Source organism: Phocoena sinus, chromosome 2, assembly GCF_008692025.1.
Source record: "Phocoena sinus isolate mPhoSin1 chromosome 2, mPhoSin1.pri, whole genome shotgun sequence".
In the NCBI taxonomy this organism is placed as follows: domain Eukaryota; kingdom Metazoa; phylum Chordata; class Mammalia; order Artiodactyla; family Phocoenidae; genus Phocoena; species Phocoena sinus.
Genome location: NC_045764.1, coordinates 63,583,148 through 63,653,592, shown reverse-complemented (window position 1 = coordinate 63,653,592; position 70,445 = coordinate 63,583,148). Strand labels below are relative to the sequence as shown.

The 70,445-nt window shown below is 47.2% G+C and overlaps 2 protein-coding genes across 20 annotated transcripts; both read right to left on the bottom strand.

Annotated features, from left to right (window-relative positions):
* Positions 1-4,610: 4,610 nt before the first annotated feature.
* Positions 4,611-31,001, bottom strand: PKM (pyruvate kinase M1/2). Of its 8 annotated transcripts, none has more exons than XM_032621604.1 (12): positions 30,694-30,846; positions 19,176-19,357; positions 18,513-18,604; positions 15,310-15,441; positions 14,653-14,839; positions 13,647-13,917; positions 12,228-12,378; positions 11,814-11,966; positions 8,563-8,729; positions 8,014-8,103; positions 6,082-6,263; positions 4,611-5,365 (listed from the first exon to the last, which is right to left on the bottom strand). In XM_032621604.1, the coding sequence occupies exons 2-12, from the start codon at positions 19,327-19,329 to the stop codon at positions 5,259-5,261; spliced, it is 1,686 nt and encodes a 561-aa protein (XP_032477495.1). In that variant the 5' UTR covers positions 19,330-19,357; positions 30,694-30,846; the 3' UTR covers positions 4,611-5,258. The 8 variants fall into 8 exon arrangements, with proteins under 8 accessions (XP_032477495.1, XP_032477498.1, XP_032477496.1 ...); XM_032621607.1 differs by lacking the exon at positions 8,563-8,729 and adding an exon at positions 24,990-25,101 and having other exon boundaries at positions 8,014-8,132; positions 30,694-30,777; XM_032621605.1 differs by lacking the exon at positions 8,563-8,729 and adding an exon at positions 24,990-25,101 and having other exon boundaries at positions 8,014-8,180; positions 30,694-30,764.
* Positions 31,002-37,779: 6,778 nt separating this feature from the next.
* On the bottom strand, positions 37,780-66,004 carry PARP6 (poly(ADP-ribose) polymerase family member 6). 12 transcript variants are annotated; one of them, XR_004348484.1, is made up of 23 exons: positions 64,385-66,004; positions 62,280-62,481; positions 61,551-61,628; positions 60,492-60,586; positions 59,978-60,038; positions 59,656-59,746; positions 59,156-59,222; positions 56,221-56,370; positions 55,009-55,163; positions 54,340-54,388; positions 52,201-52,296; positions 51,806-51,898; positions 50,457-50,582; positions 49,122-49,187; positions 48,376-48,424; positions 48,110-48,177; positions 46,766-46,814; positions 46,423-46,532; positions 45,584-45,656; positions 39,223-39,302; positions 38,754-38,817; positions 38,498-38,582; positions 37,780-38,154 (listed from the first exon to the last, which is right to left on the bottom strand). XR_004348484.1 is itself a non-coding variant. In XM_032622899.1 (23 exons), the coding sequence occupies exons 2-23, from the start codon at positions 62,280-62,282 to the stop codon at positions 38,052-38,054; spliced, it is 1,896 nt and encodes a 631-aa protein (XP_032478790.1). In that variant the 5' UTR covers positions 62,283-62,481; positions 64,385-66,004; the 3' UTR covers positions 37,780-38,051. The 12 variants fall into 12 exon arrangements, 1 of the variants encoding a protein (XP_032478790.1); XR_004348483.1 differs by lacking the exon at positions 48,376-48,424 and having other exon boundaries at positions 54,340-54,393; positions 55,013-55,163; positions 64,385-64,641; positions 65,872-66,004; XM_032622899.1 differs by lacking the exon at positions 48,376-48,424 and adding an exon at positions 44,801-44,870 and having other exon boundaries at positions 46,423-46,535; positions 54,340-54,393; positions 54,953-55,163.
* Between the last annotated feature and the right edge of the window lie 4,441 nt (positions 66,005-70,445).

Here is a 70,445-nt window from a genome sequence, read left to right as displayed (position 1 = left end):
TAGTCCTTCAAAATTCAAAAATTATTTAAAATATAACATTTTGTGTGGCCCTGGTGATTATGGGCAAGTTTCAAATAATTTGATTAATGTTAACATAAATTAGAAATATTTAATTTTTTTTCTTTACATGAGGGAGAAAAACATTCTTACAACCAGTCACAGCTGTTTGCTCAGGCATCCCACCCATGCTGCTGTTCTGACCCTAAGCCACCAACGATGACTCCAAGACACCAGTGAAATGAAATACCAGTATGATTTTGACAATTATTTAATATACCATGATGTGCCGGGTCAACACGTCAGAAGGAAAAGCAATTTGTATTTGATTTAAACTAATTCTTTATATGCTTTTTAGTCCATATTTTTTTGAGGGTGAAATAGATTAGGATAGCTTTATTATTTTGCCAGGCAAAGGGGGACACAGCAGGCTCCTGCCTCGAAAAACTATGTTTTCCCCTTTAGTTCATAGTTTTAAAAAAATAGTCCCAGCCAAAACCAATGTCCTACTTAAAAATTAACAATGTGATTTTCTAGTGGTTTTAAACATCATCTGAGGAAACTCTAACTTAGGACAAGGACTATAAAGATCGGCTCAACCTCCACAGGTTATTAAAACACTCCAGTCCTAAATTATGACCAGGCATTTGTAAACTAATGAAAATGTGTAGTTGTAGTGGGGAGAAGGGAGACACCAGCCTGCCCCGCGGAGGCTTATATTCGTGGGAACAGTGCCTTCCTTCATGCTGTAGCTGGCAGGGACTCCCTGGGGAGGCAGGTACTTCTTAATTACAAAGGAAGCTCCGTTCCCGGGGGGCTTCTGCCCTCCCCCTCCTCCTTCCTTTCCTACCTTAGTAAACAGCAGGGGAATTAATCAAAGCTTCAAAGATTGGTGATAACATGTGGTGACAGACTGGTGCCCTGTGGCCCAGGTGAATAGCAGCACAGTGGCCAAGATTGACTTCTTGCCAAACTTACCCTTGCATAAGAGATGGCTGCAGAATTGGGGGGAATTATTTTCACTTCTCAGGAAAGGAGAAAAGCAAATTATTTTCTGGTGTCCGGACTCAGACACTCGACACCAAAGTGGAATGCTGCATGGGTCTCGACTTCATGGGCTTTCCATAGGTAGTCATAGCAACGAAGTAATTATGTAAAGAGATAAAATACCTCCAGAAATCAAGGGGGAAACCAGGCTAGTTAGCAGAGTCACTGAATGGCTGCATGGAGAAGGCCTTTAAGGAGCCTACAATCCAACCTCCTTACCTTACGACGGCAAAGCAGGCCCAGAGAGGGGACTTGTCCCAGGTCACAGCAAAATAGGAACTTCTTATGAGACAGGCTCTTTATGCTGGTCTGATAAGTATGGTATGTGGCATTCAAGGGCCAAAGCCACGACTTAACCAGGTTAAGGACTAGGGGGGCCCACCCAAGCACAGGCACGTGGAGGAGGTTCAGGGAGGCTGGCTGGCATAGCCCATCTTGAGTACTGCTGACCTCAGCCTCAGGGGGTCATCCTAGGTGGATGGGTTGGCACACAGATCCTTCTGGTCTGCACTAAGGCTTTGAAGACTCGCCTAAGCTCAGAAATTTCAAAGCAACCAGTAACATCAAGGCATGGATAGGACCTGGGCTGTCCCCTCTGGGCTATTCAGAAAATTCTCCCAAAGGCAAGTCAGGAAGGAGAACTTGGATTTGGCCCCAGCAGAAATGCTCCTGGAAACCAGGAGCAGCTTCTGTCAGCTTCTGCGCTGACATGATGCGCTCTAGATCTGCCCATTTGCCCCAGAGATGTGCACTGCTTAACGGGTTCTGTCAAACCATAACCTCAGACCTGAGAGTGTCTGTCAGCATGGTCAGAGGACTGCGGAAGGAGCATACTGGCCCCCTCACTGCAGGATGGGAAGGACACCCTCTATGCCACCTCTCCCTGCAGCCCCATAAGTCTTCGCTCTGAAAGGAACTGGACTTCAGAGCCAGCTAGGGGGTGTACACTGGGGCAAAGCCATCACGGATTGTCAGGACATTCTCTCATTCCCTAGGAGCCTGATTCCTGCAAGGATGAGTGGGGCAAGCAAAGCAAAGAAGGGCAAATGCCAGTGGGGTAGGGCCTCACCAGCCTCTTTGAAGACAGGACAGAGGGAGCCCTTAAACATTCCACCAGGGGGCTTCCCTGGTGGCGCAGTAGTTGAGAATCTGCCTGCTAATGCAGGGGACACGGGTTCGAGCCCTGGTCTGGGAGGATCCCACATGCCGCGGAGCAACTAGGCCCGTGAGCCACAACTACTGAGCCTGCGCGTCCGGAGCCTGTGCTCTGCAAAAAGAGAGGCCGCGATAGTGAGAGGCCCGCGCACCGCGATGAAGAGTGGCCCCCGCTTGCCACAGCTAGAGAAAGCCCTCGCATAGAAACAAAGACCCAACACAACAAAAATAAATAAATAAACTCCTGCCCCCAACATCTTCTTAAAAAAACAAACAAACAAAAACATTCCACCAGTTCCATGTACTTGTGTGGACTGGGCACTGGGCTCACACCACATTCACCCTATCTGCCCCAGTTCTAGATGGCCAGCCTTCAGAGCTCAGGCTGTGGGCTTTGGGACTGGGGCAAGCGCAGGAACTTACAGCTTCATCCACTGGCTCTGTCTTCCACAAATAATCCTACCTGCAGGGCCCCAAGACTTCATGGGGCAGAGGCCACAATTCTTGGTGCCACCTGAAATATCACCTCCTGCCTGCCCTGCCTCCCTGCCCCTTGCCCAGCTGCAAGAACTTTCCTTCCTCCGAGGGTGACTGTGGAACAGATCTCGAGGCTGAGAGACTGGCCCCAGCCTGCCCAACGGCGAAGGGCCTGAGGGATGGGTGCGGCCGAGTAGTCCTGGGACAGCTCCACGCTGCCTCCCGGGCAACCGAGCGCCGCTACAGACCCGTTTGGAAGAGAGAGAGGCTGACCCTTTCGGGGGCCAGAAGGGAAGCGCCAGCCCTCGGGTGGGGGGCAGTCAGGACTGGGGGTCGATATGGCTGGGGAATGAATGAATGAATGCCCAGCGACGGCGGCGGAGGAGGGTGATGGTGGACCACGGGAGGTATCCCGACGTGGGTGGGGGAGGTGCCCTCCACCTCCCTGGTACCGCCTGGATGTCCCTCATCCGACAGGTTCGAACCCCTCGCGCGAAGCGCCTACAGCCTGACATCCTGCCCCAACGCGAACACCTCTTAGCCCGGGAAGCGCCAGGGCCCGCGCGGCGCAGCTCTGAAGTGAAGCCCGCATTCCGGCGGGCCAGGAAGCGCCTGCCCCGCGGGTAGAACGCGCCGAGGCGCAGCGGCCTCCGGGTCCCGCCGGGCAGCGTCCCTTCGAGGCGGCCCCTGGGCCCTGGAGCCCGGTCCGTGGGTCGCAGCCCCTTACCTGCCCGCCTTGGCGGCCTCGCCCGGGCTCAGAGCAGTCATCGCGGAACCTCTAGCAAGCGCCGGGGACCGCGCCGCAGGACCGAATGCCCACTCCCGACCGCCTCGGATGACACGCCCCCGACCGCCTATTGGCTGCTCGCACGGGACGGGCGCAGCCCATTGGTTGTTCCTCCCTCTCTCCAGATCCAGGTGGGGCCCCAAGCTCTGCTCGGATCCTACCCCGGAGGACGGCCTGGGTCTGCACGCTCTGCCCTTCCCAGCGAGGGCCTTGGGTGCCTGCTCCAGGTTCTCCCTCTTTAGCCATTTAGTCTCGGAGCCCGAAGCCCTTTGCAGAAACCCATCCCTCCCAAAACCTCCCAACGCTAAGCTCCAAGGCAGTTTCAATTTCTCTCCACACCAGAGAAGTGAGGACATGAGTAGGGAACACCAGTGGGAATTTTGAACAGCTCCGGAGCTGGAATGATTTCATGTGCTTTCCCGAGTTGGGGACTTTTCAGTGCCTCCCCAGGCAAAAATCTTTTGGAGGTGTCTGGAAAGGGACTGCAGATGGCCAGAAATCGAGTAGGAAAGCACAGGCAGAAGAGCTCAGTGTGACAATGGACCTGGCCTGTGGGCTCCTTCCCTCTTATCCCCACCAGGAAAGGCTTGGTCCTTCAGAGTGGTCAGGAGAGAGGAAAGGTGCAAGCCAGATTTAGTTCCATTCCCAACCCTCTCCCCCTTCCTTGACCCTGCTCTGTCATGGAGAGAGGACACTGGAAAACAGAAGGGGCACAAAGGGAGCCCAGGGCTCCACAAATATTCTGGAAACTGGGAGCAGAACTTGGGTCTCATATCAAGGGCCTCTACTGCAGGAAGACCTAAGGCGGAGGGGCAGGACAAGGGCCACTTCACTCCTGGTTTACCCATGAGCAGGAGGGAGGGGGCCTTGTTGCTGCCTTCTCCAATCTTTGGTCCAAATAAGCTGTTAAAATTTCCCCAGCTGCAGGAGCTTTTAGACCCCAGGGTGCTGAAAAGGGTAACCTATATTCTCAAGACAGTCAGCGACTGCTTCCCCAGCACCTCTGCACCCCAGGGAACAGGATGGCAGGTGGCCTGAGTTGTTACACAGGAGTACTCACCAGGAGCCACAGGGCTCTTGCCATTTTCACCCTACTCGGAGGGCAGGGTTCAACCACCGGCCCCCCCATCAGAAAAGAGAGGAAACAGGTGCTTCAGCTGTTGTTTATTGACATACAGGTAGGCTCTATAGCAACAGGCCTGGAGGTGGCTGCAGTAGTGAGGGAAATGGAAGGTGGAGGGTGGAGTGTTTGTCTGCAGCAACAGTCGAGTGGAGTGAAGGAACAGAAGTGCACAGTGCACAAGGTGGGAGTGAGGGAGGCTGAGGGGGCTGGAGAACCAAGTAAGGGCCAGGGCCAGAGTCTGCTTAAACTGGAACCTCTGCCCTATTCCCTAAGGCCCCTACTCTTAGCCGACTATCTCCTGATCCCACGCCAGGGCTGGGAGTTCTCTGGGTATCCATTTTCTACAGGAACTGAATCGAGTACACAAAGGAAGAGAAGCAGGAGCTGTTGCCCTCTATGTGAAGCTCTGGGGCCTCCAGTCCTGCCTGCACCCCTCCTTCGTCCCTTGATTGGATGGGGCCACATGACGGGTGGCCCAGCTCTGAACTACCCCACCCAAGCAGGGTCTTAAAAACAGCCGTGTTTCACAGAGGCATTAATCTTCTTCCCTGGCGTCCCAGCCCACCAGTGCCACACCACAGCCCCAAGTGAGCACTACAAGCATTGCTGGCCTAATGGATGGGTTGGGGAAGGGGGATGGGACAGGGGCTGGAGGAGGGGCTCCGGGGCCCATCACGGCACAGGAACTACACGCATGGTGTTGGTGAAGCCAGAACCAGGGCGCCACCCGGTCAGCACAATGACGACATCTCCCTTCTTGAAGAAGCCTCGGGCCTTGCCTGGAGGAAGAGAAGAGGGGCTGGTGAGTGAAGAATCAAGCGAAGAAGGTATGCACCTGGGAGACTGCCCCACAGTCGGAAGAAGCTAAGCAGGGCTGACGGGCCTTTACTCCCTTACACCACAAGGTGGCGCTAGCCTCACAGCCCAGGCAAAGGGGATGAGGGAAGCCTTGATATACCCGTATGGCTCAGATGGCAGAGTTGGCAGGGACCTTTAGACATCATTCATTTTCTACTCTAGAGGGTGGAGAGCCCAGCCCAAGGTAACAGCTAGCTGCTTCCTCTCATCACATGATATCCTACTCTTATACTGGGACAAAGACCATATGAATACATAATTTGTACATGTGCTGGCTCCAAGTGTAGGAGCTCTGGCTAATTTTATGAAAAACCTCAATGATGAGCAGATGCCAAAGAATGGACAACCCCGATTATCGAGGATCCTTTGCTTTGGATCCTAGACTGGAAGAGAGTGAGGAGAGAACCTGGGGTGCTCAGCTCCACAACTCAAAGGCCCCTCTTCCCTCCTGGGCTCAGCCCAGGACTCCAGGGAATGGGATGAAGGATTCAGAGAACATTCCCAGTGAGGACAGCTAGGGCTCTTGCACCCAAAGGCCAACATGTTCCCCTTTCTATAGGGTCTCAGAGAGACCAGTGGCTCAGGCACCTTCTCTTCTCCACCCCTCCACCTCTAGCCCTTGCTCCCAGCCACGCACCAACATTCATGGCCAAGTTCACCCGGAGGTCCACGTCCTCAGCCCAGGCCTCCTGCACTGGGTCCTTACACACCACAGGGAAGATGCCGCGGTACAGGTGGGCCTGGCGAGCTGTCTGGTGATTCCGGGTCACAGCAATGATGGGGGCCCGGGGGCGATATCTGGACACCTGATGTGCAGACCTGAGATGGGGGACAGGCAGACAAGACTGTTAAACAGTGTCCCAGGAAGCTCCTCAGGGCCTTCAGCAACAACTCACCCTCTAATCCAACTCCCTATGCCAGCCTGAGGCTCTCTGGCCATTTCAACATCTGCTGCCAAGACTGGGGTGGCTCATCATCCTGTATCTTCCACAGCACATAATTCTTCTTCATAGCTATGCTACCCATCTGCCCTACCCCGCTCCCAACAGGCCAGGGCCCCAGGGTCATGCCGACCCAGCAAGGTCAGTTTCCCCCACTTACCCCACATGGCCCGTACTTGGCAGCAGCTACAAGCCAAGCAACATGGGAATAGCACCTGACTCTTGACATTTGCAAGAAAACAGGAGCAGAGCCCACCAGTCCCCCTTGGAATCTACAACACAAGTCTTCCCTATTGCTGTGCCCTCTCCTGACTCCACGTAACCCCCTGGGTCCCTGAAACAGTCCCAGCAACTGGGCTGTAGAGCCCCACAGTCAAACCTGAGTATCTAAGTGAGGCTTAGAAATACAGGTGGCTACCCAGGAGGCAAGACCAGGGGATGGGAGTGTCAGTGGGGGAGGCTCTGCCTGTGAAGGCCTCTGGAGGGGAGGGGACCCCTGTACAGCCCCAGCGCCAGGTGCTTCCTTCAGCACTGACACTGTACACGTGTGGCTGCAGATGTGCCTCGGGAGGTGGAGGGGCCTGCAGGGGGAACTGGGGCCTGGAAGGCAAGCTGTGAGGACTACTCAACAGGTGTCAGGGAAACTTAAGCCATGTCACAGCAGAGGGCGCCCTGCGTTAAGGCCTGGCCTCCATACAAGGCTTTCAGAGGGCAGCAAGCGCTAAAGCCAGGACTCACTGAGAGTGAAATCCCAGAAGCCTGGAATTAAAAATAGCCAAGGAGCAAAGGCTGGACTTTTTCACAAAGGTCAACCCAAATGGTGGGAGCTTTTCATCCTGAGCCCTCTGCTGAGGGAATCTGCACACATCGTGTGTCCTAGTCCTAAAGGCAGTCCCACCTGCTGCTCCTTGGTGCGTGGGGCTGCCTGTCTGCTCCTCTCCACCCGCCTCCTCCAGGAAACCCTAGCTGCCCCGTGGAGGAGGAGCACACCCCAGACCCAGGGAGGGAAGCACGACAGCCTAGTGATCTGGAAGGGACCCCGAGCCTGAGGCCGAGCAGAGGCCTCAGCCTGGATGCACGGCCCAAGTGCCAGCAACACACCACGCTGACCTTTCCTGGGCAGCACCCACTTGCCTTTGGGACTCAAAGACTGATGGGATGGGTGCACCAACCAAATAGCATGTCAGCAAACAGCACTAATTTTCCACACTGAACTTTAAATTTAAAGAGCACACAGCAACTAGAATAAGCAAAACTGGTTACCCTTTACTTTTTGAGAAAAACAGCTTTTAAATATCAACCATTTGTCATCAGTCTGTCTGTCTATGTAATTAAGTCTCTAGTTCATCGTGAGGGTATAAACTTGCTTTGGACCCAAATGGTCTGACACGCCTATGAGTGCTGCCTGGGATCCTGTCCTTCAGGCCCAGGGCAGGGGTTCTGCTCGCTCCCAGAGCCTGGCCACGGGGCCAGGGGAGCTCTGTCCCTGCAGGGTCCCGGGCACAGGCTGAGGGGGTCTTACCTTGGCTTGGTGCCATCTGAGCACTGTTTAGTGCACTGCTCCCAGGACCCCCAAGGAAAGGTGCTGCTGAGCTGGGCGTTCCCAGGGAGCCGCTGCCACCTCCTACCTGCCAGACTTGGTGAGGACGATTATGGCCCCACTGCAGCACTTGAAGGACGCCTCCACGGCACCCACGGCGGCGGCTTCGGTGGGGTCACTGGTAATGGGCGACAGGCGGCGGAGTTCCTCAAATAATTGCAAATGGTAGATGGCAGCCTCTGCCTCACGGGCAATCTAGGGAGGGTCAACATCGGTCCAGAGGGACGAGAGGGGGACAGAGCTTTGTCAGAGCCGTGTCACACGGGAGAGGGAGGGGAAGAGTCGCACAGACAGCTGGTGAGGAGCATGTCCCTGGGTGCAGAGGCCAAGAAGAGCCCAATCGCTGGAGGCTCTGAGCTAAGCGAGATCCAGACTCGCAGGAACCAGCCCTTCACCAGGCGCCTGTGACGTCGCTGTGCCTGCCGAGCTGAAGGACCCTGCGGTCCTGGCCTGCCCTGACTCCCTAGCTAGCTTCCTGCAGGTGAGAGGAGAGGTCCTGAGTGCGGGCCCCAGGTGCAGGGCTGGGCCCTGGCTGTCTTCTAGAATGGCTGGAAGTTACCTGCCCTCAGGGCCCTACCTGCCAGACTCCGTCAGAACTATCAAAGCTGCCGCTAAACACTTATAAGAAGCCTCCACGCTGCCCATGGCCATGGCTTCCATGAGGTCTGTGGAGCGACTTGAGGCTCGCGCAAGTTCTTCAAACAGCTTGAGGTGGAACATGGCTGCCTCAGCCTCACGAGCTATCTGTAAGGTTTAGGGGGAGGGGAGGCAAGGAAGAGGGGAAGGTACCTTAGGTTAATTGGCTAAGTCTGTCCTTCAGGCAGATGCGAAGAGGCAGGGTGATGAAGGCCCGCTTAGGGATGTGTGGAGGATTTCAAACATCAACTGCTACTGCTTCCCCTCCAACCGAGGGGAAATTGATTCTTCCGTTCTGGAAGGATCTATTGATCTTGGAAGGACTTTCTGATTGGCGGTGGAGGTGGAGGGAGATAATATGGTGGCAGGCTCTAGTGCCTGGGCATGGAAACATGCAGAGGCTGGGCCCCCGGGGCTCCCGGGCCTACACAGCTCCCTGGCAGGACTTGACCACGCTGCCTCATGAACACAGCTCACAGGAAGGAACAGGCCTCCCTCCTCACATGGCTGTCTGGTGGTTACTACCAGGCTTCATGCCTGGCCTCCATGCACACATGGAGTGCTTGCTTGGCTTCGGACACAGGGATGCTACCAGCCTGTCCAATGGCATGCCGTGCAAGCACACTGAGCAGTGCTGGAAAACTGAGGTCAGACAAAGCCAACGTCACGCGGCTTGACCGCGTTCTAAGCAGGCAGGTGGAAAATTGGCGAGCTTTGCCGTCAGGAGGAGTAGCCATGTGAAGAGAAAGGTGCCTGTGAAAACACGCAGGTAAGTTTAACAAGACATTTAATTAAATCAAATGATTAAAACACCCATGAGAAAGCCACTGAGTTATTTACAGACCACCTGGCTCAGATAACACCAAGAATTAGGAAGAAAATTTAAGCTTTAGAGGGTTATAATGCAATTACCAGCGTCTTAGAGAATGATGGGTGAGGGAAGAATCAGTAATACCACCTCATTAATTTGACAGGATAAGAAGATGACAGAATTTGCTAGGTTAACGGTTTTCTTCCTGCAAGAATGGAATGCATGCAGCCCAGAAGGACAGGAAACATGAACAGGAAGGAGAACCATACCTGGTACTGCCTAGCCCTTAGTTAAGGGACATCAACTGCATCAGTGAGATAAAGGAGAAAGCAGTGGACAGGTAAGAGGGGAAGCTGTTGGCCAGTGTTAACTGGTGACATGGACAGGAGAGGCCTGTACCAACTGGCCCAGACCCCATAACTTATCTCCTGAGCAGTGCCATGCAATCCCAGTCTTGCAGTTCTAAGGTGTCTGTCTGTTCAAAGGAAAGATTGGGGTATGGAAAAACAGACATGGGTTCAGAGCCCAGAGTCTGGTTCTTAGAAAGTGACCCCAGCACAGGCCCCACATGGATACCTGTCTTGATCTCCTGCTAGACCAAGTACCATGTTGCAGGAGAGAACATTAGCTTCAGAGTCAGCAGATCTGGGTCCAAACTCAAGCTGTATTACCATGTACCCTCATCTATAAAATGGGGTGACATCTATCTCACTGAGGTTATGGAGATTACGTCAATCTACACAAGGACTTAACAGACATTTAATAATAGTAGTGAAATTTAACACTAAGGCTATAATTAAATATATCTAATTCATTTCATAAATAAGGCCTTGAGAGGTTAAATTTGGTACAGACATGAAAGTCCCTACAGTCTATGTGGTTTCATGGTTCCATAAATCAGGTCAAGGTCACTCTCGCACCTCGGAGACAATGGGGCCACACAACTAAGCAAGGCAGTTATAGAGAAGGGATGATGTGTGGAGACCCATAAACACAATGGCAGCCACTCTAGAGGGGAGAGGTTCAAGGTCCACTGTCCCCCAGGAGAGAGGAAGCACTCACCACTGGGGCAGTTGTGAGAATGACCATGAGCCCATAGTGCATGAGCATCTGTGACAGCAATCATGTCACACACACAGGGTGGCATATCAGCCAGGAAACACAGCTGTGCCAGGGACAGGGATTGGTCTCTACCAATTTCATTACGGGCAAATCCACCCAGGGTGCCAAGGACAGACCAGAAAACATCAGTAGTCAAGATGTCTTGTTTTATGCCTGAATAAGTATTTAATATAACTCTCATGTCTTCTCTGGAAGTCATCTAAGCCTAATAATCACATAGAAAATGAAGGAGGAAAGGACGATTATCTAGTCCAGACGTTCTTTTTGGGGGATTGTTTTAAATTTGCGGGAATGCAGGGGAGGGGGTGTCACACAAAGGGCTTGGGGTCCTTTGTTGGCTGGAAAGCGAATAGGAAGGTTAAAGAAACACTGTTTCAGGGTAGGAGGCAAGTTCACTGAGCTATACATTATCAACAGCGACCTAGGGCTGTTGTGAAAGTTCATTTGCAACACTCGTTTTCCCAGGCCTGATGACCCATCCTGTGTTAACTCTTCAGTAAGCTCTAGAGCAGGAGCAGCCAGGCTGCGGGACATGGCAGAGCGGGAGACCCTTGAAAAGCTAGCTCCCACAGGAGAAAGAGGAGTGGCCTCCAGGGCTCCTCCAGATGCTCTCACCCCAGGGCCAGGCGGGATCAGCCAGCCTTCCACCTGTTTCTATTTGTGGGCCTGCCACCCATCACTTAAACCCCACTTTTTAGTCTAGGGCGAGTGCAACAGCTCAGCAAAGCAGGCGCTGCTGCAGGCACCATGCAAGGCCAGCCTGCAGCCAAGTCAGTGCAGGCAACAGCCTCCAGTGCAGGCCCAGAGGCCCCCGTCGGGGAGGCACCTGGCTGGGGACAGGTGGGGAATCAAAATGGAAGCCAGACAGGACAGCTGCGAGCAGGAGCTCTTGGCCTTTCCCAGAACAGGGCAGAGGTACTCAGGTCCTCTAGGCTGTCCAGAGGAAGAGGTACAGATATCCCAGTACTTGAGCCAAGGGAAGGCTTCACAGTCCTGCAGACAGGGGTGAACTGTGCTATGGCTGATGAAGGTGGCCGCCTCCAGAACAGAAGGAACTAGGAGACGGGTGTGGGCAGGAAGGCAGAATAGAAAAAAAACAAGACACCTCCACGCCCCCAGCACACACCTCCTCATTCTGCTTGTAACTTGGAGGATAATAAAAGATCGTGGGCGCAGAAGCCTAAAAGGTGTCGCTCTGTGCCAGAGTTCACCTCCATCCCAGCCCCAGTCAGGGCAATGGGCGGGTCCCGAGAACTCACCAGGTGTTGCATGCGCACAGCTTCCAGCGGGTAGTCCCCTTTGGCCGTCTCTCCAGACAGCATAATGCAGTCGGCTCCATCCAGGACTGCATTGGCCACGTCACTGCCCTCAGCCCGAGTGGGGCGAGGCTTCTTGATCATGCTCTCCAGCATCTGGGAGGGGATGGGGTATTCGTGAGACGTGGCCTGGGCTGTCTTCAGACACAAACTGACCCCCTGGATCGTGTGTATGTGCACAGAGTACAGCTCCGTGTAGGTGCATGGGGGCAGGGGAGGGGTGGTGGGGTGGGGGGAGGATACGTGTGTGTGTGTCTGTCTGTCTGTCTGTAACATGGGGCAGGGTCCATGCGAAGAGACCGGGTAGCCTCCAAAGCTTTCCTGTGCAAGGATGCAAACTCGGGAAGAGGCACATACCTGCGTGGCACAGATGACAGGCTTCCCAGCTCGGTTGCACCGCCCAATCACCATCTTCTGAGCAAGGAAGACCTTCTCTGCAGGAATCTCAATGCCTAGATCACCACGCGCCACCATGATCCCATCACTGGCTTCCAGGATCTCATCAAACCTGACAGGGAAGTTGGAAAGAGAGAGAGGTTATATGGAACAGAGGCCACAAGTAAGGTGACGCAAAGGAAGTTTTCCTGGATTTCTCTGACTTAGCCGTCCTTGCACCAGGACAACTACCCACGACATCATGATGGATGCATGGAGGTGGTGGGGTGTTTCATCTACTCCAGTCCCCCAAAGGGGGCCAACAGTTCTGCTTGTTGGGCTTCTTTGGCACCAGTATGGACACATCACTGGGGGAAAGGGGAGGGGACGAGGTCTCCTCCAAAGTCCTATGGACTCATTTCCTCTCCATCTGCATCTTATGAGGCCCCTCTTAAGGTGTCTCTCTACCATCTTCATTCCAGTTGGCACTTCCAGGGCAGAAAGGGAACCCAAGGCGGCTGACTGCTCCTGACACAAAGGTCCGTGGCCTCTCCCAGCCAAGGACACTTGAGGGCTGCTCCTTCAGGGGGCCCCCTCCAACTTGCTGAAAGCATGAGAATATGGCTTTGCCTGGCCTGGAGCCAAGGTCAGCAAGCACCCATGGCTTATCAGGATGGCACAGGGAGGACCCCAAATTTCCCGGTACAAAGGACATTGACACAAAGCTAAGGATGGAAAGGTCACAACAGGATGACTGCTCCCCCCACTCTTCCCAAGCACACACCTAATCCCCACAAGTAGGTGTGGGGTGTCAGCAGTGCTGGGTTCTAGTAGGGAAACAAAGAGGAACAGATGTCACCCAGCTGGCCTTACTCATATGGCCCTATCTGGTAAGCACTAGGGAGGTGGTGGACCTGCGCTGGGACAATGTGCCCCTGGAAGAGGACGGCATGCTTTCCCCTCAGAAGCAGATACCATGCCAGAGCTGGCCCGATCACCAAGCCGGCTGCTTTCTAAGGCAAGACAAGGAGGCCACACACTTCAGTGTCAACACCAGGCCCTGAGGCTTCCACAGGGCTCCCAAGGGAGGGAGTCCCTTCCTGAGAGCCTGCTGTCTTCCCCCTTGGTGGTCCACAATTCCAGCAAACACAGGCAGTGTCAGGAGCACAGCACAATGGCTCCTGAGCCCGGGAGCAGTGACCCTGTCCTCTCCAATGCTGGTCCCTGGGCTCATGGAACAACGTCAAGATGCTGGCACCCCAATCACCTGGGAAGTTTTTTTTCCTTGAAATACCAATGCCTTCCACTCCCCCTCGTAGGATATTCTGATTCACAGGATATATCATACTCTTCAGAGCTGGGCTGGGGCTGAAGGGGGCAGGGACAGTCGGGTGCACTTACCTCCGAACTCCCTCGTGATTCTCGATTTTGCTGATTATCTTGATATTCTTTCCTTTCTCTCCCAGGACCTTCCTGACTGCATGGACATCAGACGCCTTGCGGATGAAAGACGCGAACACCATATCCACATCCTGCTCTACCCCAAACTTCAGATCCTGGATGTCCTTTTCTGAGACAGCAGGCAGGTCCACAGCAGCCCCGGGTAGGTTCACACCCTTCTTGCTGCCCAAGGAGCCACCGTTCTCCACCTCCGTCACCAGGAAGTCAGGACCTGTGTGAAATGGAGTAAGTACGAGAGGCAGAGCCACAGGGGCAAAAGCGTCCTCACCAGGAAGCAGGCTCTCCCCAGTACAGAAAACTGGGAAACAGCACATGGTGGGTGCTGGAGCCACACTGCCAGGGTTCACATCCCAACTCCACTAACTGTGTAACCGTGGGCAAGTCAATTAACCGCTCTGTGCCTCAGGTAAATAGGGATAATAATATCTACTCCTAAGATGGTTTTAAAATTCAAACAAATTATCATGTAAGATGCTCAGAATAGTGCCTGGCACTTAAATGTTAGCTCTCATTCCCAGGCACACTGGAGTCTTCTATGTATCCTACTGAGGGGATGCAGGAGGGAAGCAGAAAGCCTACAGTAGTGAGAATGAGTAAAAAAGAAATCTCGGGAATTCTCTGGCAGTCCAGTGGTTAGGACTCCACGCTTTCACGGCAGACAGCCCAGGTTCGATCCCTGGTTGGGGAACTAAGATCCCACAAGCTGCACCGCAAAGCCAAAAAAAAAAAAAAGAAAGAAAAAAAGAAACCTTCTCATCTCCTCCCCAAGAGCTCAATTAAGTTGGAGTGAAATCTGTTTTTGAGGCTAGGAGTTTATTATAAAAGGAATTTCTGAGAATACAGAGACCCAATCTCACTGCCAGCCAAATAAGCTATCTTCTGCCAGAGAAACTTAAGAGACGGGAGCTGGTTTTAGACAATTAGACCCTAACTCCCGCGTACGTACCTTTCTGCTTCACCTGCAGAGAAATAAGGCCGTCATCCACGTAGATCTTGCTGCCCACATCCACCACCTTGCAGATGTTCTTGTAGTCCAGCCACAGAGTGTTCTCGTCACACTTTTCCATGTAGGCGTTATCCAGGGTGATCTTGAGTGTAGCTCCCTTCTTCAGCTCCACCTCGGCGGTGCCGCTCTACAGACAAGACAGTAAACCACAAGTCCAAAGAAGCCAGGCCCTCCTAGCGGGAGAAGACAAGCCCTTTCCTCTAGGGAACAAGGAGGAAATCTCAGCTGCAAATAACAATAAAGCCTTTTCCTTTGGAAAGAAATAATCAGACTGTCTAACTTAGTATATTTCAAGGAAATAACCCAAGAGAAACCTAGAATATTTTAGTTATACTATTTAATGATAGGGGAAAAGAGACAAAGAAATTGCTCCCCCAAGTTAGAGAGACTTGGAAGTAGGTTTGGAGTGTAAAAGAGGTTCCTTTCTAGTATTGTTTCTTAGCGAAGTAGATGAAATCAAGACCTCTTACAGTGACGGATAAAACTCTCATTTATAGACCTTAACTCTGAGAAACGTGGCTTCTGGCCGGGACAGACTGCTGAGGATGTCTCTGGGGTCCCCTGCGCCTTCCTCCAGCTTCTCCCCAGGATACTCACGCCTTTGATGAGCCCGGTTCGGATCTCGGGTCCTTTAGTGTCCAGGGCCACAGCCACCGGCCGGTAGAGAATAGGGTCGGAAGCAAAGCTTTCCGTGGCTTCACGCACGTTCTTGATGGTCTCTCTGTGGTACTGGGGGGAAGGAGGGGTGATGATAAGCGTCCTCCCACACACTAAGATCTAGGACCGGCACTGAAGCTGATCACTCAGGAAAGAGCTGTGGGTGTTCTAGACCTCTGCCTCCAGCGTATACCCTCACGCTGCCCACTCCCCGAGCATCCTCTACCGGCTTATGTCAACCTCCTTGGCCTCTACCCACTTGTACCACAGCCCTTACTCACTCTAAGGGCAAATCTTAGGAACTTCGGAATATTTACGTTTTGGTGGCAAGACATGTCAACAGAAAAGAGGCTTGTCTCCTTTCTCCCCTTCTAGGATTCATCAAATGCCCTCAGCAAATAAAGCAGATGACTGGGGTAAAAAACCTAGGACTTGTATCTGGATAATACTGATCCGGCCATCAATGTCAGACTGATAGATTTGGTAATTTTGAGCTTTTCCTCTGCTGATTACAACTGCAATTCAAACTCATTTATTTAAGCTAACGGTGGCCCAAGCTAAATAACTCACTGCTAAGGTCATGCAGGCCTGGTTCTGACAATCACTTCCTGCAGTCTGATTAGAAACGGAAGTGGAACAGGGAGAGGTGGGAATATGCCTTTCTCTGAACTAATTGACCTTTGCCATTTCTCACTTGCAACAAATCCTGGCTTCAATCTCGCCTCTGAAGCCCTTTCTCTTTTTCCATTTGCCATTCCTGTTTGACTAAAAAGGGACTCAGAGCCAAGACGTCAAAAGTTCTTCGTGCTATCAATATGGCATTGCTAGTAACAGAGGCTCCCAACTCAGCACTTTGTGGGCCTCGTCCTTCAATCACCTCTGTCCAGGAGAGCAGCACCTGACAACAGGAGGTGGGAAGGGACGGGTAAACTTGTTTCATCCATCAACGCTGTCCTTGTGGAAGGTTCTAAGTGTATGTTGCTTAAAAGGCAGTATTTCGGGCTTCCCTGGTGGCGCAGTGGTTGAGAGTCCGCCTGCCGATTCAGGGCACACGGGTTCGTGCCCCGGTCCAGGAAGATCCCACATGCCGCGGAGCGGCTGGGCCCATGAGCCATGGCCGCTAAGCCTGTGCTCCGCAACGGGAGAGGCCACAACAGTGAGAGACCCGCGTACCGCAAAAAAAAAAGGCAGCATTTCTGGCCGACATGGCATTATAGAACCACATTCAGTAAGAACACATCTTGCCCAAGAGAACTGCCAAAAGTGGGGGCTAGAGACACTGTGGCAAAGCTGTCAAAAGATCAGATGCAACAACAACAAAACCAAAAGATCAGATGCAGACGTGTGGATGTGGATGTCCCTCTGTCAGAGTGAGGGAGAAAAAGCAATTCCAACGCTCTGCTTAGAAGAGTATTTAAAATTGTCAAGAGCTGGTAAAGCATGTCCCAGCCACTCATCAAACTAAGACTGTTACATCATATAATTAACATTAGAACAATTTCAGATCAGTTTCCAAAACCCTGATCCCAGAGACCACACAGTTTTATCCTGGTCAAAAACCTCAAATTAAACCCACAAGATGGACTTGGGTGTTTTGTTTTGTTTTTTAATCCCAACTCTAATCTGGGAAGACGAGTTAAAGCACAGATAATCTCCAAATGCCTCTTGTAGTTTAAAAAAAACAAAATTTCTGAGTTAGCCCTGCTCCCGCAGGGGCAGATACCACTCGCCCTTGCCATTTCAGAGCTGTGTGGTATTATTTTACTGGATGGAAGAGGCCATAAAGCCTAGTTAAAGGTCAACTTCTTAAAATCTATTTCTGCTACTCCCCCTGCACACAGGAGACCCTGGCACAGGCCAGCAGTAGGGATCAGTTGTGAACTGACGTTCACTGATGTCTTTAGTTCTCTCTTCGGACTAAGCTAACACTTGCAGGAATGCCTAGCGACTCCTGCCGAGGACGCCCTGCCTTTGGAAAATTACAGAATGTCATCCATGGATGTCTTAACCTGCCCAGGGTGCCTGCTGAGCCCAGTTCATCTAAACTTGGTCAGGCCCTCATGATATTTGGAGGCCGGATACCTGCCAGGCCATAAACTGTTTATGGAACATGGGTTAGAAAACCTACAATGAAGATTCTCATGTTTCCAGAAAGGAGGGATTCACCTCTTAGACTGCACTTCCTGAGGCTTTATTTTTAGCTGAAACTGAACACCAACTTCCAAATGCCAGAGGGCAACCCCTCACCTCCTGACCTTACAGGGTAGCATTTTCTTTATCCTGAACAGGAAATACAGAGGTCAAGAGGAGGGAAAGTTTACCTCACCCATTCCTCCTCTGTTAATACCAGGATGAAATCCCATGGCCTGTGGTTGAACCTGAAGGTTAGGCACTGTCCCTCAGGCAGGTCCCACACACCTCAAAATGAGTTTGTTCTGATCTTGGGAACAGAAGCACGAATGGAGCACTTCCCAATAGCTGCCACCTAGTCCCTGGGTAAGGTCCAGCGAGTCAGGTCAGCTCATCAACAGCCCCAGCACTAAGACACTCCTACGAGACTGTTGGGGAAGTATGCTGACTTTATTTTATTTTAATGTACCAAAACCCCTGGGAAGGGACAGGCTGGGAACACAATGCTGATTAGGTAGGTATTACATGCCAGACAGTGTTAGTGCATTAGACCCAGTCTTCACTTGCAATAATGGAAACCCTTCTCCTGGACCTGCCCAGTTTATCTTGGGTCTAAACTAGGCCAGAATAACCTGCAGGGTAACTTACTGGTTCGTCACTGCAGTTATGAGCTGTTACAGAAACCCTGGGGCAGGAGTGTCAAGCTCCATGGGTTAGAGGAGTTTCCAGGAGAACCCTTGCACACTTTCCTTGGTGAGGGCTAATGGAGCACAGGTGTTGGGGAGAACCAGGGCCAATTACAAAGTAGGTCTTCTTTGCTTGAGGAGACCTGGCCACTTGAGATGGCAGGAGACAGGGAAAAGGAAGTAGGGATGGGCTGGTGAAGACAATCTTCCCGTTGGCTGTAAAACCCACACTTTCTTGCCCAGTCCACCCTGGCTAAATGAACACGAAATCCCCACCCCATTTCCTACAAGCTGCCCCAGTGGCCAAACTACCCAGCCGAGGCACACCTCATGAGTTCCATGAGAAAAGTTCAAACGAGCCACGTTCATTCCAGACTTAATCATCTCCTTCAGCATCTCCACTGATCGGGAAGCTGGGCCTAGTTTTAAAAAAAAAAAAAGTTTTAAAGTCATTAAGTGTTAATTATCCAAAGGAGGAATAACACTAAGTTTGCTTCAATTTAAAGAACTCTTGATAATTTTTCCCCCAAATAATTCAAAATTCTTTAAAAAACATACACATGACTATTACTGTGCTAGCCTACTTTCTTGATTTAGAAGGACATCTCCCATTTCCTTCAAATTCTACAGGCTCCATCTAATTAGGAAAGCCTAGGCAAGTCTTGGCCAGCCCTCTATGCTCTCCCTGAAACCCAGACAGATGTCCAACTACAGAATTCTGGTTGTACAGAGCATGTCAAAAAGATCCTTCCCTAGGTCTCTGAGATGCTCTGCTAAGGAAGATACCCTCTAAATTTTACCTTTAGCAGAATGCAGAAAGCATAAGAATTCTTTATTGCAAACTCCTCTGACCAGTTCTCATAAGAATCCCTGTAGCATCTTGCTCAGTACCCAGGTCTGCCACATTTATTTAGTCTTTTCAGGAGAGGAAAGGTCACTGTCTCAGGAAGCCCATGTTTCAGGGGGAGGGGGCACCCCCCCTCCACTCACCAATGGTGCAGATGATGCCGGTGTTCCGGGCCGTGATGGGCGGCGAGTCAATGTCCAGGCGGCACATGTGCTCCAGGAATGTGTCAGCCATGGCCGCGTGCAGCTGCTGGGTCTGAATGAAGGCAGTCCCGGCATCACTATGGGGCTTCGACATGGCTTCTGAGGTCTTGGGTCCAGGGGAGCTGAAGAGAGAGTAATCAGTGTGAGAAGCCTGAGGCGGCTATAATATACAGCTTGGCACAGGAAGCTGTTTCCTGCTTACACATTAACTCAACAAGCACACTTTGTTCAGAAGCCACAAGAAGCCCCGCCATGCTCTGGCTGTGTGGGTGCTCCTCAAGTCAGGCCACGGGCTCACGTTATTGTGAGCAAGTGGAAAAGACCTCAAAGAACAAGTTAAAACCACATACCCAACACGTGTACGGCCCAGGCATCCACTGTAAGCACACCTGCCTTACACTGGGCTAATATCTACCTCAACAACTTCCCTGCTAATCCTATAAAAATAACATCATTTTACATGCACTGCAGGAGCTTCCTCTAAAGGAAGTTGCAACCAATCTTCCAGGGATATAAAAACTCACCCCTAGTTTAGTACCTTGGTGAATCTAGATCCTTATATGAAAAGCTGTCTCAAAGCTACAAACATCTGCTATGGGGAGGGGCACCCACACTGCCTCTTAACAATCCCCACCCAAACCCAAAGTGACTCTCCTGGTCATAGAGACAACCACTATCCAGGCAGTCCTCCTAGTTCTAACCCACAGGACAACGTAAGTCCATTACTCAATTCATCCTAGGCTGGAGAGTAGGTCCCAGCCCACTGACAAGCAATAAAAACCAGTCCCTGGACAGGAAGCAAAGTTCAACCAGAACCCTGAATGCAAAATCTTTCATCCCAGGAATCTGTACCTAAAAATTACATATGGTACTTTTGGTCAGAAGGACTTTAGGACATGCAAAGCAATTTGCATCAAACCAAGGATAACCATAATGGTACCAGTCTGGCTCTAAAATTATTACAATTACATTAACAGGAGAGTTGCACTATGAAGAAATTAATGCTTGTCAAATCCTTCCCCCAGCTGATCTTCTAATGCACCACCCAATTCCCTTTCTAAGACTGACAAGTACACCACCCGCAGTGACAAAGACCATCTGTTCCAGGTAATTAATCAGCCCAGGTCACAATCCTGACCACGGGCACAACTGCCCCCGACCTTTGCTTTTCTTCATTACTGACTTTACAACTAAACTCACTCAGCCGGTTAGTTAGCTGATTACAGACAGAGACTTGAGAAGCTTCCAAGCAGTGTTTCAAGAACCATCAGGGAAGGATGTGAGCCAGAAGCCTGACATGCCTCATCAGAATGCCATTCCTTTCCTCAAGTTTTCAGACCAAGGGTTATTCCTTCTCAAATCCTTCGCCTAAGTGCTTCAGCCCAGGCTCAGGAACAAGCCCTTCTTTCGCCCTGTCCCACCGCCTCCTAAATCTCAGGGCTCCAAATCAAGGCACCCCATACATGTAACCCTTACTCTGTCTCCTCCTCCATCCCCGACTCTGTGGCCTCTGCGTGGCTCAAACAAAGCATGCATCTAAACCCATCTCTGCCACCCTCGAGAAGTCCAGAAAAGCCCAAGAAGCTTTGCGACCAGTTGTGAGTGAATTTCCTGTAAGCTATTGAAAACTGATGGCTACAAGTCCCCAGCTACAGAAACTAAATATTTAAAAACGAGAAAATAAGATACCAGCTAACTATTCCACATGGCATATATTACTGTTCCTTTCAGTATGTGTTTCCTAACTCCCTACAACATACCAGGTACCAAAATGAAAACATCCTCTCCTCCGTGACCTATTTGGTTTTGTATCCCTTAGCACCAAGTACTTGGGGTTATTCCAGTTGTTTACTGAATGATGCTTCAGAGTATCTTAATGCCTCTTTGTCAAAATCAAAGTTATACCTATGTCCCTTTCCCCACAAAATCCGAGGAATTTTTGAATTCCTGACAACACGGCCTGGGCAACCAGGGTCCCTTTACCTGCACTCACGGTTGAAGTAGGGTGTATATCGCTCCAGAGCACCTGGGCTTAGGTGAGTCTGGCTGTTAAGGGAACATTATTGAAGAGATGGTGCCTGGTGGCACACCAAGGCAACTGGAACACACAGGCCTTGCTGTGGCCTCCAGGCAAAGGGAGTCATCCAGTGCGAGGACTGTACTGTGATCTCAATGAGTGGGTTGAAGTGACTAACCCGACTCTTCTTAAAAATCATCAGTTGGGGCTTCCCTGGTGGCGCAGTGGTTGAGAGTCCGCCGGCCGATGCAAGGGACACAGGTTCGTGCCCTGGTCCAGGAATATCCCACATGCCGCGGAGCGGCTAGGCCTGTGAGCCATGGCCACTGAGCCTGCGCGTCCAGAGCCTGTGCTCCACAACGGGAGAGGCCACAACAGTGAGAGGCCCGCGTACCGCAAAAAAAAAAAATCATCAATTGGATCTTCTCTAGACCTGAGACATTAGGGTCTCCTTGCAAAGATCCGGCTGGGGCCACTGATTATCGTGTTCTCTGGGCTTGGGCTTCCAGTGACATAATGCTCTTTTTTTGGCTCAGGGTGGCTCCTTGGTCCCACCTGCAAAGACTGCTCGGAGCTGAGAAAGGCTTGCCCTGCAGAACTGTACAAGGATTAAGGTAAAAGCTGAGTGCACCTAAAGCTCTTTGGGGTAATGGAGAAATTACCTTAAGAACCAGGTATCCAGGTAGTAGTAGGTAGTAGCTGTTCCTAGAGATTCATGTTATAAGTGAAAACACAGAAGCCACCCAAGAAAATACCAAGAAACTGGTAACAGAAAATTTGCAGGTAAGACAGTTCTTAATGGCTCCTTTGCGATGCTTTATCCCCTCCTCTAACATCCCAAAGATTGCCTTCCTTTAAAGTTTCTTTAAACCTTGGTTTACTAACATTTCACTATTCTATACAAGAACCTGGTCCCTCTCCCTTTTCTTTGTCGGGGGGGGGGGGGGCGGGGGGGGGGGCGCAGGAAGGGGCAATAAATTAAACATACATAACAGGACTGGAAGGATATCTAACAAAATATTATCAACATGTTATCTGGGTGGTAGGATTACAGCAAATTGCAAATTTCTTTCTTCTCCTTACTAAAAAATTTACTGATACTAAACACTTTCATAATAAGAAAAATTACAAATGTACCTCTTCTGAACATGATATATTTAAAAGCATCCTGGTAAAAGTGTTGGAATTAAAACAAATGTGAAGCTCCCCGTTCCATTATTCAACTGCTGCTCTAGGCACTTCAGGAATATTCTAAACACAGTAGAGGTGGGATAATGCATCTTAGGCCCTAGATCACAAATGCACTGCAGGATAGTTTCACTGACCTAAGAAGGTCAACCTTGGGAATTCCCCGGTGGTCCAGTGGTTACAACTTGGCACTTTCACTGCTGGGCCTGGGTTCAATCCCTGGTTGGGGAACTAAGATCCTGCAAGCCACACAGCACAGCCAAAAAAAAAAAAAAAAAAGTCAACCTTGATCTATTCAGAATCTCAAAGTGCAAAAAAAAAAAACAAGGTTAATATGGTCCATAGGACTACTCTGTGCCAAAAAACCTGTTAGTCACATGCCCAAATCCAACAAAATTCTTTTCTTGTTTAGTCTGTCCTCAAGCATCAGAGCAAAATCTTTGTGACAAGGATATTCTGGTACAGAAGGGCTGCCTCAAGGACAGGAGATGCTATTAGCAGATACAATTATACTGGGCTCAAACACTAACCCTATTTCACCATCTCAAATTAAATCTGAGGGCTTCCCTGGTGGCGCAGTGGTTGAGAATCTGCCTGACAATTCAGGGGACAAAGGTTCGAGCCTGGTCTGGGAGGATCCCACGTGCCGCGGAGCAACTAGGCCCGTGAGCCACAACTACTGAGGCTGCGCGTCTGGAGCCTGTGCTCTGCAACAAGAGAGGCCGCAATAGTGAGAGGCCCGCGCACCGCGATGAAGAGTGGCCCCCGCTTGCCGCAACTGGAGAAAGCCCTTGCACAGAAACGAAGATCCAACATAACCATAAATAAATAAATATTAAAAAAAAAAAATCTGAGGTCTGCAAGCTCTGATCTTTTGCTTACCCAGGTTACTAGGTACAAAAATAACAAGTGAAATTTTGTTTGAGTGCATTTGCACACCAGCAATCCAAAAGAGCTGGCTTGTCAGCAAGTCCATATTCCTACAAGATCTCACCACGTCCTTAAAGCCCTCTACCAAACTAGGGACTTCATGTCTCATGCCCAGGTCACCAACTAGTTTCCTATCCCCTCAGGCTCTGCCCCGGAGCCTCCCTTGCAGGGAGGGTCAGGGCTCTCCTGCCCAATGAGCCTCTTCTCCGGAGCACAAGCTGCCCATCCTACCTAAAACACACTCTGGACTCTCCCCCAGCCCCTGGACAGCAGCCTCAGCGGTGGTTTCTCAGGGCGGGCCTCTAGGAAGAGCTGCCCTCCCTCCAGCTGGCTGTCTGCACGGTGCCTGCCAGCAGACGCGGCCAGCTCATGCCAGTCTGACTCACTACAGCACTCTCCTCTGCAGGAGGCACAGACATGCAGAGGCAACCTCCAGCCAGCCGTGGGAGCCCAGCATAGCCACTGATGGCAGCAAATGCTGTGCCCAGGTATGGGAGCCTTATTCTTGAGCCTGAGCTCCTGCTGTAGGACCTTCCTCAGAGCCATTTCTCCTCTGTGAGAAACGAGACATCAGAGGCCTTATTGTGTGTGGGCAGAAAGGACGGAGCAGGCACAGTCACAGCTCAGCCCCAGGGGGCCCTACTCCCACCTTGCCTTTCTCAAGTGGCTCCTGGCTCTTTAAAGCTATAGTTCTGTTTATGCCAGACACAATTCTTTGGTCACTCTTCAGAAACCTGAGGGTGAAAATCATAGAAGAAAAAATACCCAGCACCACTTAGTGTCAGTACTGTTGGCAGGTTGCCCTGGGAAAGAATCATGCTTCACTCCACCAATTCTAGTTTTCACAAAAGCCCACATCATTCTGCCCTAGTAAACCAGCCTGACCTATGAGCCCGCATCTGCATAAAATCTTTATTTAACCAGCCAGGGCTCCCTGCACCAATTTTTGCTCTGATGCCAATCTCACCATACAGACTAACTCAATAATGATGGCACCTGGTACCTATGATTGTGTTTCTCGCTCTGACATCCATTTGCTACCTACACCTCTTAAGTCTACAAGCCAGCATGAAGGTCTGATTCCTAAATCTTCAGAACACCAACATCCGTTAGAAAGTTTGCATCACAATGTGTTGGACAAGGCATTCAGGCCAGCCTGCTCTCTAGGAGCTCTGTTCCTAGATGATGGAGCAGAAAAATGTAATTCCCAAGACTGGCCCTAATCTGACTATGGTAACAAGAAGATCAAAATGGGTGCTGGGCCAGCCACAGAACCTAATAAGGTCTGAAGTGAATGGCTGTTCATCCTCATATACAGTTAGAGTAATGACAACAGTGTATTTGCATATGGAGTGGGGCGAGGACAAGCAGTTTTTAGCTAAGAGATGGGAGTTATATTAAGTCCATTCTACCCTCAGAAGGCCCAATAACAGAAAGCAAAGTCTGGTGTCACCAGGTTACACAAAACAAAATGAACCCACCTGTAGGTTCAAGTAAAATTCCCTTCTCTTTTATTCAGGGCTAGAACTAAGTGACAAACATTATAAGCAGGAGCCCAAGGTCCTATTTCAAATCCGAGTGTGCAATAGGGCACAAAAGCTGATATTAAATGAGCCTACCCCGCAAAAAGACCACTCAACTCCAGGGCAGGAAGTCCCGACAGAGAATCCTCTACCATCTCAGATGCCGAGGATTTGATCGCAGATGCTCGGAGAATAGAACTGGTTCAGTCTGAAGGAGGAAGTTTAGATGAACCTTTTGCTGTGTTGTGTTCCTTACTAGGCTTAAAATTATGAGGCAATGCTTCAGGGCACGATATTTACACTCTGGAAGCAGCAAGGAACCTGGGACACAGATTTAGGGCCTTTGCAAGCCAGGTACAACACCAGGATGGGTGACGGCCTCAGCAAAGGGAGGCACTGGCTCAGCATTTAAAGGAAGAGCTGCCCTGTATCACAGCTGCAGGGAGAAGAAGGGGGGAGTGAAAGGAGGAAGGGCAGTGCCAGCTCTCCCAGAGCACTGACCTAGTTAGTATACCTGGTCTTCCTGCAGTAACCATCATAGGTTTGCTATTTTATTTTGTTTTGAACTAAAGAAAGAAATATTAACATCTGTATTTTTACCACCCAGAACTGACCATTAATATTTATCCAGGGAATTCCCTGGCAGTCCAGTGGTTAGCACTCTGCACTTTCACTGCCAAGGGCTTGGGTTCAATCCTTAGTTGGGGAACTAAGACCCCGCAAGCTGTGCGGTGCAGGCAAACAAGCTGTGAAGTGCAGCCAAAAGTTAAAAAAATAAATCCAGATTTTCTTTAGACCTAAAACAAAAATTTATCATTATATACAGGTCCATTCCTAGGTCCCTCCAACCCTTCCACATCCCATCATGAACTTTGATACCCAACCAGTGTCATGAATTTTGTATCCTTCTAGTTCATTTAAGGGTGTCTGTATCTATACTGAACCCTATGATATTGCTGTCTTCTAAAGTACCCTAAGTAATATACTGTAAGGCATCATCAAACAACTTGCTTTTCCAGCACATTTAAGATCTATCTAGTTGGTACACAGATCTAGTTAATTCATTTGAACTGCTATACTAGTCCAGTGCATAACTAGACCATTTATGTATTCCCTTACTGGCTGGTCATTTCCCCATTAAACCAAATTCTTCCTCATTAATCAATACTTATAACAACTCTCCTAGGACATGTCTCCTTGTGCAGGTGTGAGCTTCTATAACCAGAGATCAATTCCTGGGCCACAGGGTATGTTTATTTTCTATTTTACTAAATAGTGCTGAATTGCTCTCCAAAGTGGTTATATCCACTTACAACCAACCAGTAAAGTGATTTCTTGCCTTCCCACACATTTGTCAACACTTGATACTGTCAGACTCTTAAAATGTTTGCCCATCTGATGGGTGACATTTGTTAATCTGCTCTCTAATGTAATAACAAAAGAGAGATATCAGGTATCAGGATAGTTTTGTTTACCAAGTCTTCATTTCCCTGCCTCAACTAGATCAAAACTCCAGCACTCCTCCAAAATATGTACGACTTTGTCTCATATACCATGACTGACTCAGCTGACTGAGTAATTATTTTGCACTCATCACCTGAGATAGGACAGATACCAGTTGTCTAAAGTTAAATAAATGTTATCTTTTGGTTGATTAAATGTTTGGAAGGGCTGGGACTCCTTTCAGAGAATGTTTTTTTTTTCTTAAACTGCATCAGCTGAGCTGGTCCATACTCTGAAATGCTATAACCAGCAACCTCTGCCCTATCATATCTCGTCTTGGCATCTCCTCCACTAAAGCCCTTATCTGACCTCCAAACACAGCTTGCTGGCGTCAGGAAAGAGAGGCTTACAGTTCCCCAGGAGTTTTGCCTATAGAAAGAACTGGGAGAGGTGAGTCGCAGAGGCCACCAGAAGTACTGCAGGCTGGCTCTCCCTCCTACGTGCAGACCAGCACAAACCAATGAAGGAAAAACGGCTGCAAGGGCGGGGCTGCACCACTTGGTGGCCCTGCCAACCTCCCCTCCTAAGAAGAGCAGTAATAGCAGGAGGCCAAAAGGTAGAGCAGAGGCTGCCTGACCACCCAGGCTGGCTCACCTTCCCAAAACAGCTTCTTTAACAAAGCCCCAAATAATCAGCCTATTCATTTATCTAGTCTAAGTAAGGATGGCTTGTGGTTAAAGAAGAAGAAGAAGAAAAAAGAATGGTCTTCATTTTGTTCTATTCCTATCTGTATCAGAATTGATGCTTAAAGTGATGACTCAAGGTCCTATAAGACCATTCACGAAATAAATCACATATTTCACAAGATCCTCAACAGGGTTGCAAGAAAACTCTGCTCCCATGGACAACTCAGTCTTGCGGTGTACCAGTTAACTGGGGTTTGACTGTGGATAGTTTGAATGATTCAGAAATAAAGATAATGTCAAATGAGTCATCTCCCCCTACCTTCACCTCAGTCTTAGCTCTTATCCAAAATAACACACCCTGGCATGCCTTCATGAAAGCTGAAGAAAAATAAAAAACCCTGTAGTGCAAGTTTGTAATCAAGAGTTGCATTTTTTTTCTACCTTCCTGCTCTCAACCATTTCCTTATTTCTTCCACTGCCTCAACATTAATAAACAGCTTTAAGAAATAAAATGGCTTTTCCTGTGACCCCACATTAATGTCACAATACTCAAAGCACAGAAGCACCTCCCGTAAGGTGCTAGCTCTGTCTGGAGTAACAGCTACCAAACTTGCCAAATCACTGGGGCTGCAATTCTTAAAGACCCAATAATGCTCTTGGCTAAACTGTGAATTCAACACTAAAATTATTTACTTCTAATGCAGTGCTTAAAGTGAGAGCAGCTGCCCTAGACAGAAGACTAATGTCCATATACTTAGGCTCAAGTCCAGTAACTCAGAAATGAGTTCAAGGACATTCTTTAAGTCATCATTATTCATGTCCACTACAACCCGTATTCCCAAAATGGTTGCCATGCCCACTGCACGAGGCTCAGAAATATAGGTGTGCAGACTGTTATCACCTGGGCATGAGGCTCTGCCATGCTGCACCTAAGCGCAGTACAGAGAGCCTGGGGACCTCCACCAACCATCTGTCACTTAGTTGAGACACTTTTAACTGGGGGAAATGCATGCTTCATTATTTGACTCACTGAAAGGGGAGAGGGGACTTTTTAAGCCGGCAAAGACCACAATGCAGTTTCCCCACTCACCCAATGAAGAGAGTTCTCTTAAAAGCAGATAAATTCAAAGGTTGAGTCCTCTTCCTCAAAGCCTCCCCCACCTACACACACAGACCTGGTGATGGGTTACATATTCTTCCCCTCAGAACAGCCCACTGCATTCCCAACAGCATCCTCAGGCAACCTGAGGGCAAATTATTTGCTAACAATGCTGCAGAGTCCTGACCTAGGCCCTCCTCTCTACCCCAGGGAGTGGCCACACCCTCATTACGGCCAACAAGGAGCTACTGTCCTTTGCCTCTAATCCTAACCTCACACTTAACCAGCCGGCTGAGCAAATCCCAGAACCCTACCAAGAGTGGGTGGGAATGGAACAGGTGAAGATTTCAGTCTTGGGGTTCCAAGTTTGTTTCTACTCTTGTAGCCAAACACCAAAGGCTGCAAATTATCCCCCCTCCTGCCTTCCTTTGTCTAGAGGACCAAAGAGCCCCTGTTAGCAAGTGGAGAGTTGAAGAGTAACATTATTAGTTACTCTGTAAACACTGTACCAGGACCTTGGAGGGGACTGGTTTCCAGGAGATGTCTGCTATTTAGAGAGCCTGATTCCCAAAGATTAACTATGAGTATGTGGTTTGGAGATGGCAGACAGAAGAGGAGCCCTTGCACTCAATTACGATTTAAGTAATTGCGCTCAGTGACCAAAAGAATACATTTGGAGGCATCTCACCTGAGATTAGACACTGCACTGAGTATTCAACATATATCCATATAGGTGTGTATATATCAACCAATCCTTTCAACAATCAAGAGGAAAAATGTTACAAGTTACACATGGGAAACAGATCCAGAGGCTGAACTCCCACCGTTACTCATGTCAGTATGTTAATGAGTTAAACCTGACCTAGAAAAAGCCTGTTTCCGACTTCCCAATGCCTCTGCCAATCATGCCCGGACCTCAACTATCAGGCCGATTGGTGCAGAGGAGGATCAGTGTCCTGGGCTTCAAGGACACAGATAAGAAGCCAAGGGACGCCTTTCCATTACTGGGTCTTTAAATAACCTTCAGACTGGAAGGTGCTTTCCTGCTTCTTCAAACCCAGTGTGAGGCCTCCTCCCCTCAACCCCCAGCAGGAAGTGTGTACTTTCCTCACAGCACTTACCACTGATAACTTTCATGTTCTTTCCCTAATTAGACGGTGAGTTCCGTGGGCTATAACCATTTTAGCCATCCTGGTGTCCACGCCGCTCCCCAAAACAGCTCTTTACACACGAGTTTTTATTGAGTGAATGCAGGCACGTGGCACACAAGCTCTTGACGTTTTTCTACTCTCCCCATAACCTGCTCCCACCCCAACCCGTGGCCTCTGCGCTCTACAATCAGCCGCATCTGTTAAGTAACATGAAGCAGAGGCGGGGAGCCAGGTGAGTGGCTCGAACGCAAGGAGGCCTCTGAGTAGCATGCGGAGGCTTGTCGGGCCAGAGATGGTGCTTGGCCGGTAACGGGCCCGAAGGTCAGTGGTCCGCGATCCCGCGGGGCGGGGCTCTGCAGGGCGGGTGCAGGGCCGCTACGTGCAGCCCCGCCTTGGCGGGATGGAGCCCAGTAACCTCCTAGGAGCAAGAGCAGCCCTGCGGCCGCCCCATCGTATTCAAGGCGGCACAAAACAGGAACGCGCCACCACAGGGCAGCCACCCTTTCTTCCTCGGCAGCGGGGAAGACCAAGAGTTACGTAACCCTCTAGCTGCGCCCCGGGCCGCCGCTGCATCTCCCCGCCGCACGCGAGCCAGCCCGCCCATCCGCAGACCACTGCACTTCGGGCGGTGACGCCGGGACGCGGGCCCGGGGCTGCAGGAGAGCCCGAGACTGGGGAACTCTGATGGAGAAGGGGACAGGACTGAGATGGGAGACCGAGGGGCGGGGGGGCGGGAGAGCAGGCGGACGTGACCAGAACAGAGGGGGAGGGGCGAGGACGCGGGTGGCGAGAAGGAGGCTGCAAAGAAGAGGGATGCGGTGGAGCGAACGTGACTAGAGAGGAGGGGGAGGGGCGGGAGCCAGGGCATGAATGGGGGTAGGTACGAGGAGGGGACAGAATCCGAATGGAGGAGGGACGGGGGAGCGAAGCTAAAGAAGGAGTTTCAAGGAGAGGTTACAAAGAAAGCATCAGAATGAGGGGGACACGGACAGAATGAAGACGAGAAGCGAGTATTAAGGGTGAAGGGGAGGAGACGAGCGTGGTGGGGGGGGGAGACTGAGGGAGAAAAGGAACAGATTAGGAGAGAATAAGGGGAGGAAGACGAGGATGGGACCAGACAGAAGAGGGAAATAAAGAGAGGGGAGGATGGGACCAGACTGGGGGTGGGGGAAGGTTAGGGACTGGGACAGAAATGGGGCTGGCTGACCCATCTGCCTTCGGAAGAAGCAGGAGCTGGGGGCTCTGAAGAGGAGGCCCTAGGCGCGAGCACCCTTTCTCGTCTCTTCAGACCCCAACCGGGTGAATCCAAGATGCCACGGATCCTGCGCCACACTGAGTGCGCAGGCGGGCCAGGATTCCGCACTGGCAGGGGCGACGGAGCCCCGGTGGGGACGGATGGCCCAATCTCTCCCCAAGCTCACCTCCGACGTCGTCTGGCTCGGGATGCGCTGCAACCACGAGGAGGTCCGAAGGCTCGCAGCGCGTCGCTCCAGTGCTGGGATCAGCTATCTCAGCCTCAAGGTTATCCCAGCTAAAGGGCCGCCGCAATCCCTCCGCCGCCCCGCCCCCCACCCAATCCTGGTTCCCAGCTCGCGGGGCCCCGCCCCTCTGCGTCCTCGCCGGGTACAGTCACCTTCAGCAGGAGTGCTGAGGGGGCGGAACGGGCGGGCAGGTTGCCGTTTAGAGGCGGACTACATTCCGTGGCGGAAGGACATGTTACATAAAGGTCGCAGCACTGACGTGCTCAGCGCCCAATGGGGAAGCTTCGAGGCAGCAGGACCCGCCCCCGGAGCTCCGGGGATCTTACCCACCCCACCCCCCGGTCCCCCGGCGCCCGGGCCACCTGTTGCCGCCAATTTGGAAAGCTGGACCAGGGCTCTTCTCTTGACCGTTGGCCCAGGCCGCCCCAGCTGAGCTGCCCTGGCCTATCCAGATGATACCTAGATTTATGGGTCCCCAGGCAGCATTCCCCCAGCCCTGCCCTGCGACTCCCCGCCTCCCCCCGCCCGGGTGCCCGCTCCACTGCACACCCCGGAGACTGAGCCGAACCCGAGGTTCGCGAGCCTGAGATGGGATCAGAGGTGGGGAAGGTGGAGACTCGTGGGATGGTTGGAGGTTTGGGCCGTCTTCGGAGGGGCTCCGACACTGGAACGGGGGTAGGGAGAACCAGGGAGGGCGGAGTGTGCATGGAGCGGGAGCACGAGGCCCTTTTGTTCTTGGGGCTAGAACAAAGAAGGAAGTTGGGACCATGTGAATACTTATGTAGGGGCTACAGTCCTGCAGAGCGAGTGCCTGAGAGTAGAAAGTGAATAGAAGGTATTAATATTTTTTATATTTCCATCAGGAAATGTCAGAACGTGAGAGCCCATAATCTCTGCCGAAGTAAGCACTTCCGTTTCCAAGCTTGTGTATTTAAATCAATTATCGTTGGAGCTTTTCCTACATTCTTCTCTAAGACATTCTTCTCTAAGACATTTTCTGATTTCCCAGTAATTAGCCAATAACAAGTGATGACAGCAGTTATCAACGAAACAGCTGTTAACTCTTGCTATCTTTCAAGAGAGCAAGTTTTGAGAGCAGATACAATGTTGCCTCGTTAAAAATCGTGAATACTATTATCTTAGGTTCTTTCCTTTTCCTGGAAAATGAGACCAAAGGGTGTGACCTGCTCAGGCAGACGCCCTGCCTGCAGCTGAATCACAGGCCTTCATTATGCTTTCCTGTTAGCTCAGATAAGCTGACAAGGAAAAGGTGACCACCTGAATTTGTTTGAGATAAAATATTTTAATTTCTTCTGTAAGTCCTTTCTGGTCCCCTTAGTTGTAGATAGGAGTAAACGCTTGGTTATTGAGGTGGTAAGAGCACATGAAGTTGCTGAGAGGAAAAAAAGCCATGCCTCACCAGGGAGAATCAGATTCCTCCCTATTCAGAGAAAGAGGAATGGCATAAACGGCCATCTCTGGCCCCTGAGCTAACCGTGAACTAAGTACAGTGGTGAACAACACTGGAGGGGCAATATCTGGCCAATGCTGGACTATGTTGCATTTTAAAGATCTAAATCTAGATGTATTCCCATGATTGAAAAGCACGTGTATTAAACTGAAGAGCTGATGGCAAACTACTGCTCTTCAGTTACAGATACTGATCATCCAATAGTTATAAAAATGCTGTCCATGAAACTTTGGCAGAGACTAATCCACCATATTTTTGCTCACATTAGATGTATAGTGAAAATTTGTCACAGAGTTTAAGGTGGTTGTCATTACTTTGCTGAGAAGCAGCAGAGTACAGAAGCAAGCGTAGGTTCCATCATATTTAATTCCAATTCCACTCACTAGCCCTATGACCATATCCTGTAATTTAATGAGTCCAGTTCCTTAAAAGTAAACTGAAGACAATTCTTGTTCCATAGGGTGGGGTTTGATCAGATGATGTTTGTGAATGAGTATAGCACACGGCCCAATAAGGGTCCTCTTCGAGAACTGACTAGTCCTGGAGGTGTTTCCTTATGACTAGTGCCAGAACGTATTTCTCAATTCAAGTAACTGTCTGCCCTTCTCTGAGCCATCCTCCTGAATCAAATCTTCATTCCTTTGACCCAGCAACAAGTAACCCCAGGGCTACAGGAAATGGGAGGCTGAGGGAGGACACAGACTCCCCTGGAAGCTAGCTCCTCCTCCACGAGCCAGTCCTTCCTCTGTGCTCATAGACCTGGCAGGATAGGAGAGGGGGCTGCTAGGTTCACTAGAACGAGATGTGAGTGAGGGTGTAGATTGCTGTGTTACCTGTTTGGATTTTCGACCATGGAATCACAGAATCTGGAGTTTAATGATTTAACTCTTGATGGTCATTTGGAGTCCCTGGAGAGGTGGGTGTGTCAGCAAATACCCCCAACCAAACCCTGCAGCCTAAAGACAAGCCTTGGCCCTGGTGAACAGGGTAAGGTTACAGGTTTTACCATTACATGACCTCTTGGCCTCTGCCTGAAATAGTACTGTTACTTCTCTCAGGCCAATACGGTTTCCAGGGCAGCCCATTGGCCTGAATGTCAGATTTAGAAGTGCTTATCACTTTGGACTTCATATGCCCTTTCCAGAGCCAGACCAAGTAGACTGTAATTTCTTCTATGCCTTCCTTCAGATTCCCAAGGTCTCTTCAGGCCCACCAGGGTGGCAGAAAATCTTAATTCCAGAGTATCCCCCAGACAAATCGTGGAAGGAAGAGAAAGTTGGCCTTTTGGAGTTGGGGATAAAGAGAGAACAGGTTGTCTGTGGGGGAAAGGGAAAGATTCATGGAGGGGGAGACTTGGAGGGGTGGTTACCACAGAGATGGGTATGGGAAGCCCATTCCAGGGTAAAGGAACAGTAAAAAAAATGTTTTCTGAATGCAGCTGTGAGGAAATGCCTCATCGGCACTTAGAAGGAGGGAAGATCTTGAGGAGTCCTTGTTCATTCCAGTGCAGGAAGTACTGCTGCAGCCAACATGGCCTCCAACAGTTTTTCTCTAGCCCAGAATTGCTAGACAAATCACAGGACAAAGCCTCCTTAAGGTGGGTTAGTCCTATCCACCAAGCCACTCCTGTGGAGGCCTGTGCTCTCTCCTTTTTCCCTACAAGAGTAGCCAGAGCTCAGGCTCCCCAAGATGCAAGTGGAACTTGTAAGCAGACCCTATTCCCCCAAAGTAATCCAGATTTAGAAGACCAAGAAAGGCATCAGCGGGAATTCCCTGGCGGTCCAGTGGTTAAGACCGCCCTTCCGCTGCAGGGGGCACGGGTTCGATCCCTGGCCAGGGAACTAAAGATCCTGCATGCTGTGGCCAAAAAATAAAATAAAATGAGAAGTATTACAAAAACGAGAAAGAAAGGCATCAGCAAACAATAGATCAAATGCCCCCTTCCCCAGGAAGTCTTCCTACTGCAGTTCAATCATAATCCGCATTTTCCTTGGCACCATACTTCTAGTCTCCACCTCCATGCTCACTGGCTACAAGTTAACCTGACCCACTTATCCTAGGAAGGACAGCTAGGACAAAGGAGACTTTGGTCTCCTAGATAAAATAATTTTTGTAGGCAATACTTTAACTTAAAGGGTGACATCTTTGGGCCCCTTGCAGGGTGCCTCTGAAATATTTGTGGAAAAATCTATACAGTACTCCAGAGAGGCCAATGCCCCTTCAAATGAACTACTTTATTCCCCACCGCCTTCTGGGGGAGAAGGACCCTGAAGGAATTATGTGACCCCTGAAGCTTCCTCCCTGCCATTCCCAAATTGATCCCAGAAGCTGAGACATCATCCACCCAAACCTCCATCTCAGAATCCATTCTGTGAGAAGCTGGTAAGTAACCCAGTTATGACTCAGCATCAGACTCTTCCCTTCCTCTCCCCATTGGCCAGAATGAAAGGCCGAATCTAGCAGAAGGCTCCTCCCCTATGGATGGCCACATCCTCACCACAAACTGAGTCATGGCCACACCCTGCCTGGATGGAAAATTACCATGAGAGGTAAGGGGAAGGTTTAACTCCAGGAGTTTTAAGTTCTCAATCCAGAAATCACAGCCATCTACTCTCCACCTGGAACTAATTGAGGAAAACATTTTCCCCGGCCCTAGCCCTAACAAAGCATGTCCAGGTCTAAATGAGTAAGGCTGCTTGAGCCCAGGACTATGTGAAAGGTAGGAGGCCACTGTCAACCACGGTGTGGAGTATTTGTTGTCCTGGCTTCGGTGAAGGATGATGTCTTGCTCAGATCTGGCTTTCACAGGCTCCACCTCCCCACATCCAAGGCAGCCAAGCCTGGGTGGGAGAAAGGGGCAATCCTCCTTCAACTCCCACTGCGGGCTGTAGGAGGATTCCCCTCCAGAAACTCAGGGCCCTGTGCAATTTTCCTTGCAATGAAAGCATTCTTGTTATAGGAATGCTGCGGGTTTTAATTAGATTTGTTTTACACCATACATGTTTTGAATTTTTTCAAATATGGTTATGTATGGCTTTCAAACTTCTCAGATTCGAAAAGTTCTGATGCTGTTATGTAGAACACTATAAAATGGTATATTTGATTTCATTACGATTTTATTAGCATTAAAAGACTAGTATGCATATGCTATTAAAAAAGTGAGTCCCATGAGGCAAGCTCAAGTTTTTTGAGTTTTTCTGGTAACACACACCATCTGTTCATCACTTCTCATTCCATCATTTGCTAGTACTTGCTATGTCAGATGCCACTGATAAAGAAAAACTGTAAGAAATGGTTAAAAATGAGAAAAGTCTATTACCAATTTCAGAAAATTGAGCAAAAACGTCGTTATAACATTTGAGTAGCCAAGCACCTAGGTTCAATTGCTGGAACACCAGTGGGAGCAGTTTGAGAACCCCCAGGAAAGTAAAAGAGTTAAGAGCTCAGGCCCTGGAGTTGAGCAACTCTGGTTAAAAACCCAGGATGGCCACTAACCAGTTGTGAGAGCTTACCCACATTATTTAAGATCTCTTAAAAAAAAAAACATCTTTCATCTTTGTTGTCAGGATTAAATGAAAAAATATTTGTAAAGTTTGAAAGGCTATATAGCATAGAATCAGAATGGCAGCTCTGGAGTCGGGTTGCCTGTCAGTCACTAGCTGTGGAATATGGACAAATCACTTATCCTTTGTGCCTGTTTTCTCATCTACAAAATGGGAATAATGGCATCTATTTCATAGGCTTGTTTAGAGAATTATATTAGTCAATACAGGTAGAGAGCTTACAACAATACCAAGCACAAAGTAAGCCAAGGTATTAGCAAATTATTAAGGTGCTTAGCATAATGCCCAGCACCTACCCAATAAGAACTGAAAAATGTTAGCTCTCTCTGATACTGTACACGTGAGCTGCAAGGGTCCTCCCACGTGGAAGGAATTTCAGTTAGGGTGGACTCCCTGATGGGGTCATTTACTTAGAGAAATTCCTCCTAGACCTGAAACCAGAATGGGGGAAGAGACTTGTAGAGTCAGAATGTAGCAGTCTTTATCAAGAAGGGGTAAAGGGGGCTTCCCTGGTGACGCAGTGGTTAAGAATCCACCTGCCAGTGCAGGGGACGTGGGCTCAAGCCCTGGTCCAGGAAGATCCCACATGCCGCGGAGCAACTAAGCCCGTGTGCCACAACTACCGAGCCTGCGCTCTAGAGCCCGCGTGCCTAGAGCCCGTGCTCCGCCACTGCAATGAGAAGCCCACACACCATAATGAAGAGTAGCCCCCACTCACTGCAATTAGATAAAGCCCACGTGCAGCAATGAAGACCCAACACAGCCAAAAATAAATAAATTAATAAGTTTTAAAAAAAAAGGGGTAAAGAAGTTTAAGAAACAGCTCCTAGGGGGATGAACCATTAAGAATGGTACTTCCATGTTAAGTTCAGGCTTTGTAGTCTTAACTACAAAGCTGGTAAGATACCCAGGCAAAGAAGGTTACCTCCAAGGTAGGATGAAGGTAATGAAAGACAACAGGTAGCCTAGCACAGGCTTTATAAATCAAGAAGCTATAACAATTTAAAAAACCCTATACTTGGGCTTCCCTGGTGGCGCAGTGGTTGCGGGTCCGCCTGCCGATGTAGGGGACATGGGTTCGTGCCCTGGTCCGGGAGGATCCCGTGTGCCGCAGAGTGAGCTAGGCCCGTGAGCCATGGCCGCTGAGCCTGCGCATCCGGAGCCTGTGCTCCACAACGGGAGAGGCCACAACAGTGAGAGGCCTGCGTACAACAACAAGAAAAAAAACCCTATACTTAAAAGCCAGGCTTGTTTAATGCTTTTTGTAGTCTCTGTGCTTATATTCCTGTTTTCTTCATTAATAGCTCATAAAATATTTGGCAATATCCAACCTGTCTCTTAGAACTAACTTAGGGTTTTAGGTACACAGAGCACAGCCTAAAGGCCAGCAGAAGGTTGGCAGTGGGAATTTCAACAGGGAGATGGCTTTCACTGAAACAGGTCTCCTAGAAACAGCTGTCTTCCCTCACACTGCTATCCTTGGAGAATCTGGATTTTGTTTCATTAAGGGAGGCTTTATTTCCTTAGGATCTCTTTATAGATTTCAAGTTAGAGACCAACCTGCTTCCTGCACCTGCCAGCTCTCCCCCCACCTCTCTTATCCCAAAGAAATAGCTGCGAGGAGAGTAGGGCCCAGCCCCCAAGACACAGAGCAAGGGAGAGCGGATAGGTTTTGTGCAGAACGTAGAGGTCCTAAGGATAGGAAATCTGAGCTGCTTTGGCCTCAGTGGTCCTTTTAAACCTTGAAGAAGAGTCACCAGTGGTATTCTATATCCTTCTCAGTTTGTGTCATCTGCATAAGTTTCCTTTATCTAATCCGTTGATTAAAATGTTGACAGATCTGTAGTATACTATACTAGATGGACTTAGCTTTGACTCCATCCAACATAAATAGTCCCAACCCTCATGATATTCCACTCTCCCCACCCCCACCCGCATCTGGGGGCTTGGGGCAGGTGCTGGGCCAAGGTTAGTCAGACCACAGTGATCATATCCAATCCACAGCACCTTCCATTTTATTGTTTTATTTACAAACAGGGTGAAGTCAACTGGGAAAATCGGGTAGGGAGTCAGTCTGGGCCATCCAAATGTGGAGTGGTTCCTGGGTCAGTCTCCACCATGAAGGCCGCCTCTTCTGTCCTTTTCCTGCCCCTTGGTAATGGCCTCTTGATTCCTCAGGGCAGCCTCGGTTGCCGCTCCTGAACCCTTTTATGAGGGCAGGTGGATCCTGGGGGAACGGGGGTGGTACGAGGGCTGGGGCCCCCTCAGTTTGTGTAAACCTGAGTTCCGATCACACGCATGATTTCCTTCTGTATCTTGGGGTCCTGAGTATTAATGTTGGCATCGCCCACCTGACCATCCTCATATCTGCCAAAGATAGGGCAAGTGTGAGCATAAGAGAGAGAACAATACCAGAATAATGTCAACCAATGGAACTGCATTTAGAGGTGTGGCCATCCCATCCAAGAAGTCAAAACCCTTTCTTGATACTCTTTAGGGTGGAAGAGATTCAGCTTATCTGGTTTCCTCTCAACAGACCTTTATCTATACCCATCCCTATCCTCCAAGGGGAAAGTCCCAGTGCCAGCTCCACTCAGGTAGCCAGGGACAAGTCTCTGATAACAGAAACAGACTTTCCCAGTAGTCACATATCATTATGCTCTCACCCTCACTCCTCCAAGTAATTCCCAAGGAACCCTCCTAGACTTACACAAAGAAGAACCGTGTGCAGACATGGTCGGACACAGGGCACACCCAGATGTTCCCATGCTTCTGGAGGTCCTTAGATGTAATCACTGGGAAGAGAAGGGCCAGAAGTTATACATACAATGCTTGGGTCAGAGAGTCCAGGCAGGGAAGGGAAGATATGATGCTTCAACATCAACCTTGGCTGGATCATGTGCCAAAGTTGCACCAGAAATAAAGGTTGGGGACCCAGAAAAACAGGGACTGGGTGAGATACCTACCTTCACAAAGTGCTATACAGTTTAGATTCCGACTCTGCAGGAACCTTGACTGAATGGATCGGGTCTGGAAGAGGAGAGCAGAGCCAGGTAGATGGTTATAGCTTTCCCTAGAGAGGCTAGTTAGCTGGTAATGGTTGGGGATGGGGATTGGGATATCCAGCCACCCCCCTGAAATTTTTGCTTTCCATAATCAATCTGGATGAGTCCAGGCTTCCATCTTTACGTTTTCATGTCACTGGATTTAAACTCAGTCTCTGCTTTCATACTTATGACTGAGGCCACAGATGACTCTAGAAATGTGTTCATCTTAGAACATATCTGATTCCTTCAAATGATCTTTAAACCACCCACCACCACCACCTCCACCACCACCTCCACCACCACCATTGTTTCCCCATCCATCTCTGTAGCCTAAACTTATCCCAGAGGAAGGGTCCTGCCTCAGTGGAGCAACGGCAACTAATAATACCTGGGGGATGGTATTCATTCTGTTATATCTCTGGACCAGCTCGTCCTTGGAGGGCATCCTGTGCTGTCCTTTTCCCATTCCTGTCACAGAAAAACAAACCAGTTCATTCACCCATTCCTTAGTCAAATATTTACCGAGTGCCTACTATGTGCCAGGCACTGAGCTAGAGACACTTGGTGATACAGCAGTGAATAAAGCAAACAGTGTATCTGCCATCACAGAATTTAGTCTGATGGAGATTACAGGAAAGGAACAAATAATTACAACAGAGCATGGTAAGGGTTATGATGGAGAGAATATAGAGCACTGTGTGAGCCAGAGGAGAACTAACCTAGCCTCGGGGTTTGAAGAAGGCTTCCTGGTGACAGCTATGCTGAGAACTACAGGATTAGGAAGAGTTAGCTAAAGGAAGAGGGAAGAAGTATTCTAGGCAGAGATAATAGGATATAAAAGGCCTGGAGGAAAGACAAAGCAGTGTGCCTTAGTTTGTACCAGCTTAGTTGATGGCAGAGAAGTGGTAAGAGATGATGTGGAAGAGATAAGGTAGGATAAGATCAAGCAGGCCTCATAGGCCATGTTAAAGCAAATGGAGTTTATCCTGAGAACATCTGGGAATCACTGAAGGGTTCTAAGACAGGGAGTAACACAAGAAATGAGTCAGGAATGAGGGGCCTAGAAGAGTGGTGACATCAACACCTCAGTTGGTCAAATGCCAGGCTGAGTGAAATGAGTGGAGAGGAAGCAAGCAGAGCAAGTCAGATCTGCTCTAGTTCAAAGTTACATAAAAAGCTCTGACCAGGGTCATTCAGAGAAAAGGGAAAAAGCAGAGCAGTTAAGTGATGAATAATTTCCCACAGGTAACCACAACGGCAACTACCTTCAAGAGTCCTGCTTCCTTCAGAAAGTCCTCCCAGACTTGAGGAAGAGGTGCCAATTCACTCATTTTCACCCTATCTAAATTCATAAATCCTCCGCCATCTTTACCCCTCACTGAATAGCCCTGTTTATAACATTTATAGATTCATTCTGGATTCTTCCTACTTAGATGTGCAACAGTGCTTGTGTGCCCCTATTCCCAACTCTTTCTGGCCTATGATTAGGACCTCAGTCTCTGTATTCAGCTTTATCACAGGCCCAGCCTTATCACAGTCAGGAATGAGTCTGTGTATGAGACCATGAGACCCAAGAGGGAGACGGATGAGGATGGGAAATGATGCTATCATTGCAGGCCATAAGCAGGGCACTTATCTCACCAGTCCACCCTGGAACTTTCTATTATTACTAACTCCACACTGCTGCAAGTCTTGGTTTTGTGATAGCCACAGTATAGAAGTAGGGATGATAACCACTGGACTGACATTCTTCACTGCTCAGGCTGTCAATTCATCATGCACTCACACTGAAGCCCCGTGACAGATTTACTGCCCGAACAAAATTTAGGGCAATGAGAGCCTCAAGACTTGAATTGCCAATTTCTTTCTCCTACAGGACACCCACCACCCCTCTGTTTACAACTTCTCCATTAGCCTTAACTAGGTTTAGCTCTGCATCCAAACATGATGACTTTCTCAGCCTGGGTATTTCAGTGCACGGTTCTGAGTGAAATTCCCATTTAGGTTCTATCCCAGATGTTAAGAGAGAACAATCTGATTTCTATGGCTGGTCTTAGAGATGGCCCTTATGATATAATCCAAATCTTGTCCCATCCCAATCCTGTTGCACACTGTCCTGACCATAATGACCCAATCATCTTTGTCAGTTTTCCTGAGACCAGACACCCTGAGAACCTGGAGGCCAGAATAATCTGCTTTGTGTCCAGAGTATACACTTGTGAGAAGCTTCTAAACACGACTAAACACATAGATGGAGTTTACCATCTCCTTTCCCACTGTCCCTCATTTTAACCTGCTCACTATGGCCAAGGCATTAGGGGCTCCGCTAGTCAAATGAATGCTCTCTATTTACAATGACCCCCAGAGGGCACCCAATGTCACTAGGCTACAGATACCCTGAGGAAAAATAGAGAAAACCAGAGCAGAAAGGGGTGGAAGGAAACATACAAAGAAGACAGAGTTGGCCAAATGCTGGAGTTAACTAAAATAACTTGGACATTTACACACATCTCACCCAGTATCAGAGACTCTCACATATCTATGGGGCGCTCAGACTCAGTCATTCAAGCAAAGCCTACCCTGTGAATACAATATAATGATAAGAACACTGGCCTAGAAGTTAGGAAAACTGGATTCCAGTCCTAACTCTGCTACTTAGATCTGTGTGACCCTAAGAAAGTCATTTATCTTTTCTGTGTATCTTTTCTGTGTATCTGTGTAAAGTAATAAGAGACTGGACAAGATGACCTATAATTCCAGTAGTAAAAGCATAAGGTATTTTGTATCTATAATCAAATCGACCTTTGGAGGGAGAAGGATGGTGCTATATGATGTTTTTACGTTATCAGTACATGAAGAAAGTTAAGAAGTCAATAGAGATTCCTGGCTCCATCTAATAACGAAAGGTATTCAGGCACTCAGTAATAAACAAAGGCCAATGGGAGAGGAGAGAGGGAGAGAACAGGGAGAAAACAGACAAGAAGAAAGAATTTTGTGGGCAGTAAAAGCCAGGAGGATCTCACTACTTAGAATTAGAGCTTAATTAGAGGGAGGCTCAGGCTGGGACAAAGATAAAAATTGTGGAACCTAGACAAAGTCAAAAGAGTACCCTGATCCCACCCTGACTGTGGACCCCAGGCACAAAGAATAAGATTCATTCACACATTCAATAAATATATATTCACTGGGCCCTTACCCTTCTTGGATTAATCATAACCTTTGGTTCACAACACACTATCATTTATTTAATAGGACAATGAATACCTACAGACCTAAGAACGAAATCCAAGAACTAAAACATTAACAGTGACTTACATCTAAGTGCTCCTAACTCTATCCCAACTATCTGCCTCCACTTGGGAGGTATCCACTATCCCAAATTTTGAGTTATTTTTTTCTTTAGTTTTATCATGCACACACACATAGCTAAATAATTTTAATTTTTTAAATTAATTATCTATTTTTTGCCTGCATTGGGTCTTCATTGTGGTGTGTGGGCTTCTCATTGCGGTGGCTTCCTTGTTGCAGAGCACAAACTCTAAACGCACAGGCTTCAGTAGTTGTGGCTCATGGGCTCAGTAGTTGTGGCTTGTGGGCTCTAGAGTGCAGGCTCAGTAGCTGTAGTGCACAGGCTTAGCTGCTCCGCGGCATGTGGGATCTTCCCGGAGCAGAGCTCGAACCCATGTCCCCTGCATTGGCAGGCGGATTCTTAACCACTGCACCACCAGGTAAGTCCTAATTTTAATTTTTGAGCAACATAAAAAAGGCATCATACAGTAGTCCTCTGGGATTGCCTTTTTTTTTTTTTTACTCAACTATTATTTACTCAACATTTTTTTCCATGTTGCTGAATGCCACTGTTGGTTCATTTTCATTGATGAATAATAATTCATTGTAAGAATATATTAAAATGTATTTATCCATTCTCCTGATGATGAGCACTTGGGTTGTTTCTAAGATTTGCTGTTGCAAACAATATTACTCTGAACATTCATGTACACACCTTTGGGTGCACATATGCAGAAATGAAAATGCTGGGTCACAAGGATAAAATTTCTCAGCTTTATGAAATTTAACACCAAATGTTTTCCAAAGTGGTCGTACCAATTTATATTCCCGTAAGTGATAAAACAGATCCTGCTTATCTGCAACCTCTGGTACAATCAGAGGTATTATCAGATTTTTTAATTTTTGTGAATCCACGTAGATGCTACATGGTAAGTGATTACGGTCTTGCTTTTACTTCCTTGATTAACAGAGGATGAGCAGCTGCTCATATTTTTTGGTAATTTTTCAGTGAGATGGCTGTTCATGCTGTTTGCCTTTTTTTTTTATTGGGTTGTCTTTTTCTAATTTGTAAGAATTTTTAAAACGCATCTTTATTACTAATCTTTTATAGTTGTATGTGTTACAAATGTCTTCTGGTTTGTAACTTGCGTTTTCACTTTCTTAAGGTGTCTTCTGATGAACAGAAGCTTTTCGTTTTAATAAAGTCAAATTTACCAATCTTTTATGATTTGTAATTCCATCTTTTTCTATTCTCTGGGTGATTTTGTTTAAGACTGGGATAATTTGTTCTTTGAAAGTGTGACTTAAGACTCACTTGTAAAATTATCTGGGTTTAGCAGAAACTAACACACCATTGTAAAGCAATTATACTCCAATAAAGATGTTTAAAAAAAAATTATCTGGGTTTGGTAAGTTTTTTGTTTTGTTTTGTTGTGGCAAATTTGAAACTACTATTTCAATGTATTTTACAATTTTAGAGCTATTCAGGCTTTCTATTTCTTCTTGAATCAGTTTTGTTAAGTTATATTTTTCTAGGAATTTATCAATTTTGACAAAGTCTTCAAATCACTGGCATAAAGTTGACAGAATTTTATTAGCTTTTAAAATTTTGCTCTATCTATAGTTATATTCCCTTTTTCATTCATAATATTATTTAATTGTGCTCTTTTTCTTCTTAATCAATCTAGCCAGGTTTATCTGTTTTGTTAGTTCTTTAAAAGAATCATCTTTTGGCTTTTTTGAGCCTATCTGTTGTACCTGTTTTTATTTCACTGATTTTGGTTCTTACCTATATTAACTCCTTTCTTCTACTTTGTTTGGTTTATTCTGTCGTTAGAGACTTTTCTAGTTCTATTATTCTGGAACTAAGTGTTATCTTTATAACAGTTACAATTAATGGAGAATACTAAATAGTAATTTATAAAAATCTAGCACTGGACCCTTCATATGGTAGACATGCAACTATATGGTGGCTCACTTTTATATAGAGACTATACAGAACAAGAACAAAAGAAGACTGAAAAGGAACTCCGACATAAACTTGAAACAATGAGAGAGCTAAGTCAGATTCGTTTTCTGAGCTGGACGAAGCTGAACTCATCTCCTGACTAGAATCTGGACATTGTTTATGCCTTATCTTTGGAATAAAATGCTTCCTCTTGCATTCAACGTGACTAATATAAGAGTGTATAATTATACATAGTTTAAATTTTAAAAGGTGGTTGACAAGGAGGAGAACAATGTCTTCAGAAATGTAAGCCAGTGGAAGGGGCTCAAGCCTTCAAGTGCATTCATATATAAACTCGCATGCACGTGGTGTGTACACACACAATCTATAATGACAGGCTAATGCCAACACCAAAAATGTGTTCTCCGAAGAGCCTAGTTTCATTTCCCAGTTATTCCTTAACCCACTCCCAGGACCAAGGCCCCACAATGAATAAAACCATCCCCATGGAGAAGAGGATACCTAAGAGAAAGGGAGATAGTTTGCCTCAACTTGCAAAGAATCTAAATTCCTAATGAGAGAAAACAGAGAAAGATTATGTATCCATGATTGGGGAGAGAGCTGACACAGACCAAGTGTCCATGATGGAAGAGGAGACAGCATAGGATTATGTATTCACAAAATGGATGCAATGTAAATAGAGTCAATGTGACCACAGATTATTTCTTACCTGAGTATCCAAAGGAAATACTGGAGATGGGGCTCAGGTAGATGCCTTTGCCATAGGCTGCTCCATGCAGCTTGCAGGGAAACACCAGGATGAGCAATATGAGCCTGGGCCCACCCGTGGCTGTGTATTAGGCAGCTACAAGGCTTATCCAGCCCTCTGTCCCTCCATTTAATCTTCTCACTCGCTCAGATAACTTTAGGCACCTACTCTTGAAAAGCTGATTGGCTGAAAAGTGGATGCAAGTTAACCCCTTTGCCTGTGAAATAGTAGATATTTATGCCGTGGAGAGTGAGGAGTGGCAGAGCCACTGAGTCAGTTCCTCAGAAGACATGCTCCTGTCCCTAGGCCTTGGTATATATGCAGATCCCCACCCTCCAAAAAGGAATGCAGAACAGGCAGTCAGGAGGAGGAACAATAACTATTCCTTGGAGTCTTGCAGGGCAAAGAAATGTCTCCTATATCAACTATCTGAATGAATAGTCACATATATTGAAAAGCTCTAACAAGTTAATTTATCACAGTGGCTGCAATCAGCAATTTATTATTTCTACCTACAGCTATATGCCCATTCCTAAAAACACCAAAAAACACAGGCTAGGGTCAAAATACAACAGCCACGTTCATTCTATACATATAGTTTCAACTTCCTCCCTAGCGAAGCCTCACGGGAGGCTAGGTTTGAGGACACTGAGGCAAAAACAGTTGAGTACTCTAGAGTAGACTTCAAAACTGAGTGGGGCAGGGAGGGGGGTGGAGAGAAAGGGAAAAGGGGCACAGCCTCACCTGCAGTTTGGTGTAGGATGCATTGACCAGCCCATTGCGCAGGATCGAATGCCAGTTCTCAATGTGGGACCCACTGTAAGGCAGGGTAGAATATATGTCTCCTCATGGAATGAGGTTCCCAGGAGCACTTCCAAGACTGCCACTCCCACCCATTCTCACACTCACAGGACATGAAGATGGACACAAATAAACCTAGCAATGGATATGCACATGGATATAGTCACAGGCATGCAAGATGTGTGTGTGTGTGGCTAACCCTTACATTTTAATATACAGTCTCCTCTTCTCTCCCACACTTCAAACAGTCCCATCCTAAATCCTCAACTGCTGGTTCAGTATTTTCATTTGCCTTTTATCCTGATATCTCAAATTAAACAAATTCATCTCAAACTCAACACGATTATCACTGATCCCAAATATGGCTTCCAGTAATGAGTTCACATCTCTTTTAAGGAAAGGGTACCACCAACTCCCTTTAAGTTACCTTTAATCTCTCTTTTTCTCTCTCTCCTCTCACAACTGGGCATAAATTGCTGATTTCCTTCAAAGTAGCTTTCAAATCTATCCCTGCTATAATCTGTTCCTTCAACCACATATTTTTATATGTAAAAGTCATTTCTCCTCAACTACATCACAAGTGGCTTGAGAGTAAAGACCATATCTTACGTATCTTTATCCTCTACAGCACCTACCACAATAGCATGTAGTATCTGTTGACTGATTGGTTGATGGACATAGATAACACAAACTCATATGCCTCAAGTGAACTTGCCTTCCCACCCCTCGACATTATTTCTGCCTTATCCAGCACCCATCCCCAGCCCCGCCCCACTCCTCACTGGAAGGCAAAGGTGCTGCCATAGAGCTTCTTGGCGGTCCGGAACCGAGCCTCCTTGGCGGGAGGGCTGCTCAGCAGGAGGAACTGGTGTGAGGTGTGCATGAACTTCAGCTGCTGCCCAGGGTGGGGGTGGGGTCAGGAAAACAGAGCAGAAATGGAGATCAGGGAGGGAAGGGAGCAAACTAGGCTTGCACTGACCCCAAAGAAAGGAAATATGTGTAGGCCCAAAGACTACTGAGACAAGCCCAACCAGGCAGGTCTAGGACCAATTCAGCTAGCTGGTTTGAAGCCCCTCCCTGCCCCTCACCAGAAATTTAGTGTTTAGAGGGAGAATGGACACTTACCCTGCTGAGAGGTAGTTTGACAATGTGTGACCTGTTACTAGAGATGATCCTAGGACAAAACAGAGAAAAAACAAAAAGGTAGAATAAGTGTGTGGTTAAGCCATCCTGAACAAAGTAGCAGCCTTGCTCTGCCCCTGGGAGAACAAGCAAGGATTCCAGGGCTGTTTGAGTCCAGGACACTATCTGGATATTCCTGTGGGTGGTAATGTTTGTGTATAAAAATGTAAAAGCGAAGTTACTGACCAGGGACCAGCAAGTTACTGGGTAAACACAATGGATGAAAGAAAGAGAGAAGTGGGAGGTGGGCTGCTACATCTAGGGAGAGAAAAGGATAGAACAGAAGGTCAGCACAAGAGGTCAGCTACCAAAAAAAGTTAGAAAGGTAGGGTCTGTATTAGAATGGTGACAACTTACACTTGGGATTTAGAAACTTAGAACTGGGGCTCAGGAGCCATCCTGCCTGAGCTCAAAGGAAGGCTGAAGGCTCTCAGAGATGAGGGGAATGGAAAGCTATTGTTTGAGCTGCAGAAAAAGAACAGAAGAAACTAGAACAAACTTCCTGAGGATTTGGGGACAGACTGGGCCATATGTAGGCTGAACTTAGAGGATAGGAGAGAACAAAGGCATAAACTGTTGAGGGCTCAGCAAGGGAGTATTATCTCTTATAGTGGACATGGTGTTTTTCTTTTGTGCTTCACTCATGTACCTGTGATGCCATCCTGGATGGTCTATGCCTGGTCATTCCTCATACTAAGAGGGAGCATGTTGCATTGAGAAAGTACTAATGTCAAAGGCTGACTAGACAGAAGGAAGTAAGCTAGAAGGGGAAAGCTATGTCAGGAAAAGAGAAGAGAAATCAAGAGAACAGAAATCAAGATCAGGGAGGGAGGGCAAGGGGTGGAGGGAAGTAGAGAAAGGTCAGAACCTTTGCTAGGAGAAGGGAGTAATAATAGTGCTTCAAGGCTCTGGACAGTCCACATCAACAAGGAAGGGCTTGAGATATGGAAAGGGCACAGAAGAGGGAGACAGACTTCTCTGCATGCATAGAAACCCTAACTGAAATGAAGTGTTAATTCCGACATGCAAGCAGCACTCAAAAACCTACTGGGAAACAAGAAACACCTGAAGAGAACTTGAGACATCACATTAGAATTTGTGGGCTCTTTGTAGGAACTGAGTTCCTGTCAAGGGCAGGTGTATCAGTAAAACCCAAGAAAGAGCAGCCATAATATCTATAACCTTGGGAAGGATGCTGAAACCACCTCTAAGAGAAGGTGTAGGCTCCATGTCCGACACTATGCCCCATTCCCCCACCCGCCAAAGGATGAACCATTCTACTCATACCACTGCAGAAGAGGATGGGCCAGGGGATCCAGCTTGTCCATCTGCTTCTTGATTTCCAGATATGAGCCCTGTAAGAAAATGGCCGTAAGGTTATCTCCCAGGAGAGATGGGAGCCCTCCCACTTTCCACAGACTATCAGGGGCCCAGGGCAAGGTAGGCACTGAAGACCATACCAAACCAAGAGGAGATGGGGTTCCCACCCTCAAGGACCCCAGTCAGGTTGGGAAGACTCATAAATAAATATGAAAATGACCGAAAATGCTTACAAAACAACATGCAGGTGGGTCTCCCTCATTTTATGCAATTCCTACAGCCCTAAAAAGTTGATTATAAATCAAAATAAATAAATAAATAAAATCAATGTCCCAGAAAGATTAGGCTAAGGAATCCTGTGGTAAAACTTTACATAAAACATAACAGTCCTTCTGACAAGTAAATCATCCCTCCTGGGTGTATGTTATGTGTTAATCTGAACTGTGATATATAGGATTTGCTGAGAAGAGGCCCACCTGTAAATGTGAGTACAAATGAATGTCTATTCATGCAGAGATTGCAGACGAGGGGTGGGGAAGTCTGGTGAGAGACAGCCTTGATTCAAAGGATGGTCACTGCTCCATGTGGCTGCCCCACCCCTAGAAGGATAGAAGATGTAGGCCCCTGGGTCTAGTTCCTTACCTCCAAGCCCCCCTCCTCACCCTCCCAACCCTGGACAGAGGTCTTTCCCTCACTTCTCTAATGCCCTAAGAATTATGGAAAAAACATTAAATAGGAACAACTTGTGAAGGAATTAGCAGCAAAGGTAAAGGCTGAGAGAGACATAAGGAGTGAGAAATAGGAGTAACAGAGCTAACAAAACAGAGAACAAAGACTGGGAAGGATAAAGAGGGAAAACTAAAGAGAATACAGTGAGGGATTTGAGTAGCATCTCTACATCTTCACTCCACTTGCATGAATTTCAAACAGAACAGGGCACTTGAGTGGGCAGGCAGGCGACAGGCAGAGGGTAGAATACCTGGGTCATCTCCCGGATGGACATCACACTATCCAGAGCTTTCTGAAGTCGTTCATAATTCTTCTTCTGTGGGGAATCAATGGGAAGAGAAGAACCAGATGAACAAAAGTGGAGGAGAGTAAGATATGATGAAAAGGAGGGGCCAGATGTACAAAAGAATTCTAGGTCCCAGGGAAACAGCATAGTATGTCATGGAAAGAACACAGATTTAATGTCAAAAAGTTCTAGACTCACATGCTAGTTCTTTTTTTTACTAGCTGAGAGTAATAGGGTAAGTTACTTAACCTCTTAGAACCTCAGAATCCCTGTATGTAAGTGATGATAAAAATTCCCACTACCCTCAGAGAGATGACCTGAAGATTAAATAACGTATGTAAAGAACCTGGTATAGTGCCTGATACATAGCAATGAGAGTAATAGTGAAGCACTGTGCTGGGTACTTGTGATGGTTAATTTTGTCAATCATCAATTGTGTCAATTTGGGCCATGGGTGTGTCTGGGTGTGGCTGTGAATGGGTTTCTAGAGGAGATTAACCTTTGAATAGCAGACTGAGTAAAGGAGACTGCCATCCCTATTCAGGTGGGACTCATCTAATCAGCTGAAGGCCTGAATAGAACAAAACAGCTGAGTAAGAGGGAACTTCTCCAGCCTGCCTGCCTGGAGCTGGGACATTGGTCTTTTCCTACTTTCAGACTGGAACTGAAAAATCAGCTCTTCTTGGATCTCGAGCCTGCTGGATTTTGGATTGGAACTTACACCATCAGCTCTTCTGAATCTCCAGCTTGCCCACTACAGATCCTGGTACTTCTCAGCCTTCATAATCACATGAGCCAATTCCTTACAATAAATTCCTTTCTCTAAACATCTCCAATTGGTTCTGTTTCTCTAGAGAACCCTAACTTATACAATATTTTATATATATTATCTCCCATTTTTATAACAGTAGATATTATCTCCTTTTTACAGATAAGGAAATTGAGGTTCAGAAAGGTTAAGTGATTTGCCTAACACCATTCAGCTAGGGAGTAGCAGAACCTCAAATGGAATCAAGGTCTGTCTGGCTCCAAAGTCTGTATTATTCCCTATCATAACAGAACTAATATTAATCGTTCTCCCCTTCTTCTGAGAAACTCAGAAGTTATTATTTATCTTATATTATTAGTTATGTTTAGTTATTTATTCACTAAAACGGCTAAAGCAAGAGTTCCCAAGAAACAAGTGCTCCATTTCTTCTGTCCCCTTATTCCAAGCTGTTGGAATGACAGCCCAAAGTCTTCCACTGTCTTTTAACACCCTTGTTCCTGAGTCCTGATTTTCTTCCCAAGCAACTATACCTTAGGATTAAAGGCCAGAGTCTTGGGATCAGTGGGGTCCACCACAGAGGGATAAGGCTCAAAGATGATGCTCTTTCTAGGGGACTCCAAAGCTGCCCTACACATGGCCACCAGCAGATCCACCACCTTAAGAGAAAGGAGAGAAAGGGGGCAAAAACTAAATGATTTCCCAGTGCTGGGAGTCACACAGTACCCAGCACAGGCCTACCTTCTGGAGGTTCTCAGCATTTCTCTTTTTTTTTTTGCGGTGCGCGGGCCCCTCCCGTTGTGGAGCACAGGCTCCGGACGCGCAGGCCCAGCAGCCATGGCTCACGGGCCTAGGAGCTCCGCGGCACGTGGGATCTTCCCAGACCGGGGCACGAATCCGTGTCCCCTGCATCGGCAGGCGGACTCTCAACCACTGCGCCACCAAGGAAGCCCAGCATTTCTCTTTTTAAAAGCGAATATGAGGGGTGGAAGAGGGATGGATTTGGAGTTTGGGATTAGCAGATGCGAACTATTATATATGGAATGAATAAACAACAAGGTCCTACTGTATAACACAGGGAACTATATTCAATATCCTCTGATAAACCATAATGGAAAAGAATTATGAAAATGGATGTATATATATGTATAACTGAATCACTTTGCTCTAAAGCAGAAATTAACACATTATAAATCAACTATATTTTAATAAAATTAAAAAGACAAATGTTTATGACTTTTTCATTAGAAAATATAACCTCATTATAAAAATTCAAGAACAATGTTTAAAACGGTGATTAAAAAAAGAGAAAAATCATCCCCTTGCCCCCAAATCTCACTCCTCACAGGTAACTACTGCTAAGTTTGATGTATATTCTTCCAGATATTTCCCCTACAGAAACTGTTATTTTATTATATAGGCAATAAAAAAAAAAGAATTGTATTATACATACTGTTGTGTTTTCTTTTTTATATATGCTATAATTTTCTATCCAAAAATTTCTACTGCAAAGGACATACCATCATTCTTTAACTGGACCCTGTACAGAGGGGCTTGTATCCATTTTTTTTTTTAAACCTATTATGAACAATACTAGGGAATTCCCTGGAGGTCCAGTGGTTAGGACTCTGCGCTTTCACTGCCCAGGGCACAGGTTCAAATCCTGGTCGGGGAACTAAGATCCTGTAAGCCACGTGGCGCAGCCAAAAAATAAATAAGTAAAATATTTTTAAAAACCCACTATAGTGGGGTTTTTTTATACTATAGTGAACATCCTTACATAGAAAAGCATTTCTGGAGATTAAATTCCAAGCAGTGAAACTGCTGTGTTCCCCAGCCTTTCTTGATCCCAATTCCCCAGCAGCTTTTCCCTCCCCCATACCTCTGCTCCAGTGGCCACCTCCTCTGCAGCTCCAGACATGACTCCCAAGGTGTAGAAGGAGAAAACACACAGTTCACGAGTACAGACGGCTGGCTGAATGGACATATTAAAGAGATGGTGGTGGCAGGAGGTGTCCAATAATAAGGTATCATAGTGCAAGAGGGGTGCCTGATCTCAGACAACTCTAGATTGATATTCACATATCCTCATCTTTCCAAATAGGACTGCTGAGATTTGCTTTCTGAGAAAAACAATTATTTCTAGAGTCTCAAGGAGTGTGGACAGAATTCTACCTTTACCATAGATCCAGGAAGAAAGGAAAAATGGAGAGATGAGGAATTAAGGGGCCTCAGCTAAGGGTGCAAGAAAGAGGGTCACGAAATAGAGGCATATACCTTGAGCATGGACCCATTCTGGAAGACATGCTGCTCATCACACACCACGCAGTACTCGTTCAATGTTGGAATCCTCTGCTCTGCATATTTCATGATCTGAGGAGAGAAGAGATTCTACTTATCTTTTGGAAGCCCAGACCCAGATGTAGGAAATAATCTGAACTTCTTTTCCAGTTACTCTCCTACCTCCCAGCCCTGTGCCTAAGGTAGAATCTGTTCTTGGATCCTGCACTTAGTTAAACTGATAGCCTAACTCTAGAGCTAAGACTATATAGTATAATAAAAATAAGATCAGCCATGGTAGAAGACCTGGGTTAAGATTCCCCCCTACTACTTAGTACCATATATAACTTTCAGCAAGTCAATTAACCTGAGCCTTGGTTTCTTCATTTACAAAGTGGACATTATTCACCTCACAAAGGCACTGAGAGTAAAAAGATGATTTCTGTGAAAGTAGTTTATAAACAAGTACTAATCAAACTATTAACATTAGTTGTAGTAATTACAGATTGCCCCCATGTGACAAGTGAGTATTCAGTCCATGATCAGATGCCTGAGAAGCCATTTTAACTACCTAGAACAATCAGCCTGTAAACTGATCAAGACCATAGATAAAACTCTGTGCTGGGAAGACAGCACAAACCCAGAGCTCATGCAGCAATATCCTAAAGTTTTTTTTTTTGTTTCTTTTTGGTTTATTTTGCAGTACGTGGGCCTCTCACTGTTGTGGCCTCTCCCGTTGCGGAGCACAGGCTCTGGACGCGCAGGCTCAGTGGCCATGGCTCACGGGCCTAGCCGCTCCGCGGCATGTGGGATCTTCCCGGACTGGGGCACGAAACCGTGTCCCCTGCATCGGCAGGCTGACTCTCAACCACTGCGCCACCAGGGAAGCCCCTAAAGTTTTTTTTTTTTTTCCTAAAGTATTTTTTATACACTCTGTCTTAACATGGCTTTTGCAACCATGTATACTTTGTGTATAAATCAAATTGCTCCCATTTCACAAACTTTTGGGATGGTAAATGGACATGCAAGGGCTTTTATTCATTCACTTAATGCAGATTTATTGAATGCCTACTATGCACCTAGCTCAGTGAAAGGTCTCCTTGATTATTCAATAACATAAAAGACTGTCTTCTCAGACCCCATACTCCAACAGAGAAGATGTGGTATGTACACAAATTAATTACAATTCAAGGCAGCATATGGCACCTGACACATCAGTGTCATATAAAACAAAAAGCATCAAAAGAGTTCAATGAGAGGAGACACACTTCCAGCTAATACACTTCAAGTAACAGAGAAGATTTTATGGAAGCTGGCATCTGAGACTTGACTCCAATAGGCAGATATAGTGAGAAAGGTCAGTGGAGGGAATGACATGAACAAAGATAATGGGGACGCAAAAGTGAAACCATGGGGCATGCCTGGTAGCACAGTGGTTAAGAATCCACCTGCCAATGCAAGGGACACGGGTTTGAGTCCTGCTCCAGGAAGACCCCACATGCCACGAAGCAACTAAGCCCGTGCGCCACAACTACTGAGCCTGTGCTCTAGAGCACACGAGCCATAACTACTGAGCCTGAGTGCCACAACTACTGAAGCTGGCGCACCGCAACGAAGAGTAGCCCCTGCTTGCTGCAACTAGAGAAAAGCCTGTGCACAGCAACAAAGAGCCAAGGCAGCCAAAAATAAAAATAAATAAATTTAAAAAAAAAAGTGAAACCATGTCTGGAAAATAAAGAGGGTTTAAAAAGAAGCAAATGACCAGAAGCGGCTAAGCAGTGAAAGTTTGTGAGGAAAAGTGAAGCCCACTTGAGCAAGGATGTGTGGGATCATAAGAAAATCAGTGTCAATCCTTCTCTCATCTTGGCACCAGCGCACTTAACATTTGCAATGTCTCATTTGGCACTTGATCGTAAGTGGTCTATAAGCGTTGTCTTCCCAATAATGCTATAAGCTTCTTGACGGTGGAAACTATGCCTTCTTTTCTCCTATCCACACAACACTCAGTATAGTTCTGAAAGCAGAACAGTTCAGGAAATGTTTGCTAACTGACTGAAGAGCTGGGAGATGTTAGGGGATCAGATGGGTCAGAAAACAGGGGAAAAGGCTTTGGAATGAATCTTTGGACTTGATTACCTGGACAAGGAATCCATATTCCAGAGTGGGGATGTTTTTGCAGTGACCACTGACCTGATGAGAGGAAAAAGACAGACTCCGTGAACCTCCTATGAAGCTGGTGACTAGAAAGACCTCACTCACGCCCACTACCTAAAATTCTCTTGAAGTAGCTAAGCCCTAACGCTGATCAGTCTAAGTAATCCCCAAGCTGCAGAGAAGACCTTCAGACATTTTTGCCAAGGTTCTTAAAAAAGACTCACCTCAAAAAAAACAAAACAAAAAAGACTCACCTGTCCTTAAACCCCTTCAAGGTAGGTTGAATAGGTCTGTAAAGTAGCTGACTACCAAGTCCTAACCACAACCTAACAAAAGCATACATGACATCTCCGTGGGATGCCCAACCCCAGACTCTCTGCTTCATGACATACTATCAGAGAAGCCTGCCAGACTGTTCAGATATAAGTTCACAACTATTAAAAAATGTGTTCCATTCTACTCACTCATGATTCATGCCCAGGTTTGGTTTATGATGCCTGGACAACCAGACCCCCACCCCATTTTGAGAAGCTGTATTCCCACATTTCCCCTCCCACCCTCTGACACCCAAGTCAAACCCTCCTCAGCCATGTACCAAAGGAGAGGTCCATGCTGGGGGAGGGAGGCCCACGTGCTGGGGGCACTGGAGACCTGCCTGGGGGCTGGGAGGGTAGCCAAACACCTCTACTTTGGGGTTCTTCACGGTGCAGGAGATGGAACGGTTCATGAGGCGTCCAACTCGAAGCTCTGGTACACCCAGTTTGCCTTTCAGCATGGAGTCCTGTATGATAGGGAAACTCGGAGACCTGAACACAGAGCAAAGAGAAGTGATGAGACTGAGGATTCAGTATGAGCACTAGAAGAGGCCTGGAGGGACTTCCCTGGGGGTCCAGTGGTTAAGACCCCGCAGTTCCAATGCAGGGGGTGCGGGTTTGATCCCTGGTCAGGGAACTAAGATCTCTCATGTCATGTGGCATGACCAGAAAGAAAAAGAAAAAAAAGAAGAGGTCTGGAGATAAGAATAGATGAAATGACCTAAGCCAAAGAGCAACTCATATCTGAGGAAAGTTCCATTGGATCAAACTGTCAAAGCAAGTAGATCACTACACAACTGGTTTGATTTTTATGTCATTATCTATGTGTTCTTCAGATTGGAACATGAAGGGCAGGCAAAGGCAAAGCCTAGGTCATTCTCTGCAGCATCTAGGCCAGGTAAGGAATGATACCCTGGAGAGGATGCCTGTTTCACTTAGTGTGTGTGTGTGTGTGTGTGTGTGTGTGTGTGTGTGTGTGTGTGTGTGATTAAACTACTAGGCAAGAAATAGTTGGACCCGAAAGAGCCTAATGTCTGTCTGTCTGTCAATAATGGCACCTGGAAAACTACAAATCTGGGTTTGTATTTGCCTTTGGGAAGATCAGAAGGCACCAGGGGGGATAAATGTAGGCCTAGGATCAAAGAATTGAGCAATATTTATTTCCAGAACCTAGGTAATAAATCAATGTGCCCTTCCATAAGAGCAAGGACTTGGGGCCTATTAGCTCTGACTCTGCCTCCTTAGGATAGGGAATAAGGATAAGTGTCGAAGAAAGTAAAGATGGAGAGATTAGCATACATTTCTCCAAACATGTACCATGCGCTAGGTACTGTGTTTTACATAAAGGACAAGATATGACTACTGGGTCAGGAGCAGAAGGGTAAAGACACATAGGGGACAGGACCATGTGGGTGGTATTAGTAGTTAAAGGTACAGAATTTAGAGGACCTAGGAAGAGGATAGAATAATTTACATAATCAAGAAAGTGGGGTGGAGGCTTAGTTGAGATTACAGTGATTAGAGATAATCAGTTCATGGAGAAACTTACTTGGGGATGGGTGAGAAGATGCTGAGGCCAGCTCGAAACTTCTTGATGGTGCCACTTGCCTTGAACCAGCTGTGCCTCTTCTCCTGCTGGGTCTTTAAGAAATCGTTGCTGAGATGTTTCCATTGTTGGGATGTAAACATACCCAGGATCCTAAAGAATTAAAGAGCAACAGGCTTAGAGAAGCTCAGGCAGGGGAAGCCCAGGTCAAGAAATAGGACTATGAAAGGCAACTAATCTAAAATTCAGACCCAGGGACTGCAAAGCTAGCTGTTGTAGGGGAAGGTGTGTCTCAAGACCCCACTGATAATAATCTTAGCACATGGAAATGTACTGTCCTAAAGTACCTCTTTACCTTCATGGGTAAATTCCCACTCCCTTACCTAGTCTAATGGACCAGAAAAATTCTTAGATGCTTTGCCTTTAGAGGGAGATCTCAAAGGTGAGTCTTCAAAGGCTGTGAACCTGGCAATTTACTGCCAAGAAGAGCTATACTGAAAGTGGAACAGAAGTGATGAGTACCACCCTCTGCCTTATGAATAGTGAAGAAAAGGACAAGGGACACGAAGGGTATAACATTGTTAGGCAAAACATTACATCCCCAAATTTATGGTTTCCAACTTGGGCTGGGCCCTCAGCTAGTCTTGTCAGTCCTTTCACTTGTCCTTGATCAGTTCTCTCTAGTATCACTCTACCTTATTATTCTAAATCCTTATCACCTTCTTTAAGCTCCTAACTTCACCTACAACTGATAATCTCTCTTCTCAATAGAAAAAACTGAAGGCATGAGATATCATCTTCCATAATTTTGCAACCTTACTACAGAATCCATTTCCATTTCTACCCTTACTTGATCCCTCCATTCTCTGGAGACAAGGTGACCTTCCTATTAAGGATCAATTGCTCTATTTGTCCTCTAGATCTCAGCCCCTGATGGGACCTTGATCTGTCAATCATCCCCCTCTCCTGTCACTTCCTTTACTGAAGTCTACAAAAAGTTTCAAGTTTCTTTACCTCAGCCTAGCTACCTCTCCCTCTTCCCCTTATATCCTCATCCAAATTTCTTAATCCACACTTATTGTTTCTATTTTGTTGCCAATCACTCACTTCTCCAGAATACTTACTGTATTCTGGTTTCTACCTTCACCACTCCACTACAATTGCTCTCACCTTGATGCTAAATCCAACAGAAACTCCTAAGTTCTCCTCTTACTCATCCTCTCTGGCATCTGGCCCTCCTTGTAGAAACGCTCCTCCTTGCCTTCTCTGACTCTATTCTCTTCCCATTGTTCTCCAATTTCTCTGACCTACCTTCAGTGTTTCTTCTTCCTCTACCTACTCCTGCTATTTTGTCTGGGTTAAAGGGTGTTCTGCCCTTGATTTTATTTTCTTCTCATTCTATCATGCCCTTTAGCAATCTCATATTCTACACTGGGTGCAAGTCTCACCCACACACTGCTATATAACTTCAACCTGAACCTCTCTTGTAAGTATCAAATCTACATATCTAACTCTGTATTGAGCATCTCCACTGGAATATCCTAAAGTTAACTTTAAACAACATGTTTAAAATGGAACTAACTAGCTGTCCTCATCCCACAAACGTGCTCTTCTTCCAAATCCCTATATAAATGAGTGGTATTATAATTTACCCAGACATCTAGGCTGGAAACCTAAGAGTAATATTCCACTATTCCTTGGCTCTTATCATATACAACATACCCAAATCATTCTTCAAGTCTTATTGATTTTAAACCCTGCAAATTTCTCTAGTCTATCTCTCATCTCTAATCTTACCCACAGTTGTACTTTGGTTCAGGCTTTCATCATCTCATGTATGGACTTCTACAAATGCCTCCTATTAAAATAGTTCTGGTCTCTTATCTCATCCCTCCTACCTATTTTGCACAGTGCTACCAGAATGGTGTTTTTTTTTTTTTCTTTTTTTTGCGGTACACGGGCCTCTCACTGTTGTGGCCTCTCCCATTGCGGAGCACAGGCTCTGGACGCGCAGGCTCAGCGGCCATGGCTCGTGGGCCTAGCCACTCCGCGTCATGTGGGATCTTCCCAGACCGGGGCACGAACCCGTGTCCCCTGCATCGGCAGGCGGACTCTCAACCACTGTGCCACCAGGGAAGCCCTAGAATGTTTTTTTAAAAACTAAATCTGACCGTGTCCTTTCTCTGCCTAAAACCTTTCAATGCTCCCAAAAGCCCAATATCCTCTCTGATTTGGACTCCTTCCTGCTTCTCTGGCTTTAACTTTAGTTCCTACCATTCTCCCCTTGCATTTTACTAGCAATACATAACTACTTGAAGCTTCCTACACACATGCTGCTTCACATAACTATGCCCTTGCAAATGTTATTTACTCCATTGTCTACAGGGGCAACTCTTATCCATCCTTGAAAACCAGTAATCATCTCCCTTTCACCTTTCATTCATCCACCTGCCACCAGACTGAGTTACACCTACATCTTCCTCTGTGTTCTTTCTAAATCTTACATATTCACTTGTATTAGAACATGTGTCCACTGGACTCTATTTGGAACTTGACTGAGTTTACTTCTCAGTATTGTATACCAAATGCTTAGCAAGGTGCTCAACACATTCAATAAATTAAAACTGTCTGAAATCCTAGAGTCCCACTCTGAGGAAATGTGATGAGCATGACTAATTCCAGGGTTGCACTTTTCCTTAAATGCTAAGTACTGATGAGTTTCACCTCTCACCTCCAGGAAGCCTCAAGGCCAGATACCCCAGAAACACAAGCTCCCTTACCTAACCATAAATTTGGCTCCCCAAATTTATTTTAGTCTTTCTTGGGCATATCTCAGAAATACACTTTTGGAGGGAAACATTCAAGAGTCTGCCTGTCCATCCACATGTCCATTTCTCTTTCCCTGAATGTTCATAACCAGAAAGATCAAAGTTCTTACTTTTTCAACTGAAGACCCAGCCCAAATCCTTCCTTATTTGATGGCTGGAAAACCTCAATTGATGGTTCTGCAAAGAGAAGAGAAAGCTCCTACTATGTATCCATGTCTATCCTCCTGGGAGTCTAAAGCCCCAGTTCAGTGGATTAGCTTCCTCAGATTCTAACGGTACTCTAAACAATAATGATGGACAAGGGAAATATCTGAGGCAGAGGGTAGATTCTGGGAACTGTCTGACCAATTTCAGATAGCCTCAACTTATACTGGAAGTTGAGGGGAAGGGGAGGAATAAGTAATATCTGGGAACAGAAAGGCCTTTAAGGCATGACTGTCAGGCAATAGGGTATGAAGACACCAATGAGAAGAGACTGAAAAGCTCCTACAAATGGCCTACAGATTACACCAACAGGTCTTGCTCCTAGTTTTTCTCTACCTCAGTTAACTTAGGACTTTGGATGAGACCACACACAGAGCACCCACATGCCCAAAGTCACTGCCTTTACCCGGTCCATCAAGGTACTGGGAGAGCGAAAATCGCAGCCTCAACACAATAGGTTCTGTCCGGAGGACCTTCCAGGCTGTAGAAACTTCCTCCTAAAAGAGTAAGGTCAATAGTTTCTAGTTTAGCAACAGAGAGGAATGGACTTGAAGTTTTCGCTATATGATACACACATGCACACAGCACTGTCTGCTGATGATCTAGGAAAAACAGGCATGAATAATATGTGCTTCAAATACAGCAGTCAGGAACAAGACTCCAGGCCTACATGGCAAAATCCACAAGCCCAACTAGACATGTTGTTGGCAGGTACCAGCACCACTTACATCGAGGAAGCTGATGTTGATGTGGAGGTCAATGTCCACGTCATCAATAGTTCCATATTCTCTATAGAGATACAGGCAACCACAAGTGAGACTCATTAAGGGAGAAAGAAGGGAACAGAGACTGAGGTGGAGGGAGAACTGAGCCTGGGGATAAGGGAGAGGGAAGGGTGGAAGGCAGCTCTGTATTTAGGTTCTTAGCTACAGCCTGAAGCCACTTTTATGATCTGGGCCTTTGCCAGGCCAGAAGCGCTTCTTACCTCAAAGGTGAAACTATCAGCCTAGAGGAGTCTAGGATACGAGGGAACTTCTAAGAAAAGTGGCTATACTTTCCTACTTACTCCTGTCAGCCAACCTCAAGTATTCCAAACAACTCCCACCATCATTAAGCTCAAAACTTATCAAGGTCCACTGACCACCCGCGTCCCTATCATACCATAAAGAAAAAACCTCTACCCTTTTAACAACTCAGAAAGAAGTGGCTGAGTCCCCTGCCATCCCTGAAGTAGAGTCCCACCTGATGGATACAGAGTTTTCACTGTAGATCTCCTTCACTGCTTCAATGTCTGCATCAAGCTGTGGGTGTCGATATAAGTCAGCTGCACAGCTCCCCTAAGTCAGGAGGAAAAATGGTGGAGGGGAAAGACAGAGGGGAAGAGATGAAAAACAGAACATGATGAAACATCCAGGACAGGGATATCAAACTACAGCAATACATACAAGCAAAAGCTGCTTATGTGAAGGGGCTTTTGGTGGTGGCCATAGTTGGGCCGACAGACAAGTTTCCCTCCATCACCACTCTAGGAAGTTTTAGGAGACCAACTGCAGGCTTTGCTTAAGGAGTTCACATCCTTAAGCCTCAGCTTCTTCTCTCAACCCTGACCAGGACACTTAGGGATCCCTTCTGTAAGAACTCAGAACAGACTGAAGAGTACAGAATTTAACTCAGATTGGTTCTGTCTAGAGTCCAACATTCCTGCTCAGGATCATGCCCTAGGCAGTGATAGCATTAAACAATCATTGGTAGAATAATCTTTTAAAATTTTGACCCTAATGAATGAAACGACCCCTGCTGGCTAGTGAGGGAATAGCCAGAAAATAATGTTTTACAACTAAGAACATATGGGTCAGCGGTCCCCAACCTTTCTGGCACCATGGACCAGTTTCCTGGAAGACAATTTTTCCACAGACCAGGGTGGTGGGGGTGGAGGGTGGGGGTGGGAATGGGGATGGTTCGGGCAGTAAGGCGGGCAATGGGGAGCGATGGGGAGCGGCAGATGAAGCTTTGCTGGCCTGCCGCTCACCTCCTGCTGTGCAGCCTGGTTCCTAACAGGCCGCGGACCACAGACCCCTGATATGGGTAACCTCCATGTACAGAGGGTGTAGTTTACACTGGGAAAGATATGAGTTCCAGGCAAGAGCAAAGATATGAAATCAGCATTGACAAGACAATCCTCAGATTACATTGACGTTGTATCTTCATCTCTACTCCAAAATAATCTTTCATTCTTGATGTATCCAAAGAAAAGCACACATTTAGACCATCCAACACGGGTTTTGGGGGCTGTAATCTCACCTGAACGCCATAGAGAAATTCCTCTGATTCATTATCTCCCTCCGAATCATCATCATTCCAGAACTGGCCTTTGATGTCCTAATGATGAGAAATAAGGATACAACCCTTTGTTGGGTCCCTGTTATCCCACGGAACAGAGTGGGGTTAGGATGGGAAACAGGTTTCCACAAAGAATGGGAGGTCCCTTGGGATAGAATAACTGAGGCCCTAATCCCTTTGCTCCCTTCCCCTCACCCTTTGGGAGCGTCTCACTCTCTTCCTGAATCTGGTCATATCCATGGTCTAGCACTGACTTGGTGTCATGGAGGAAAGCAGTAGGGAATTTTAGCCTTCTTAGGTATGGGGTATGATGATTGAGGCTCTGGTAGCCAGTGGGGGAGGCATGAGGAAGATTTCAATGTCAAGGTTGATTCCTAGGCATATCTAAGTTCTAGTACAAGCTGGCCTCTTCTGGGTCATTACCCAAGGTGGCTCTCAAGCATACCTAGCTCTTTTGTCTCATAACTCCTTTTCTAACCCTTATTTAACTCTCCCCTTCCTTCCCAAGAAAACTCCCTATACACACACCAAGTAATACTGTTTCCATGCCCCTTCTCCTTCCTTTAACTTCAAACAGCCACTCTATTTACCAAAAGGGTAGGAGGGAAAACACCGGGAAAACGTGAGGTCTGCACTTTGTTCCATCTACCCCTGGATGATCAGTTGGAGAGTTGGGCAGTCAGTTCTCACCATTGGGTCAGTGGGTCACACACACTCCCAGGTCAGTGCTAGGCAGCACCCCTCCATACCACCAGTTGAACCCAGGCCAACGAGATGGGCATTTAGGAGGCCACAAAGGGAGACAAGGGAGGGAGGGGGAGATGTCAGGGGCTGACTGGAGATCTGCTGAGGAAGGCAGGCTCTACTGTTGTGGTGGTAACAAGTCACTGTCCTGTAGAAAGTAGACAACAATTGATCTCATCACCACTTAATAACTGGGTGGCATATACACAAGCACACATTTATGGGTACACTTTTATTATACATATGTACAGACACTTGCACACAGAGACATACTTGCATGCATGTACACACACTTGTACACACAGTTCTTTAAAAATAATGAACCGTGAAAGCACTATACAAACATAAGACATTATTGCTCTCCAGCTGGAGAGTTGTGACCGAAGCAAGTTCTTGCTCTAGTTCATAATGCTATATCAACCCCGAAGCCAAAAATGATGACGGTGGGACCAGATGCTTATGCTACTCAGTCTAGTCAGTTCATTTTAGAATATTCTTCATAGCGCCAACCACCATCAGAAGCAGACTCTTTTTCTGGATTCTTTACCTCTAGTTACTTCTCCAAATTGAGTCATTATCTCTTTTAACACTAGTATCCATAAAAGCCTTTATATAACAACCATAGCTACGTTTAAAAGTCCTCAACAACACTGATCATTCTCCGGTAGACACAGTCTGAGTTGTCACAGCCAAAATAATGCCCTGGATTCCTCCTGGAACCTACTCCCCAAATAATGTAATAATGATCCTTGGAAATGCTCAGAAAAACACTAACCCCTACCCCTTTCAAAAGATTAAAAACCACTATCCTAGGCCTTCTTGGCTCTGCATTTATCTCAGTTTCATCCACTCCAACCTTACACAGAGGTGTTCTTGGTCTTTAACATGGTTCTATTTAATCTTAGGTTTCTAGATCAGTGGTTCTCCAGTAAGGTCTGTGGATGTGCAGCATCAATATCACCTGGGAACTCATTAAAAATGTAAAGTCTCAGAGCCCCTACTGAGACCTACTAATTAGAAACTCCAGAGGTCTAGTAATCTGTTTTAACAAGCCCTCCAAGTTATTCTGAGAACCACTGTTCTAAATCCTTGCGTGTTCCAAGGGCCTATGGTCTGTTCCTCAGATAACAACTTAAACTTGGTAACTGACGCAGAATGGAGTTATAAAGCACAATGCCAGGGCAAACAGCACAGCAGTCCTCCAGCTGGCAGTGCTGACTGACCCATCAAAAACAATATGCAGAAAAAAAAAAAATGCAAAAGGAAACTGCAACTGAAGTTTAGAGGTGAAATGGCCTGAGATTTGCTTTAAAATACAACTCCAGCACAAAAAGGTGGGGGGTGGGGGGGAGATGAAATAAACATGGCAAAATGTTGATTACTGATGAAGCTGAATGATGAGTACATAACGGTTTCTTACACTCTCTACTGCTGTATATAGTTGGAAAGTTTCATAAAAAGGAAAAAAAATCAGAGTCTACTCTTGTACTCTTGTAAGGGCTCTCTCTAAAAAGTTAACTCTAAATGAGAACAGGAAGATTATCACTAAGACTCCATAAATGTCTTCTTGCTGTTCTTCAAACATATCAAGCATATTCCCACCACAGAGCCTTTGCCCCTGCTGGCCTCCCTTCTTGGAATGCTTTTCAACCAGATACCCACATGGCTTACTCCTTTACCCTTTCAGATCTCTGCTTGAAGGTCACCTTGACTATCCTATATAAAACAGCAAAACCCCAACACACAACATACTAGCACTCTCCATCCCCCTTCCTTGCTTTTTTTCCACATCACCTACCACGCTCTGACGTACAAAATGTTTGTTTATTGCATTTATCTCCCACCAGAATGTAAGCTCTATGGTGGTAGAGGCTTTGACTCTTTTGTCTATAATGTCAGCCCCTCAACACACATTTATTGAATGAGTGAATAAATGAATGAACTGTCTTCTGGAGACGTAAGCCCAAGGGGAGAGACATACAAGACCTTAAACACATCTACGCAGACAAAAATCATACAAAAATGATTTTAAAAAGCAAGACTCCATTCACCTTCAAGAGCAGCCGAGAACCAGAATATGAAGATCTGGCGGCTGTGTTTGTGAGATTTGAAAATAAACAGTCAGGTGCTGATCTGGATGATCACAGCGGAATAAAGAGGGAGGCACTAATGTCCAGCCTGGGCTGTCTTGGGTTGGGTGGTAGGATGATGACAGCGTAGGCCAGAAGTACCAACTTTCACAAGCTCTCTGTCACTGTGGAAGTCAAGAAAACTTAGTCTCTCTCCAAGGGCTGTTGCTGCTTGGTTTCTGTTGTTATCACAAGGAGAAAAAGGTAGTTCAGAGGAAATTTTTCCTGTCCAGGCAAAAGACAATTCAGAAACTACCACCTTTTTCAAACCAGGCTGTTTCAGTGAAAGGGACTCCCACCTTCTAATCTCAAGGCTCATTTCTCTGGAGAGATGGAGAATGGGTTTAAACAGTGAAGAGTGGGAAAAGGGGAATGGTGGGTAGTTATGGAATTCATGGAATCACAGACATTTTAAAGAGGAATAAGCCTGAAAGATGGTCTATTTCAAAGCTTTCATGTTATGTACAGAATAATCAGGTGTAGGGAGGTCAAGCTACTTGCTTAGGGTCAGGAGTAAAGTGGAATTGGGACTTACGCACATCTGACAGGTTCTAATTACAGCCACTCCTCCTGTGATTTGGTTACAACCACTTAAGGGAGTTGTTAATGAATTAAGCAAGAGAGACCTATCTAACTTATCCAAATGAGGTAAAGCAGGGAACCTTTCAAGAAAGGCCAGGCCAAATACAGACTGTGTGAAGAATGCCCAGAGAAGGGTGTCTGTTGTTCAGTGCTTTGGATGATGGCAGCTAACGGAGAATTTGCACGGGGACAGGCCAAATGTAAATAAGCCTCAAGTCCGGATGACAAAGGTCCTGGCCTAGGCCCAAGGGCGCTTCCCCAGTGTGACAACTTTACATCTAGTCAAAGTCTCCGATCTCAACGTTTATACTCTGGGTTTGACTCCCCGCTTTGTGGTACTGGGCAAGCAGGTTACTCCGCTCTACAGCGAGTGCTCCTCTCAGAAAGCCTAGGCCACGTAACAAAGAGTGCGGGGGAGAAGCCACAGACCTGCGATTCCCGCTATCCAGGGTAGCCGGCGGAGGCAGAGGCCGGCGTGAGCCTCTGAACACTGGCTGCCACCGCGCTCTCAGGACAGGCCCTGAGGCCTCCTTTAGAGGAGCAATTAAAAGCTCTTCTCCGGTTTCCTCCGGAGACCCCAAAGACACCCAACACCTGCCTCCCGGGGAAGAAGCTCTGTGCCCGATCTGTGTCGCCAGCAGCCCAGCAGCCCAGCCTTCAGCGAAGCCTGTCAAGGCCAGGAGGGCCCCTCAGAGCCACCCGGCGCAAGCCCCTCACTTTCTCCACCCCGGCCGAGGCGGGGCGGGCCCCGCACCCTTCCCGCGGCCCGGCCGCCCCGCCCCGTCCCCGTGGCAGCCGCCTCACAGGCTGGCCTCGTGAGTACTCACGGCGACCCCGGGCCGCGTGCGGCCGCCGCCGAGGGAACTAGCGGCCCGGGACGCCCCGCGGGGGCGGAGCGGCAAGCCAAGGGGCGGGGGCCGGGCCGGGCGGACGAGGTCGCGCAACTCCACGCCTCGTCGTTCCGTCACGGCCGCGCTCAGCCACTCTGCGCACGCTCGCGCGGCGGCACCGTGACCACGTGGCCCGCTTCGGACCAACTGCCACGCGACCTGCCCCTAGGCCCACCACCTCCCCCGACGCCTGGTTGGGGCGCCTGCGCAGTGATCGCTGGTTGGGAGCGGGGTGCGGAGCGGAGGGTGGCGCCTGCGCCATGGGGCTGGGCGGGTGCGTGGAAAAACAAGAGAGGGCCGGCGGGTGCACGGAGGGCCCTCTGAGCAAAGCTGTTGGCGTTTGGCGCCCCTTATGGTTGGGAGGAAGGAGAGGGGAAGGCAGTTCCGGCTACCTCTCTACTTTAGAACCCGGGCGGCGGATAAAGATTGAGACGGTCCCCCTGAGACCCTGCTGACTCCAAGAATCTCTAGTTTGTAACACCTTAGGGTCTTTTAATTCTTCTTTTGTTTTTAATTTTTTTTTCTTTTTTGGCTGCACCACTCAGCATGTGGTATCTTAGTTCCCCTACCAGGGATTGAACCTGAGCCCCCTGCACTGGGAGCACAGAGTTTTAACCATCGGACCGACAGGGAAGTTCCAGCGTTTTTTAATTCTTAAGTTTAACTCTTTTGCTCCCCTGGTAGCTGTGGTGTGCTGGAAAGCACTCTGGCCTTCTATTGGGACAATCTGGGTTCAAAGCTTGGTTTCAGCACTTACTGATTGTTCAGCCTTAAACCAAGACTTTCACTTTCTGAGTCTTAGTTTTCTCATCTGTAAAGTGGGGACAATGATATCTGTTTAATGGGGCTGTTGTGGTGAGGTTGAAATGAGATGGTATGTCGAACCGTATGAATGTGCAGGTATTTGACTCTTTGTATTTTTCAAAACAGAAATTTCATATGGTTCAACCTAACACATATAAAGTAACCAGCAGAATACCTGGGACTAGGAAGTCGTCCATAAATGGAAGCTGTTAACCGTGGTTATTATGGTTATTCCCCTGAGATGTGGCCAGACCTCCCTTCATCCTTATCAGAATTGGGTGTCTTGGAGCTCCCATGTGCCCCTCTTTTCCATCAGCACTAATGGGGAAATGTTTATCTTATATCTACTTACCTTCCTCATTCCCTCTTTTTAGCTAGACACAGCGTACACAAGGAAGGCTTTGGCTCTGAGTGATGTAAACACGTGACATATCTATCCCTCCGGAGCTGGCCTCAGTCAGAATTTTTGCAGTGAGGGACTTCCCTGGTGGTGCAGTGGATAAGACCCCGTGCTCCCAATGCAGGGGGCCTGGGTTTGATCCCTGGTCAGGGAACTAGATCTAGATCCCACATGCATGCCACAACTAAGAGTTCACATGACCCGGCACAACCAAATATATATATATATATATATATATATATATATATATATATATATATATATATATATATATAAAATTTCACAGTGATTTTTTTACACTTGGATAACCTCAGCATCTCCCTTCTCACTCTCCCTCCTTTTGATATCCCTGCTCTTCTCGCCTGGCCTCTGAGCCTGGGCTTCAACACTGTCTTAATATTGGTTTGTTACACCCATTGTGTATAATAACTGAAAAAAGTGAGGTATATAAAATAACAGGACTTGGAGCCTTAGTGGCAGAATGTAGAAGTTCAGAGTCACTGGGGAAGGAGTTGGCTCTGCTCCCTCAAACAACTCACCAGCAAGGGCCCCATAGCAGCTTTGGAGAGCCAAGCATGTGTGGAAGTGTTCGAACAGAAGCACTTTGGGTAAGCACGGGAGGTCCGTCCCCATGAGTGAAATGTCAAAGTCCAGTATTCCATAACCTTTCAGGATTTCCCCTCCTCACTTCCCCCCAACTCACACCACCAGCTCTTCTACTCATTATGAATCCCATAAATCTCAACTGCCTCATAGTTGATCAGTATTTTCCTGGCTTCACTTTTTCCATCTGGTCTAGATCCTATGGTCAGTTACTTTAACCACATTTTTGCTAATATGCTTGCCCTTAAAATCATAACCACAGATATTCCAGCCATCTACCTTCTCTATTCTCCTATCCTAAACCAGGATAACGGAAATCACCCAGTCCCGCAGAATTGAGCTTGTGAGTGGACACTGTTTTATGTTAGTCCAGCCCACGAGCCCTATTCTTTGGGAATTAAGTTTTCCACACTCTCTCTCCAGATCTATAGGCTCCAGGGCCATGTTTGTCTTCTGTGACCCCTAGCATTCTGGATGCAGTTTATCAAACTGTGAGTGGATTCCTAATGTGAGCTGAGCTAAGCAAATGTTCTCTCCTGGGAATCTTGGATTAGGGCTGAGAGATTATGATTCTAACTGGACTGGTTTCTTGAGCAGAAGAGATACATAAACTCAGGAGCTATGGTGCATCTACCTTCCAGATACTATGAGGAATGAGGAATGGAGAGAGTTTATTTGCAGAGAGAGAATGAAGCCTGGACGGGCAGAGACCAGAAATCATGAGACTGCTGTCTGGTTCCTGAAAGTTTCCCAGACCATTTCTGAGGCCCTCTGACCTTAGAATCTATGAGTCACCCTTATCTAGAATAAATCGTTAAGAAAACTTACCCTGGACCCGATATAGAGCTACAACAAATTCACAGTCTCCTCAGCTAGGCCCTGAGTGTACCCAGCAATCCTTCTACACATCAGCTTCCGCCACCATCCCTTCTTCTGCTTCACAGAGAAAATAAAAGCAATGAGGAGGAAACAGCTTTAATGTTCAGCCCCCTCCAAACATTCGAATCTCTCCCTCCCTTTCTTTCTCAGAGGTAGTGAGGTCTCCCTTCAAATCCAAGCTTAATTGTTTCACTGCAATTTGTTTTTCACTCTCTTTGTCTCTTCAGGAAATTTGATCCTTTATTTTCATCTCTCTTTCATGGATAGTCAACTTTTTCCTCTCTCCTACTCTTCGATCTCCGCATATAAACTTGATCAACTAGCCCAACCTAAAAAAAAAAATCCAATTTTAATCCCACACATTACTGATTATTACACACTTTTTCTTGCCTTCAACCAAGCTTCTAGGGAGTGGTTTACACTCTCCATCTCTACTTTCTTACCTCCCATGTGTTCCTTAAATCTAGTGCCATCTTACCTCTCCCCCAAATCTCTACTGAAAATACTTTCACCAAAGAAGCAGATGACTTCCGAGCTGCCGAACCCACTGGAAAATTCCAGGCTCAACTGATTTGACCATTGATGTCAGTTGGCATCGTTGATCAGCAGTCCCTGCATCCCTTTTCTCTGTTGGCTCCTATGGGCTATATTCTTCCAGTTTCTTCCTAAACCTCACGTGGCTCTTTCACAACTTCCTTAATAGACTCCTTTTCTGTCACTCATCATTTAAATAATAATAATTTTTAAAAAACAGTTCAGTCAACACCCATTTCTCATTTCATCACTCTTTCCAGTGACTTCCCAGAATCTGATTCACCTTCCTGTGTTACAGGTCTTGGAGGTAAGCAGAGCCCACCTTCCATGACAGATATTGAAAAGGTTGGGTCTTTGCTTTCCCAGCTTTTTGGCATCTAAGACAGAGGTATGTGACCTACGCTTGGCCAAGTGGCCCCCAGAAAAGTAGATTCTGGAGTAAATGATTCAGAGAAATAGGACCATGGAGAATTCATCCTGGTGGCAGTGGCCACAGTGCAATCAGCTCTATCCTGTGCTTGGGGGCTGTAGTGGTGTGGGTACTGGTGGTGGTGACATCCAGTGTCCAATGGTGATGACAGTGGCAATATTCTCACGGTGCTGGTCTGACATCTGATTTTGGCTTTTGCTCTGGTGGACTGGCCTCCCATTGTTCCCAGTTGTTTTTCAAGCTTGCATGTCCTGCTTGGCAATCCCGTGACCCACCCAGTGCCGTTTCAAGAGACGGCTTTTCTAGAATTTGAAGAAGAATAGATACATGTATATGTTACCAAAATAAAACAAAAACAAAAAATAATAAGCCTGGGAAATCTTTTTCTTAGAATGAGAGAGGGGTAAGTGAGAACACTTACACAGCAAAAGTGTTTCTAGTTCTTTGCTAGCACTAAAAGAAAAAAGTGGCTTTTCTGTTTAAATCGTCCCGTGTGACACATTGACTGCAGGTGACTGGGACTCCCGAATATACATCTCCATCCTTTACCTCTTGCATTTCAAGTTGCCTTTTAGACAACTCCACTTGTATGTCTCACAGGCAAACTCTTCTTCTTCCTCTCAGTCTGCATTTTTTTCATGACCCTAGCTTAGTAAATAGCACCTATGACTTGTTCAGCCGGAACCCTGAGAGGAAAACATCTTAGACTTCTCCCACACTCGTGTGAACAGAACAAATTTTACCTCTTATTACATCTTAAATCAATCCCTCTTTTATATTCCTACTCTTCCTCACCAGAACCATTGTACTAGCCTCCTAACTAGCCCAGTATCAACTCTTCTGATCTCTTCTCCACTTAGC

Bases quoted from the DNA above. Each gene is read 5' to 3' on its own strand.
- PKM (XM_032621604.1), bottom strand. From the start codon at position 19,329: ATGTCGAAGCCCCATAGTGATGCCGGGACTGCCTTCATTCAGACCCAG. The intron at 12,379-13,646 runs GTAAGTGCACCC...CTTCCCTGTCAG, and splicing joins AATCACGAGGGAGTTCGGAG to GTTTGATGAGATCCTGGAAG. The intron at 6,264-8,013 runs GTAGGAGGTGGC...CCCCCATCTCAG, and splicing joins GTCCTCACCAAGTCTGGCAG to GTCTGCACATCAGGTGTCCA.
- PARP6 (XM_032622899.1), bottom strand. The intron at 56,371-59,155 runs GTAAGAACTTTG...TTAATTCTTTAG, and splicing joins CTGGGTCTTCAGTTGAAAAA to GATCCTGGGTATGTTTACAT. The intron at 49,188-50,456 runs GTATAGTTGCTT...GATTCCCCACAG, and splicing joins CTCTGGCCTTTAATCCTAAG to AAGAAGAATTATGAACGACT.